A 72,089-nucleotide genomic window follows, 5' to 3' on the forward strand; every position below is an offset into this window, starting at 1 on the left:
TTATAATTATGTCATATTGCTATTAAAGAATTTTTTAACATAATTTATTTATTTTTAGATGTGTTGATTCTAGACCATTTTATATTGTTGTTGAGTATTTATCATAATTGTGAACTCACCTTCATGGGATGGATTGTGATGAAATACTATTATATGAAAAATTATTATTATTAATGTGGCATTGGGAATTATTTTAAATAATGCACATACCCTATCAGTTTGTCTTTATTAATATAGTTCCTAATGATTAACAATTATATTTTAAAGTTTTCAGTATCCTCTCGATATTAGCTTTAAGAATATGATTATTTTTCTGTATTGTGAAAGTTAACTCTAGTATTATAATCTGGGACCCTTAGGCAGGATTATAATTGCATGAGGTAACCTTATTGTTGTCATAAGCTCTATTTTGTCTATTAGGTTTGCTTGACAAAATTCTCCCATTTATGTATAAACTCCAGCTTTGCCAATGACCATGAACTCTTTACCAAAGCTGAATGGTAGTAATTATGAGGACTGGGCTGATTCTGTTAAACTGTTCCTTGCCTTTTCTAATGTCGATGTTGCCCTTACTGAGGATGAGCCAAATGCTCCCACAGCTGAATCTTCCGCTGCTGATAGAAGAGAATATGATAAGTGGACTCATTCTAATAAAGTGTGTCTGATGACTATGAAGTTTACTATGGACAAGACCATCAAAGATAACATTCCCGAGACGAAGAATGCTAAGGAGTTTCTTGAGTCTATGGGCAAGAAGTTTAAGAAGTTTGATAAGACAGAAAAGGCCTATTATCTTTCCTTGTTGACAAAGACTAGATATGATGGTGTGTCTAGTGTTCGTGAACATGCTATGAAGCTTACTAATTGGTACAACAAGTTGAAATCTATGAAAGTGGAGCTTGGAAGTGATTTTCTAGTTTGGCAAGTGTTGGACTCTCTTCCTTCCGAATTTGATGTTTTGAAGACTTCTTATAATGCGCAAAAGGAAAAGTGGTCTATTGATGAACTTGCAACCATCCTTAATCAGGAGGAGCAGACTATGAGGAAGGGAAAAACTCAAGTTGCTCAGATGATTTCCCATAAGAGTTATGACAATAAGAAGAATCACTTTAAAGGGAAGAGTAGCAAGCCTCAATTCAAGAAGAAGGGGAATAATAATTTTGGACCTTCTACAATCCATGAAAATGGTGAACCATCTGGTGTGAAACGGAGATTCAATGGCACTTGCAAGCATTGTAATATGTATGGGCATAAACGATCTGACTGCTTTAAGTTCAAGAAGTGGCTAGAGTGGAAAAAGAAAGGTATTCATCTAGCTCTAGTGTGTTTTGAATCTAATCTTGTTGATGTACCTTCTCATACTTTGTGGTTAGATTCTGGGACGACTATTCATATTACAAAATCTGTGCAGGAGCTCAAAACGAGGAGAAGGCCAAATGATGGAGAGGTGTCTGTTGCAGTTGGAAATGGAATGAATGTTAAAGTAGAACATATAGGAGTAGTGGCTTTGAAATTAAGTACTGGACATGAATTGATTTTGCAAGACACTATTTGTGTATCTTCTATGAGAAGGAATTTGATTTCAATTTCTATTTTGGATGATTGTGGTTACTCTTTTCAATTTGGATCAAATAAAGTTATTTTTTATTATAAGTCTATTGCTGTTGGTTATGGTGTTAAGTTGAATGGCATGTATATGTTGAATCTTGATCCTCTTTCTATTGAACAACAATATTCCAATGTTAATAATGTTGTTGGGCAAAAACGTGGAAAAGTTGTTGAGAATTCTTCTATGTTATGGCATACGAGATTAGGACACATATCACGAGAAAGGATGGAGAGATTGATCAAGGAGAACATTCTTCATGATGTGGACTTCTCTGATTTTAATACTTGCGTTGATTGTGTGAAAGGGAAGCTCACTGCTGGAATAAGGAAGAAAAGGATTGCTAGGAGTGAAGGAATACTACAGTTGATCCATACAGACATATGTGGACCAATTACTCCCATTGCTCTAGGAGGATTTAGATATTTTATCACGTTCATTGATGACTTCTCTAGATTTGGTTGGGTTTATTTGCTACGTGAGAAATCAGATTCTTTGGATGCTTTTAAAAATTTTAAAGCTGCTACTGAGTTAAAGTTCAACTCACAAGTTAAGTGTGTTAGGTCAGACAGAGGTGGCAAATTTTATGGAAGGTATGATGAAACTGGTAGAAATCCTGGTCTTTTTGCAAAATTTTTACAAGATTTTGGTATTGAAGCACAATATACTATGCTAGGCACTCTGCAACAAAATGGTGTCGCTGAAAGGCAAAACCGTACTCTCATGGAGATGGTTAGGTGTATGCTTAGCCATTCAACTCTTCCTGAATTTTTATGGGGATAAGCATTGAAGACAACTGCCTATATTTTAAATCATGTGCCTAGTACATCAGTTCCAAGGACTCCATATGAACTTATGACAGGGAGAAGGCCTACTCTGAAGCATTTTTGTGTTTGGGGTTGTAAAGCAGAAGTTAGGCTCTACAATCCAGAAATAAAGAAGCTTGATTCAAAGACAATTAGCGGTTTCTTTGTAGGATATTGTGTAGGCTCTAGGGGTTCTAGATTTTACTGTCCCACTCATACCACTAGAGTTGTTGAGTCTGACCGTGCTGACTATTTTGAAAATAATTCAGAACATGTTATAAATGAGGAGCCACGTATTGTCAACTTTAGAGAAGAACATCTCACTATTCATATGCCTATTACTTCTTTGTCTGAGCCTATGCCGATTGTTGTAGCCCATAATGAAACCACTAATCCCATTGTTCATGCTAATGTTGATCCAGATGTTGATCATAATGTTCAGAATCTTGATATTGTTGTGCCTCAATTGAGGCAATCTGAACGTGTTCCTAGATCCACTAGACCTACTAAGTTCAGGGATTATTTTGTTTATTTGCAGGAACATGAGTTTGCTTGTATTGAAGATTCTGATCCCATTACTTTCCATGAGGCCATTTCTAATTGTCATGGTTCACAATGGTTAGATGCCATGGAAGATGAATTGGCTTCCATGCAAAAGAATGATGTATAGGATTTGGTGGAATTGCCCAAAGATTGCAAACTTGTTGGTTGTAAGTGGGTCTTTAAAACCAAACGTGATGCTAAAGGAAGAATAGAGAGGTACAAAGCCAGACTTGTTGCTAAAGGATACAACAAAAGGGAGGGTATAGACTATAAAGAGACGTTCTCTCCTATCTCTACTAAAGACTCTTTTCGTATTGTGATGGCGTTGGTTGCTCATTTCGACCTAAAACTTCATCAGATGGATGTAAAGACAGCATTCTTGAATGGTGATTTATTGGAGAATGTCTATATGAACCAACCTGAGGGTTTTTGTTGAAAATGGTAAGGAACATATGGTCTGCAAATTAAAAAGGTCAATTTATGGTTTGAAGCAATCTTCTAGACAGTGGTATTTGAAGTTTGATCATATTGTAAGCTCTCTTGGCTTTAAGGAAAATGCAGTTGACTAATGCATTTACCTAAAGAATAGTGGGAGAAAAATTGTTGTTCTTGTTCTTTATGTCGATGACATCCTTTTGGTTAGTAATGATGTGAGTTTTCTAAATAATACTAAACAGATGCTTATAACTCATTTTGATATGAAGGATCTTGGTGATGCATCTTTTGTTTTGGGCATCGAGATTCATCGTAATAGATCTTGTGGTATCCTTGGGTTGTCTCAACAAGGATACATTGATAAAATCTTGAATCGGTTCAATATGCAATTTTGTAAGCCCTGTGTTGCACCTATTCTAAAAGGTGAAAAATTTTCTAATGCCCAGTGTCCTCAAACTGAAAATGAAATGGTAGAAATGGAGAAAATCCCTTATACTTCTGTTGTTGGCAGCCTTATGTATGCTCAAGTTTGTACACGTCCTGATATTGTTTTTGTTGTTAGTGTATTGGGAGATACTTGAGTAAACCTGGTATGGCACATTGGCAGGTTGCAAAGCGTGTTTTGAGGTATCTAAAAGGTACCAAAGATTATATGCTTACATATAGGAGGTCAGATCATCTTGAGGTGACAGGTTATTGTGATTCTGATTATGGTGGTTGTCCAGATGATCATAAATCCACATCAAGTTATGTATTCATGTTAGCTGGAGGAGCTATCTCTTGGAAGAGTGTCAAACAGACTCTTACAGCCACGTCAACTATGGAAGCAGAGTATATAGCTTGTTATAAGGCTACACGTCAAGCAATATGGTTGAAAAACTTTATTGCTGAATTCGATTTCGTGGAAAGCATATCTAGGCCTATAACTATATATTGTGATAATTCTGTAATAGTTAGTTTCTCTCTCAATAATAAAAGCTCAAAGCGAACAAAACACTTTGAGACAAAGTTTATGTTTGTGAGAGAGAAAATACAAGAGTTTAAAACCCGTGTCGAGCATATCCGTACTAAGCTTATGATTGCTGATCCCTTAACAAAAGGGATAATTGTTAAAGTTTTTGTTGATCATATAACCCATATGGGTGTAATAAAGTCTCTTTAATATTTTAGATTAGTGGGAGTTTATTCTTATATTTTGTTATGACCTCGTATTTATGATGTTTTTTGTGATATTGATAATATTTGAGACATTATTCAAACAATAGTCATTGTTGTTTCTTTTTGCCATATATAATTGTTTTGTCCAATTTAAATTATTATGACTATTATTGTATATGCATATACTGTGATGGCAAATTATGGAGACATTTTGGACCCAGTCTCAATATTGTTGTTGTAATAAGATTTATTGAATCTTATGAAGCATCTTTGGCGGATGCTTGGGTCATTTTGCTGGGAAAATTGCATTTTATTTACAGCTTGGCATGCCGTTTTGTTGTGCTTTCCCATTTGTCCATATTCCACTTTGTTGTTGAGTCACTGGATATAAGTATCTTATGATGTATGATCTCACTACTCCTTCGAGTATGATTTTCTGCATTATTGAGATGCTTATAGTTCGTGTTGGCTTATTTTGGCATCTTGTTGTGACCATATATTGTTGATTAATCTGGAATAATATGATGTTTTGATTTATGTTGTCTAAGTGGGAGATTGTTGGATATTTTATGAGTGGACTAACATAAATTAATTCATGCTGTAAAATTTTATTTAAATCCAGATTAATTAGATGTCAAAATTATTGAATTATATTGTTTAGCCCATATTATAAATAATTATTGTTATTGGGCTTATCAGCGGATATGGTTGTATGGTTATTATTATTGGGTTAAGCCATAGTGGGTAGGTTTGACCCATTTGATTATTAACCAGAGAGGCCCCTGCTCCTAACCACTTCAAAGTAACTGTTGCCCCATTGAGACAGCTTACGTGAAAGATCTCAAAGGGTGATAGGAGGAGTTTTCTCTCTCTGTTTTGTGTCTCTTTCATCAATCATAGAAAGAACTCAGTCATGGACTCATCAACTTCAACTATTTCGGGTAATTCTAACACTGATCTCATTATAGTATTTCTTTATCACTTGTCATATTAAGAATTAGATTATAATTTTTCCTTCAAATATTACAAATGAAGCAATGATATTACTATTTTCATATAATATCAAAACAAATGATAAAATAACATGCATTAAAATATAACTTATTATATTATTAAAATGTATACATAGCCAAAACTATGAAGCAAAATAAGTTTAGTAGAACCAAATTATAATTATAAAAATTAAATGCATAAGTAGAAATAATATAGATATTATAAAACCTTTACTAAACAAAAAATAAAGAATCAAGAAATAAAGAATCAAGATATTGTTAAACCTACGTCTAAACAATAAAAAAAAAGAAATAAAAAATAACAAATTAGAATATTTCAGTGATAAATCAATAACAGAATAGTTTTAAAAAATAACAATTAGAAAACTAACATTTGTAGTTTGTCTTGATAATATTATTATAATATCCTAAATTTTCAATTGCATATTTCTTTATTTCAAAATGAAGAGTTTCCTAAAAACAAAAAAATAAAATAAAAGAGAATATTCCTTTTAGCTCAAGTGAAAATTTTTGCTCAAGTGAGAATGGATCAAATTTTCACTCAAGTGAGAAATCTCTTGCTCAAGCGTAAATTCGCGACAAAAAATAGTTGTAATGTCCCGAATTTTGTAATATTAATTATTGTTATTTATATGAATTTAAATGTATATATATATGTGTATGAGTGTAAATGGATGCTGAAAATTTGCATTGAATGCATAATGATGGTGTTTTGTATGTAATGAATATGAATATGTGTATATATATATATATATATGTTGTAGATGTGTGTGTGTGTGTGTGTGTATATGTATGTATGCATGACTGGATAAGGCTGAAAATGGGCTAAGTTCCTAAGTGCACGATGTAATTCTGGGTTGTTCTCGCTGCAGCGAGAGGGCCTTGGGAAGAAGGACCAAAACTGTCGCCTTCTCGCTGTAGCGAGGGACGTCTTGCTGTAGCGACAGAGCGATAGTTTAGGGTGCCTTTTGGGTGCAATATCGCTATAGCAAGATTCTGCAGAAACTAGAGTGCAAAATTCTCTGAGTTTTTCGCTGTAGCGAGAGGGCATGTCGTTGCAGCAAGGTCCCCTCGATGCAGCCAGAATATCTCGCTACAGCGAGAGTGTCGCAGTCAGAAAAGGATTTAAAGGGGGTCAGGGTTTTGGGAGGGTTATTTCTCCCTCTCCCTTCAAAATCCCTTGGATCCTCTCATTCCCAAACCCTTTTCTACCGATTGAAGGTTGAATTTGTGTGAGGAATGCTTGGAGGTGAGTTTTAATGGTTAGGGTTTCTGTTTTCATTCCCTTTCTCTGTTTTTGCGGTTTCCCCTGGGGTCTCATGGAGTTTCTCCATGTGTTTAGGACAAAATCTGTGAGGGGAGCACTTCTTGGTGGATTTAGCGTGTGGGTCTTCGATCCAAGGTAACGGGGGACTCTACCCTACTCTTTTTATGTGTAATTGATAGAATATGGAGTTGTGGCTGAGTTAGAAGGTAGAAAACGTGCAAAGAATTAGAGTTGATTGAGAAATAAAATGTGAGCCATATGCATTGATATATGAACATTGTGTGTGTTTACCCAAAATGGATAAATTTGAATTGTATGCTAGGTATTGCATGATAAAATGAATATTGTGAACAAATGTGGGCCCGAGGACTGTGTAATATAGATGAATATTGGCCATGTGCCGTGTAATGTGAAATGAATGTGGCCTAGTGCCGTGTATTTGAATGAATGTGGGCTGTGGGCTGTGTGCTGTGTGTGTAAACATGAATATTGCGTGTGTAAATGAAATGTATGTGAATGAGGCGTGTAGCGCCGTTATAATGTGCTGTGAATGGTTTAGCGATACACTGGAGGTGTGGAAGATGAGGACCGTAGAAATACCTTGGGGAGGAAAGAGTGGTAGTGACACCGACTGTGGAACAGGTGCACCACAGGCCACACACTTTCTTCCTGACTAGACCTCTAACCATTACCTTTGTTGAGCGACCCGTGACTACCCACGTGGTATCCGTGAGGTGGGAGATAACCAATGACCATTCATGGTGGAAATTTGTGATCACAGTGCCACAGTGAGTGTGGTTGGTGTACATATGCATAGGTTTATGAATTGTACTTATGGATGTGAAATGTTGCCGGAGCCGTGAGTGCATCAGTGTTAAATTGACCTAAGTTGTGTGATAATGCTGCTTGTGATTGTAAATGTTTAATGTATTGGAAATGTGCTGGAGGTGAGACTCTATGTTGACTGTGTGTTTTTGGGTAGCGTAGAGTACTCACCCTTACATTCATTTTTCAGGTAATCAAGACCATCAGCACAGGACTCAGTGAAGGGGTGGATGGAACTGCTATAAGACTTAGGATATTTTAGAAAACTGTTGTATTTGAATAAGTCCTATAGCAACTGTTTGATGTAATTTGTAACCTCTTTCTTTATTTGAAATGTTCGATGAAACTTGGATTGAAATTAAACTTAGGTGTTACAATAGTAGCTCCTAGGCCTATTTTCGCTCAAGCGAAAAAACTCTAGCTCAAATGAAAACATCAACAGAAAAGTAGTGATTTTTGTCTGGTTTTCTTGCTCAAGCGAGAATTCGCGAGAAAATTGAGTATTTAAGGGATTTTGGACTTCTAAAATCCCATTTCTGTAAGTAGGAACCTCCTCTCATCTCTTTCTTCGTTCTCTCACTTCTCTTCCTTAGAGAAAACTCCCATAAACCCTGAATTTGAGCTCTAATATCCTTTCCTCTTTATCCCAAGTAAGTTTCTTGGAGCTTAATCTTTCAATCTCACTTCTATTTCTCTATTTTCTCCATTTTTAAAAGTACTTTTCTTTGTAATATATAGGAAGAACTTAGTCTTTGGATGATACATCCATGGAAATGTTGACATTTTCCTCTAGATCTCATGAAGAACATGGTCTAAGAGACTCATTTTTAGGTAAAGGGAGTTGATCCCAAAACACTAACTCCTATGTATACGTTTTTAGCTTAAAATTCATAATCTCTTGCTTAGGATGGTAGATCCCTAATATTTTCTTAACAAATATAGTGTAAAAATTAGATTTTTGAGTACAGAAAACCCATAATATGTTTTAAGAATGAGTCTTTAAGAAGATTTTCATAAAGATGTTATTCTATATATACGTATATGTGCTAGAAAAAGGGATAAACTTTAGGATAGATGATTTTTATAAAGACCGAGAGAGTGTGATCTCTGACAATGTATTTATTAGCTGTACGATTGGGTTGAGTCCGAAGGTGTCTAACTTTCGGCACTTTGTATTGATTTTTATGATGTGAAATTGATTGATGAAGAGTGTTTGACTGTTTTTGAATGATAAAATCCATTATTAGTAAAGGGTAGTACAAAGAATTAGTGTGAAATTGATTTCATCCGAAAAGAAACTATGAAAGAGAATTTATGTAAATGATTGATTGATGATTTAATTGTACATGAATGGAAGCGATCATTGTGCAGCCCGAATGAGTTGTGATCGATAATGGCCCTGCATTTGGGTTGTGCTGATGAGGGATTTCCTAACTTAAGCATAACGAAACTTCTTAAAGTAATGAAAAAAAATGGATATGAATATTTGAGAAGTACTAAGGAAATGTGTCATGAAAAACTAACTAGACTATGTATAGATAGTTACAGAGATACACTAGGAGTATAGAATATAGAGACGATTTATGGGAAATCTGGGAGAAACGTAAGGTGATGGGTAACATTCGCTTCAGTATACACATTTTATAAAATGCAAATGCATCAATTGGTCACACACTTGTTTCCTGACTAACACTCCTGATTATACTTTTGCTAAACACCTCTTTTATTGTATACATTGTATCCGTGTGCAAGGGCTAACCAGTAACTATCTATATTTATTAAAGACCTCAAAGTATCCTGGAGACAATGATTGTAAATTGTCAAATGTATGTTGATAAGTCTATAATTAGGCCCTATTTTACAGCGCATATATTCATATTTGACCTTTATTTTATTTGGGTTTTACACTAATTTATATATTAATTGTGCAGTTTGGTATAAAGAGGCTGCAAATGGATGTTAGATGCATTTTGGGCCCAATTTGAAGGAAGATTAGAGCTTCACATCAGTCAACACGCCCAGACCCTTTGAGCCCATGCACAGTCGTGCTTAAGGCCTTGCACGACCGTGCTCATCTGCGAGAAGCCCGATTATCAAGAGTCTTTAGGGTTTACAAACCCCATTAAAAGAAGATCTCAGGCATCGTAAAGGGGGATCATTTTTACATCTAGTCTTTGGCTTTCAGATACACTTCTAATCTCGTCTCTCAAGCACGGGATCCTTAGCACATGCTTGGCGAGACTTGGAGCTTCAAACGATCGTACTTGAAGATCTGAAACACATCTCATACTCTAGTTTGCTATTTCTTTTGATTATGGCTTTGTTTATGATTGTTTTAGTTCTTTTTTTTAGCATGAGTAACTAAGTCCATAGCTAGGGTTATGGGAACTATTGTTCATGAATTTATGAAATTTTGATATTTGAATCTAAATTTAATTTTTCGTTTTGTGATTAGATTTTATCTTATTGCGCTTCTTTCTTAATCATAATTAATTATATCATCAGGCGATCGTACCTCTGTTAATTAATAGATCTATAGGGTAAAACGAGACAAAGGATCAGGTGGACCAAACCAATCTTTCTATTCTAATTGTTATTAAATTAACAAGTTCATAAGTTCCTTAAGCTTTCTTAAATTGATGTCTTGCATGATCATTGGAGATGTTAATTTAGAGAAAAGAATATTAATATTGCATGACCATTGAGTATTAATAGTATTCATATGAATGATTGGTAATCACAAGGAAATCGAATTTAGAATTAAACAGAGAAATAACATAAAGGATTGAATGAGAAAACTCATATACCCTAGGTTCCTCTCCGATAAGTTTAACTAAGACGTGCATTGTATTCCTTGCTCTGAGTTTTTTAATTTTATAAATTCTTGTTTTAATTAATCTCATATCTTTGAAGCTTAAACAATTGAATTAGGAAATTCTTAGTAATTGGAAAACAATCCTTGTGGGACAATATTTCGGGAACTTAATTTAAGAATCTTTTATTACTTCTTGATGGGTACACTTGCCTTTCATACAACTTTTTGGCGCCATTGCCAGGGATTGCTTTTTCAATATTAAAAAAATCTCAAATTTAATTGATTTGAGCAATTTGTGTTTTATTATATTTTAATTATGTTTTGTTTATTGTTAAATTTTTCTTTTATATTTTATACTTTTTGTTTTTATTTTATTTTAATTTTTTTATTACTTCACAATTTCTTTTAATAATATGCTTACTCGTTCTAAGTGCTCTACAGCTTATTTATTTGATCCAAAGATTGAAAGAACAGTTCGTAGACAAAGAAAAGAAGTGAGAAAGTAAAGAATGCCAAAGGTAAGGAGATCAATTTAAGATTACATGACACCCACTGCTAGAGGCACTTCTGAAAGCATCGCGGCCCCTAATGTGGAGGCAAACAATTTTGAATTGAAACTAGCACTCATAACCATAGTCTAAACTCCATACAGTTTGGAGGCATGCCTAATGAAGACCCCAATCTCCATTAACAAAGTTCCTCCGATTGATAGATACCATCAAATACTATAGAGTCTCCAAAGATGCTATTCGACTCCATCTTTTCCCATTCTCGGTATCTGAAAAGGTGAATGCTTGGTTTGCCTCACTCCTAGCCAACTCCATCACAACTTAGGAAGACCTCACTCAACAATTCTTGGGAAAATACTTCCCTCCATCAAGGTCCTCTAAGCTTATGATGGAGATATGTTGCTTCCAACAATATCAAGCAGAATCCTCATTCGAGGCATGGGAGCGATTTCGAGAGCTTTTAAGGAGATGTCCTCATCATGATTTCCCAACATAGAGACAGGTGCAAATCTTTTACAATGGCTTATCAATTTCCACCAAGGCTACAATTGATGTCGCAGTAGGAGGGTCCCTCATAAGAAAAGATCCAGATGATGCATACAAGCTAATAGATGAGATGGCATCTTCTAACTTTTAGTGACACACTGCTGACTCTTACGACATCAAGAGGAAAGAGACCACCCCAGTCTACCAAGCAGAGAGCAACAGCCTATTAATGAACCAAATGGAAGCTCTTGCAAAGCAACTAGAATCTTTGATGAAGGCTCAAGACCAACCTGTAAGTACTTCTGCAAGCCCAGAATCTAAGTAAGAGGAGGCAAATTTCATGGGCAATCACAGTTCAGGGTGAAGGTGTAATCCTTCTAATTCTTGGGGGAATGGCTTTGGATGTCAAAAATCAAGTGTTTATCATCCTCCTCATATGCAAAGTCAGGGAGCAAGACCAGAAGGAAAAGAAGCTCCTAGATCTCAATCCAACTTTCAAGAATAGATGATGTAATATATGCATTACTCTGATAAGAGGATGACAGAGCTTGAATCCAAATTGGACCAATATATTGAGAGAACCGATAAGAAGTTCGTAGAGGTCAAATCTGAAATACGGGCCAACTCTTCTAAGATGAGTGCACAATTGGAGCAAATTACGAACCTTCTGAGTCAAAAAGTGATGGGAATATTGCCATCTCAACCTGAACCTAATCCAAGGGAGCAATGCAACGCCATCACCCTTAGAAGTGGGAAGAAATTACAAGAATCGCAGAACAGAGGCACATGCACGTCTATGCTTGTTGAAAAGCATGCCCATGCTGATTCTACATGCACACCCGTGCTTACGAATGAGCACGCCTCTGCTAAAATTGAAGCACGACCGTGGTTATACAAGCACACCCATGACAGTGATCAAAGCACGGCCGTGCATCACTATAAGCAAGACCGTGTTTCAAGCGAAGAGCCTGAAAAAGAAAAGAAGGAAGAGCCTCTTGTTCAACCAAGGCCCTATGAGCCTAAGATACCTTTCCCACAGCAGCTGCAAGGTCACCCTCCTTATGATGAAGAGTTCCACAAGTTCTTAGACTTATTAGGCAAAGTGCACATCAATATGCCTTTCATTGATGCTATTTCCAAAATGCCCAAATATGCTAAATTTTTAAAGGAGATTTTAACCAATAAAAGAAAGTTGAGAGCACATGAAACTATGAAGCTCACCAAGAGTGCTCAGGTATAGTCCTTAAAAAGCTTCCACCTAAGCTTAAGGACCCAAGGAGTTTTACTATTCCTTGCACAATTGGAAAAACTCATATTGATAAGGCTTTATGTGATTTAGGAGCAAGTATTAATCTTATGCCTTATTCTGTTTTTAGGTTTCATGTCACTTCAGCTGGCAGATAGGTCGATCACATACCCCAAAGGCATAATGGAGAACGTACTAGTAAAAGTTGGGAAGTTTATATTTCCTGCTGACTTTGTAGTACTTGACATGGAGGAAGATGATGATGTCCCTATCATACTAGGGAGACCGTTCTTGGCCACTGCTAGGGCCATCATAAACGTACAAGAAGGGAAGCTTACACTGAGGCTAGATGAAGAAGAAGTTGTATTTGAAGTTTTTAATTCTTTCAAGTATCTGATGAATCCACATTTTACTACATTTTTATACACCATTTATTACTTTTTATAGAAAAGAATAGACTTAGATAATGTAAATAAGATGAATATTCCAATTAGGCTAAATAATATAGGTTTCTTAGTTTTTTGTTAATTTACATGAATTTAGATAGTTTATTTTACATATTTTGATCATTTGAATAATATGGCAGGAATTCCCAAGCTTATTTTGAAGAATTATTGGATTTTGAGGAATTTGAGGTGAAAGTAACTACTTTCAAGATTGATAGTGATGACTACAGCAAGCCACTTCCAGCAAAGGGACCAAAGTGATCACTTTCAAAGCTTAAAGTGACAACTACAGCAGCCCATAATCCACTAAACCTGCGCGTTGTTACTATGAAAGTTCATAGTAATCACTCCAGAGCATGCAGAATTGAAGGTGCTGCGCGTAGTTACTATCAAAATTCACAGTGACAACTTTAGAGAGTCCAAAATGTCCCAGTGTTGCGCGTAGTTACTATGAATATTCATAGTAATCACTCCAGAGAGGAAAAACCCAACTGATGCTACACGTGTTTACTATGAAAGAATGAAAGTAATTACTTTGGGTGACGCCAGCTTTAGTATAAATAGATTTTTACCAAATTAGGGTAGGAAGTTCTTACACTTTTTGTACCTTTTCTCTTCTTTACTAAACTTAGGACACTTGGAGAGCCTAGGGTGGCCTTGGGTGACAGCCAAGGGTCCAACCTAGGATTTGATTTCCATTTTCTCCTTACTTCTCTTTGATTTTTGCATTGATGTTATTGATTTCTCTTTACTTTCATTTTGCAATTGTGAGACTCATCCTCATGGAGGGTTAATTTTCTTGTAATCTCTAGTGAGTTCATATGAATTCTTGAATTCTTGTTTTTTTGAATGTTAATGCAAATCTTTTTCTTCCATGAATTTCTTCCTCCCAAACTCTTGAATTGAATTAATGGTTGAATGAGGGGAGCATTGCGTAATGAACCCTAATTCGTTTTAAGGAAATTCTAAATTTGAATTGCTTAATTCTTGTTTAATTCCAAGATTGCGTAATCAAGGAATGAGAGATTGGAGTTCATTGGATTGCTTAATCCATATGAAAACATAAGGTTGATTTTCGCTTGTTAAATCAACCTAATTCTGGGAGGAGAGGAAGAGTATTAAATCTTGAGAGGAATAGGGATAGAGTTTATATGAATGAACTAGGGGTTACTGCATTTTATCAATTGAACTTTGCAATTTAATTTTCTGCTTAAGTTAATTGAACTTGAAATCACAAAACCCTCCTTTTTTTACTTGCTTTCTAAATACATTGCACACTACATGTTTGATATTTGGTCACTTGTCCAATGATTCATGGGAGACGACCTAGGCTTGCATCCTAGACTACATAAATTTTTCTGCATATTTTGATGAAGGTTCACGACAAATCTTTTTGCAAATGAGAAAATATTTCATTCATCAGTATCCTTCTAGCCAAGAGTCTTGTCACTTTGTGAGCACTGTATATGTTGCTTCTCCTCCTCCAATTTATGTGAGGCATGGAACCATGAGAAGAAGGCCAAGGAGGAAGTAATATAAGAAGAAGAAAAGACAAAAACTTAAACCATCAATTAATAAGCCTCCTGATTTAGAGCATAAATTTTCTTCTCTTTATTCCAATCCACATCTTATAAATAAATTTTTTGATGTAATAGGTGTTGGAGAGGCAAAGCTGTTGGGGAGACAATTTCATATCAAGGGAGTCACCTCTGAGACTCATACCTTCTTTCCACCATGATTTAACAGGAACGTCAGGTTCGTGACGCTAAACAAGCGCTCCCAGGAGGCAACCTGTGTCTTTTCTTTTATTTAACTTTCATTCCCTTTTGTTTATTTTAATTTTGCTATTGTTATTTTATTTTTAGAATAAAGAATAAGCATATTGAAAGATTGCAAGAATGGAGTTGATTGTTCTCGCACACACTTTTGAGCTCTAATCTGAAAGCACACCCGTGCTCATCCCATACATGGTCGTGCATTCAGTCGCAGTTGTGAAAGAAGCTTTACATCATAAGCATGGTCGTGCTCCCTCACTCAAAGTCGTCGCGGCAAAAATTATCAGGGAACTTCTTTCCTTTTATTCAATTGCCCTCTTTGCATGTTTTTAATTTGATTGCTTTCAAACATTGAGGATGTGTTTTCCTTTAAGTATAGGGGGAATAGTTCCTGATTATATAATTGTTATTGCATCTTCTTGAGTAAAATGTCTATGCTATTTTTTTATGATAATTTAAAACTTTTTCCCTCATGGAACCCAATTTTTCCAGATAGAAGAGCATGTTAAGTGATTATTATTGGCATTATACTTTAATTTGAAAACTAATAATTATCTAAGTTCCTTACTTCTATGCTCTACATTAAACTTTAACCCAAAGATGTGAGTTTTGAGCCTTAAAGGGATTTCTATCTTAATTTAATTAATTGTACCCCTTTCCTCATTGTTTTGTGTGATTATCTCCTTAAGATTTGTGCTTTAGAACTTGACTTGGAACCAACTTAAGACTTCTCTTTTTAATTGCTTGTTTTTAATATGATTGAGGCATAATAGGATTTTTATTCTTGGCCTTCAGCATGTTTGAGATACAACTAGTTGTCCACTTTGAGCTTTATTGATTTTCTTGGTCCCTTGCATTAAATTTATAAAATATTTTGATAACCTTGAGTTGATGAATGAAGCAATTGAGTTGTTGAATTGTTTGATTAATTCTCCTTTATATCTCTCATGTGCAAAAAGAAAGAAAGTATGAAAAAGAAAATGAAAAATAGAAAAAAAAGAAAAAGGGTTATACATGATTGAAAGGAGAGAGGAGTAAAATATTTTTTATATACAAAAATATAAAAATTACTCCAAGAGCTTCATTTGTAAACTTAGGAGATGTTTATAATTTTTATAATTTATTACCCCTTTGTATATCCCCTTTCTTTCATTTATCTCACCTCAATTATTATAACTCCTTGGCCACATTATAACCTGAAAAAGACCTCATGATTTTGACTTGCATTTAATTTAATTAGTGGAGAGTCGATTTATAGTCAAGCCTATGGTTGTACACTTTTCTTTAGGAGAATTGAGTGATATCTCATTTTGTCCCTTAGTGAGAGATGAAAGTAGAGTACCTTCGTTTGACATTTGAGTGAAAAGTATGGAATTATAAGATTCTAATTGGTAATCCTTTTGATTGCTTATGCTCATTGATATTACTCTTGTTGCTCTCTTTATCTTCGTTGTTTTGAGTTCTGTGTGTGGTATTATGTTTTAAGTTATTATGTTATTCACTTAACCATCATTTTGCTTGAGGACAAACAAACAAATAAGTATGGGAGAGTTGATAAGTCTATAATTAAGCCCTATTTTATAGCCCATATATTAATATTTGATCTTTATTTTATTTGGGTTTTACACTAATTTATATATTAATTGTGCAGTTTGGTATAAAGAGGCCGCAAGTGGATGTTGGATGCATTTTGGGCCCAAATTGATGGAAGATTAGAGCTTCACAGCAGTCAGCACGCCCAGATCCTTTCAACAAGCATAGGGGTACTTCGAGCCCATGCACGGTTGTGCTTAAGGCCTTGCACGGCCATGCTCATCTGCGAGAAGCCCAATTATCAAGAGTCTTTAGGGTTTTCAAACCCTATTAAAAGAAGATCTCAGGCATCGTAAAAGGGGACTATTTTTACATCTAGTCTTTAGCTTTCGGATACACTTTTCATCTCGTCTCTCAAGCACGGGATCCTTGGCACATGCTTAGCAAGACTTGGAGCTTCAAGATATCGTACTTGAAGACTGAGAACACATCTTATACTTTAGTTTACTATTTCTTTTGATTATGGTTTTGTTTATGATTATTTTAGTTCTTTTCTTTAGCATGAGTAACTAAGTCCATAGCTAGGGATATGGGAACTATTGTTCATGAATTTATGAAAATTTGATATTTGAATCTAAATTTGATTTCTGTTTTGTGATTAAATTTTATCCTATTGCACTTCTTTCTTAATCCTAATTAATTATATTGTCAGGCGACCGTTCCTCGGTTAATTAATAGATCTATAGGGTAAAACAAGACAAAGGATTAGGTGGACCAAACCAATCTTTCTCTTCTAATCATTATTAAATTAATAAGTTCATAGGTTCCTTAAGCTTTCTTAAATTAATGTCTTGCATGATCATTGGGGATGTTAATTTAGAGAAAAGAATATTAATATTGTATGACCATTAGGTATTAATAGTATCTGTATGAATGATTGGTAATCACAAGAAAATCGAATTTAGAATTAAACAGAGAAATAACATAAAGGATTGAATGAGAAAACCCATATGCCCTAGGTTCCTCTCCGATAAGTTTAACTAAGACGTGCATTGTATTCCTTGGTCTTAGTTTATAATTAATTTTATAAATTCTTGTTTTAATTAATCTCATATCTTTGAAGCTTAAACAATTGAATTAGGAAATTCTTAGTAATTGGGAAACAATCCTTGTAGAACGATATTTTGGATTTTTAATTTAAGAACCCTTTATTACTTCTCGATGGGTACATTTGTCCTCCGTACATATGTTTGTAATAGGTGGGTCATGACAAGTTGATTAGTGTGATTATAATACAAGTATTGTAATATATCGACGGGTGTAATTATAATGCATGTATCGTAATTCATTAATTAATATGGTTATAACACACTTATTATGACATGCTAATATGTGAAATGAATAAAGTAGTACGGATGTAAATTTTTAGTTTTTACTCTATTTATAAATTGAAGAAACTATTTCTTGTAGTAGCTTATACCTTTGAGTTTTTTTCATAAACTGGATTAAAAAAAATGTAAGTTCTACTTTTTTTTCAAATCTTTAAGCTATAAATATAAATAAACTCACTTCATTTCCCTCCTTTATTATAAATTATTATCTCTATGGAATAAGAAATTAAGGATATTATAATTATAGTCCTTCCATTTCTTCTACAATGATTCACCTTCAAATGTTCATTCATGAACTTAATAAAAAAAGTTTAATTATTTAATAAAAATAAAAATAATACTAATAAAAGTTAGCATATTCAATTATTCACAAAGTAATGAAGATATTCCAACAAAATAAAATGTATATTAAAAAAATGAGAGAAAAACCCTAACCTTTAAAACTCTCTCAATCCTCACCTCACCCTTTCAAAGCTCTTCCATCATCCATCAAATAAAACATATAAAGATAATAATACTTATATTGATTTTCAATGTTTAAAAAAAGGAAAAAATGAATCAACAAAGGTAGACATAGTGGCATATAGCAAAGGTTATACAAAGTTCGCCTAACTCATAGTGGAAGTTGTAGATCCAAAATGAGAAAATAACAAAAATAGTAAGCTAAGCACAAAATCAAAAGAGATAAGGATCATTCAAAGTTTGAGAAAAAAAGAAATTTCTATCACAAGTGAATATAGAGAGAAACAAAAAGAGAAAAAGAAAGGGATGATTCAAAAGTGTAGTTAAAAGCTAACCTTGAAGAGGAAGATGAAAAAAGTTAAAAACCCTATCAGAGCACTTCAGCAGCACAGAAGCAGCGATACAACAATGAGGAAAAAGAAAAAGAATAACACTTTTAGGTTTTTCAATATGAGGTTTGAACTCAATAATTTAGGGCCGGCTAGATAACTAATATATTTTAGTGTGATACGTTTAGCTATCTGTGATGCTGTATTGCTTTTATTAAGCCCAACTTAAACTTATTATTATATAAATACAAAGCCCAATTCATTTTGGTTAGTTTTGAATACTGACAGATTTTATATTCTTGACTTGAAACCAACCTCTTTTATCCATTTGTAACCATCACTTTCACCCAAAAAAATCCAACACCGAATCCGACTCGATGTCCAACCAACTTTATTGCATCAGTGATGCTGGTTTCGGACGGGTGTAAAATCATGGAGCACTCCTAAGGGTTGTTACCTTAGCTGAGTCTTTTTTTTTTTTTTCAAGTAGAAGAATAAGGAACGAGAAATACAAAGGGAATAGGTAATTTGGGTCCTACAAGTGTATTTCCTTTATATATTGAAACACTAATTTTTTTTCTCATAGAAATACTAGGCATATGATAAACCTATCTGCTTGGGTTTTGGGATTGCCAGAATGGCAAAATGAGTGTAAATGACTCCAGAAGCAAAAATTCTGCCTAGAATTTTGGCTAGGGTTCTTCGTCTCAAGGCAAAAAAAAATAAATATGATATTCTATAATCGAATAAATAATCATCCAAGCAAGTAACAAAATAATTATACAACTCAAAAGCTCAAAAATTGTGTTGCATATAGAAATGGTGGTACAATTCAATCCCTAAGGTGCATAAAGCACACAATTCTTGTGGCAGTCATTTATGCTTTTGCATCACTTTTTGTTGCTTTAATAGCAGCTCCTATGCATCCTTGATATGGGGTTGACTTCAGCTTTAACATACTGGGGCAGAAGAAAAGTGCATAATACTCACAAAGAGTAGATGGCATCTCTACATTCTCTATGATTGATTCAATAGATTAACAAAGAAGTTGAAATAGCTATGACTGTACTTAATAAAGAGAAAACTAGTTTTGAACTTGCATTTGGAAGCCAAGGATAGGCATCTGGAGGAGGCATAACACAGTTATCTCCATTGAAATAAATCCTTCTGGGGAAGGCCCATCCCTTATCAAATGTGAAGGTTGATTTGTCTTTTCTAAATAAGAGTTCTGACTGAACATTACCAAGGGGACCAGCTGAAGAAAGAAAATCATTGTAGAACTTGACCCCCCACAGCATACCTGTATCATCTGCAAAACCATATCCCAAAACAATAACATGAGAATTGGAATATTTTCTTCACAAGAATATGAGTTTGAAAGATGGAACTTACTCAAGCCTTCATAAGGTGTTAGTGGTTTGTACTGAAAGCTGAAGAGCTGGGTAAGATTATCAAAATTGGGATGCTGCACAACAAGGTTCCATTGCGAGTAGTTCATTCTATAATTGAAATTTGTGATTGTGATCTTGATCCTCCAGTACTCTTTGTAATTGACCTTCACGTGCCAATGCACGCGAATAGGACACATATGACTGGTACATTGAACTAGAGGCGTGTTTATCGCTTTGCCGGATGATGATACAACTGAAGCTAAATGTGGGGAGTCTGGACTGTAAGATAACAATAAGTTATAGGAATAGGGAAATTGATGAACATACTTTGAAGAACTACAAGAGAAGAAAAACAGTTTAAGATCTATAGAAGGATAAATTGGAGTTGGAAACTTACTTTACACAGCTGCCAGGTTCTGTTCTGTTTTGGCAGCCACAGGTGCAGGTGGGGCAGTTTACTATAGTTTCATTGTAAAAGGATGAGAGGGAAACACAACAACTTGGTGTCTTTTGAGCCAGGAACTGAGAATAAGTGCAGGTTATATTCCAGGTCACTGCCACATAACATGCAAGATAATTCAAAGAGAAGCTACAATTTGTTTTTTGTATCCAGAAGTCTACTGGACAAAGTACAAAGCATGAATAATTATTGATGGTTCATCAGGTCTAATTATTAGCTTGATAAAATGTAAATCCATTTCATCAACCAAGGCAATGCTTGCTGCTATCAAGAAATATAGGAAATGAAACATGATAGTGAAAGTTTTATATGGAAATTGCCACTACTAAAAATGTAATCAAAGTTCAAAGGGAGATTCAATTTTGTAAACCATCTCAATTTATATAAGAGAGACTAATATACACATATCTTATCTACATGGTAGCTTTATCCAAAAAGTTTAGAAAACACAAATGAATATGCAAAAAAATTTAAATCAATGCAATTTTGAAACAACTTACTCATGGCTTGGGTGATTCTCCTCTTGTCATTGGTAATAAATGTTGTTGGTTTCACAATTTTTGCTGGACCACAAGTATAACCAGGTCCTGGTGCTTTGAGGGTAAAATTTTTAGGCAGTTTTACTGTTCTGTTGGTTGTTCCAGCAGAACCAACACTAATCTGAAAAGAACTTACAGCTGTGCTGGGGTCCTGAGCCCAAGAATTCAAGACTCCCGCTTTGCAACAGTTTGCAATCTGCTGGTTGTAAGGAGTTCCTGGCAGTAAATCCACCACTGTTGGGTCCTTCTTACAACAATGTGGAATTCCAGCTTTGAACTTTGAACAGTCCCCCTGCTCTGTGGTTTGGCCTCCCATCATGTTCCAAATTACTTCTTTTTTAGCCCATGTCCACCCTAATGACCACCCAGGGGCCTGAATATGGCGATATTGTTGAAAGTTGTACATTGTAACAACAGCCTGCTCAAGCAAAGCAAAAAGGTTTAATATGTTCTAATAAACAGCAACAGATAGAAGCTAATATTTATTTGACATTCAAATATTAAAAAAATGGAAACCATTGGATTGCTCATCCTTTGACATGTGAAGTTGTTTATATCTAAAAGAACAATAACCAATTAACCATACTAAAATTTAACCAATCAGACAACCTTCTGAAAGTTCTGATTACTTACAACGTAGCCATCCGGAGTCCAGCTAATGACATCCCATTTGATTGTTATGTTGCCAGTTGGATCAAGCGCATCATAGGCTTCTGTAAATGAACAAGCAGGAAAATTTGAGAACTTTTAGATTCTCAGTAATTTCATAACAAAAGCTCTAACATACCAGATCTCTCTATACATCTAACTCAATTGTCTCTCATGTGAATAGTATAGAATCAAACCAATTGAGAAAAAGGTGAGTGTAAGTAGTATCCATCACAATAAGGGAACTGTTAGGAGCATATTCTTCCATTTTCTCCCTCTTCAATTTTAAGAAATCGAAGAGATATTTATCATCACATCCATATAATTACTAAAATTATAACTTCTCTAAATTAGTTGTCATATCCACAGAATGTGTAACTGTATCTATAGTTATACAAAGACTATTGGTAGACACCAATCTGCAACAAGTACACAGATAAAAGGAAATAAATTATTTTTATTTCCTTTACAGTGCAACCATATTAAGAAATATCTCGATGGCCAAGAATCCATTTGAATTAAGTGATGTTCTTGCACTTTCTTATTTGATCAGCTAAAATGTCAAACAAAGATTATGAACCGACACAAAGAAGTGAGGATCCAAAATGATAGCAAGGTTATTACAGGGAATAATAACAATCCATGCATCCAACCATCCAATCAAATGTAGAAAATGAAAATGCCATTCATCCGCCTTCACCACAGTTTTATCGAAAGAGCCAGAATTTTGGAGAAAAAGGAAAATGAGAAAAGAACTTGGGTGTGGCCCAATCCAAGAATGATGGAGAGTATGAGTTTAAGCTCAAGTGACTTGTTTGTTCATAAAACTGGACAATTTAGACTCATGACCCTCTTGCTTACATAGCCCGAGAGCAGAACCAGAGAGCAAGTGTGAAAGTACTTCCAGAAACTAAGTTTGAGCTCCATTGAAAAGAGACAATAAGAACCAACAAATACCTGTAGAATTGAATGTGTAGCAAGAGAGCAGTATCATGAGCAAGACAGTACAAGCAGCACCACGAGAGGCAATAGATCCAATGGAGGGTAACATGGTGGATTCCATTTCGTGGTGCAGATTTTCTATGACAATGTAGTTCAATTTCAAGATCTGCACCAAAAAAGGAGAGAGCAAATAGAGGGATAGGCCTCTCAGCTCTCTAGTTCCATGACAAAAGAGAAGATTTGGTTTTAAAATGAACTGAGAGTGTCATGAAACTCCTTTAAGCCACAGTCTTAATTGCATAACTATAAACAATCCATTGAGAAGATCTTATTTGTATATTCAACAAGTGAAATTATGATAGGATGCATTAGGAAATGTGTAGGAAAAAAAATATCCAAAAAAGAATAAGATGAGAAAGAAATATATCATAAATGAAATAAAAGAAAAAAAATGTGTTGTTTAAATAGATAAAAATAAGAGAAAGAAAATTTTACTTTATTTATTTGGATAAAATAAGTAGTCTATATATAAAAATATTTCTATAAAAGTAATAGAAATTTTATTTTGAAAAAAATTAATATAACGTTTTTTAATTAATTAGTTTTTTTATTTTTTTATTTCAAAGATATTTTCAATAAAATACAATAAAAAAATTCACTACCCTTTTCTCCACAAAATCTCCCATTTCATGTGAGAAAGTTTTTGCGTGTCTCATAAAAAATAATTTTTTTTCACTCATGTAAAACAAAACATTCAAACACCTAAAAATTTTCTTTTTTTACATTTTTCCATTTTTACATTATTTTTTATATCAAACAAATAAAGCATAAGTTTATATTTCTTCAAAGCCGAATAGTAATTTTGAGTTAATGTGTTTGAATTGGATTATTTTTCACGTCTGGATTGGATTAGTTTTGGAGATTAATTGAAATAAGTTACATATTTAGGTGCCTATCAAAAAAAAAAAGTTACATATTTAGGTATACATTTCACATAATTTATTTTATTTAGATTGTTTAAAATAAATACCTTTTTGTAGTAAATGGTTTTTATATTAAAATTAAATAATTATTGGAAATAAAATAACTGTATGAAATTGTTAGTTTTAAATTATAATATCTAAAATATGCATATTTGAAAAATAATTATAATAGAAATAATTTAGTTTGATTAACAAACAAGAAAATAAGATTATATATATTATTTTATAAAAATATATTATGATCTTCAAAAATAATTTAATCCAAATGCACAGTAAAATCAGTCTAATAGGTCTATCTTTTTAATTTGTAACATATATTCATTAGATAAAATGAAAAATTATAATTGTTAATTAAAAATAGCCAAATAAATTCAATATTTTAAACTTTTTATAACAAATGAGTGATGAACATAAAATTTTAATTAGGTAATTGTTTCTATTTCATCTAATTTTACTCTTTTATCATTGTTTATTTTAGTGGTGTCAACAACATTTTCACTTTGTAGAATTCATACTAAATAACATTATTATGTTTTTATGTAATGATTTTTTTTATTTTTTACAAAATTATTTATGTTCTATAAAATTTATAATATGTTATAACTCTTTACCAAAAATAAGAGTACGGTATAACTAATCTTTTCAACAGAATTTTTTTTAAACATAAAATCCAAACTAAAAAATCTCAATTATAAAGGTAAACTGGTAAAATATGTACTTTAACATAAACTAATAATCTCTTAATAACTAAAATTTATCCTAATACATTCTTACAAACCAAAACCTAAAATCTATATTACAAAAATGAGAAGTTATTTATTACTCACACCAACATGCCTTCTTAAATCAGAACATTGATTAGGAAGCGATTTGCTCTTTTCACATGCCAGCTAATAATATATAATTGATGAAGATCAATGTGACTGATGAAGACATCAAGCCATTAAATTTGGATTTTTTTTTTGTTTTGTCTGAATTGGCTACTCAAGCCATTCTCCGATGCTGCTGAGGATTTTATTTTATTTTTCAGATTTTTAAGGTACATACTCCGTTTACTAAAGCAATAACACTTGATTTTGTATGGTTATTTTTCCTACTTATATTTTTATCAAAAAATAATAAAAATAACTATAAAATAATAAATGTTAGAAAAATGCTAAATATTTATGTGCTGTTTAGAAATATTACAGGAAAGTAACAGAAAGACACCGACAAAGTGGTGGAAACATGTGAGTATTGAGGAGAAGACAGTAACTGTCTGCGTGGGCCCAAACGAAAGTGGAAAAGTTTAAAACTCGCTATCAATCTGTCGGTGCTCTGTGAGACGCTTGCGACAACATATTAAATATTTTTTTAACTGATTTTCATCCTGATCTATCCGACACAAAAGCAGAAAAATAAATGTGAGATGCTATTTTTTTATTTTTTTATATTATAAATATTATTTTTTTAATCTGAATAATATATGTTTTTCATAAAATACAATTTTATTTAAATTAAATATAATTTCTGTAATTGACAAATTCCTTCTTTAGAAAATATTGTGACTGAATATATACTCAAATTTCAGTGATTAAATCAGAACAATTCTGCACCATGACCTTTTTTTTAATACTATTGCTTAAATTGTAACAAATGCACGCTTTTTCTCTAGAATACAAAAAGCTAATTTACATTTATTATCACAAAGGTAATTAAATATAATTCTCGTCTCATTTTTTTAATAAAATAATTGATATCACGTGAAAAGATAATTACTTCTTAAAACAACTAGTTTTTTTTTTATAAAAACAACTAGTTTTTTTTATGAATGTGAAATATTAACACGTCTTTTAATTGCAGTGTACAAAAATGTGCAATTACTGTAGATCATTTTTATGCAACTTTTGGTTTACGTAAGAATTACCAATAAATTAACTAAGACTATTATTGTTTCTATTCGAAGGTGGACTAAATTTATTATTTTCATGAGTTAATATTGTGTTTGCTTTATAATGATGCAAAGATATTATAATCTGCTAGATAATAAAACATTATTATTGCAATTGATAGTAACATTTTTTTAACAAACTTTGAAGTAAGCAATAAGATTCATAATAATTTATAGAAAACCAATCTAATAAGAAAGCTTAAATAAGTAAATATCTTTTTACTATAAATAAAAATACCCTTCCCTTGTCCATAGGAATTTTCAAGTAAAAGATGTTGGATATGGTCATATTTTAGATACGGTAATATTTTAAATACAAAATTTTGATTAATTTTCATTATATAAGGGAGTATTTATGAGATAAAAAAAAAACCTTTAAAATTAAACAAGTAATTGCTCCTCTCTTCTTATATCATTATCTATAACAACATTATATTCTCTTATTATTAAATAAAACTTTCTTTTATTATGGAGCCTTATGAACTATAAAGTACTTAGAGCATTTTATTTTTCTTTTATGAATAATGTTTTTTTAAAAAAGAAACAAGTATACTTTTAGAATAATTTTTTTTCCTCTCGTGTGAAGCTCATACGTGACTCTTTTATGAGATAAAGAAGAAGAAATATTTTCTTTTGTATAATTTTAAAATAAAATTATTATATTTTAAAATATTCCAAGCCTAAAAAAATACACACATATATATATACTGTCATGACCCTTTTTTATAAGGAACCAAGAACATTGTTTCTACATTACATACTTATTTAAGATAAATAAATAATAGAGAATATAAGTATAAAATTCACTTCTCATTCAAAATAAAACAAAGTTTCTTACAACAAATATCCAATAAAACAACATATATTACATTTAGTTCATAATATTCAAAATACCCAAAATTATATTACGTAGCTTCCTGTACATGAGGTCTCAAAATATAAGGAAAAAAGACTTTGATGCAATATTACTTGACTCCAGCTTCTAACATTTCTTCACTGACCCCTCAGCCTGTGAAGTAGATGCAACACCTGCTATATCTGCTCACATACCACCGTACGATCATCGCAGTACACACGCACACAACGACATATAAAGAAATGCAAGGGTGAGCTTACAAAAAATAAAATAAAATCATATATGCAGAGCAAAATATTTCTCACAGCAATAGCCCCATGCATTTCCAGCCCATCTAATGCACAGCATGAAAACGGTTTCCAACTGGTTTCACAGCCTAAGTAAACCAGAAGGAACCGAGCTAGTCCGGGAGCGACCCATTCCGGTATCTGGATCCAGACAGCACAGCACAGCAGCTCAGCATGAACTTACCATTACACGTCTACCCACCTAAACATGTAACTCGGCTCTATAATGATGCAAAACATATATCTCAACATGATGCACACTGCTAAAATTATTTTAACAGCTCAGCTAAGGAAAGTTTAAAATAGATCACCCAAAATCTCAGCATTTTAAATCAATTAACAGTAGTTACAGCTTAGAAAATAGCTTTTATTCAATAGATCTAACAAAGTCATATCAAAATATCTTGAAATAGCATATTAAACCATTCAAAACGTAGTTCATAGGTTAAAGTAAGCTCCCCTTACCTCAGAACGATGATTCACACTAGATCTACCGAATATTACTTGTCTTATAGCAAGATTCACCGAAGATTTGGCTTTAGAACGGAGTTTCTCCTAAGAACACCATGAACTTCTATGAGAAAGAGAAGAAGAATAGAAATGAACAGTAAATCTAGCTTCAAACTTAAAGAAACTTACTTTAAATCCCTCAGAATAGACATAGAATCTCAGATCTGGCGAGAAATCTAAGTTTAGGAGGGTTTAATATGAGAGAAAATGGTGGTATATGGCCTTAGAACCTTTGAGAACCTTGGATATGAGTAAAGAAATGAAAATTTCGTGTGAAGCCCCCTTTTAATAGAAATTTTTTGAAATTTACTGTTCACTGCCAGAATTACTGTTTATCGCCGGAAACGTTGTTCACTGCATTACTGTTCATGCCAGAAACACTGTTCAGGACACTATTCACGCTGGAAACACTGTGCACGCGTACTGTACATGCACTGTACGCGTATGTGACGTCAGCCATGAAGTCAAGATGATGTCACTGATGACGTTAGCGGTCACTGCACATACGCGGTTTTTACTGTTCATATACAGTTTGCACTGTTCATAGGCGGTTTTACTATTCATTCGACACTGTTCATACGGTACTGTTCACTTTTTAAAAAAAAAAAAATTCAAACTCCATCTAATTATATTCCAATACTAAATAATCCTTCAATTAACATTTAACAAGTATAAAATATTATAGATTACTTAATAATAAATCACAAGCCTGACAATTCTCCCCCTGAAAATAAATTTTTGTCCTCGAAAATTTCATCACTCAGAGAAAAGATAAGGGTACAACTCTCTCATTCTTTCCTCTAACTCCCATGTGGCATCACCAGTTACTGGGTCTCAAACAACCTTTACTAACCGAATAGACTTGCCTCTAAGTTCCTTAACTCTAGTATCCTCGATATGAGCAGCTGGGACCTCCACAGACAAATCATCTCGTAACTCCACAACATCAGGCTCGATTACATGAGACGAATCAGGAACATACTTTCTTAGCTGCGACACATGGAAAACATTATGTAGTCCTGACAATTGAGGTGGTAACGCTAATTCATAGGCTACTGGTCCTCTACGATGTAATATCTGATACGGTCCTATGAACTTAGGTGTTAACTTCTGGGCTATTAATGCTCGCCCCACACCTGTAGTGCGTGATACTCTCAAAAATACGTGATCACCAACCTCAAATTCTAAAGATCTTCTGCATCGGTCAGCATAAGATTTCTGCCGACTCTGGGTAGCTCTCAGCCTTTCTCTAATAAGTTCAACTTTCTCCTTAGTTTCTTGCAGCATTTTAGGCCTAACCATCAAATGTACTCCATCTTGGAACCAATAGATAGGGGTTCTACACCTTCTACCATACAGAGCTTCAAATGGTGCCATATCTATACTCGAATGGTAGCTATTATTATAAGTAAATTCTACCAAAGGAAGCATATCCTCCCAATACTCTTTTGCTCTACAATACAAGTCCGTGTAACCTGACAATCTCTCTAATGTACAATTCTGCTAATTTCTCCAAGCTAAAGGTCATGTTAATTGGCAAGAAATGCGCACTCTTGGTTAGCCTATCAACTATGACCCACATGGCATCATGATTTTTAACTGTCCTAGGTAGATGGGACACAAAATCCATAGTCACATGGTCCCACTTCCACTCTGAAATTTCCATCGTCTGCAACTCTCCTGGAGGGCTCTGGTGCTCTGCTTTTGCCTTCTGGCAAGTCAAACATGCTTTAACAAAATCAGCTATCTCTCGCTTCATGCCTGGCCACCAAAACATCTGCTTTAAATCTTGATACATCTTGGTAACACTAGGATGAATGTTGAGACTACCCTTATGTCCTTCTTCTAGAATTGCTCTCTTTAATTCAGTATCTCTAGGGACACAAACTCGACCTTGGCATCTGAGAATATCATTAGCACCTTTACTAAAACCCTTTGTCTTATCTGTCCCTAAGAGAAATATAATCCGACATAACATCGGATCCCACAGTTGTTTGTCTTTAATTTCCTGTAAGAAATTATTAGTCACCACAATTCGGCTGCAACTAATCTTTTCAGGTGATAAGTCCACATGTATGTTCAGGTCTCAGAATTGTCTACCAAAAGAGTTTCACTAACTCTTAAGGAGAATGCTTGAACCACATTCCTACTTAATGCATCGGCCACCACGTTAGCTTTTCCTAGATGGTATTGGAGCTGAAAATCATAATCCTTAAGAAATTTCACCCAATGTCTCTGCCTCATATTTAACTATCGCTGATCAAATAAATACTTCAGACTCTTATGATCACTATACACATCAAACTGAGCTCTATAAAGATAATGCCGCCACACCTGCAGAGCAAAGACTATAGCAGCTAACTCAAGGTCATGAATCGGGTAATTTCGCTCATGAGTTCGCAATTGGCGAGATGCATAAGCTACCACTCTCTTATCTTGCATTAACACACATCCTAATCCCTGATGGGAAGCATCACAGTACACCTCAAACGGTCTACTAGTATCAGGGAGAATCAACACCGGCGAGAAAGTTAGTCTCTGCTTTAACTCATTAAAGCTTTGTTCACATTCCTCAGTCTATATAAAGGGTTGATCACAGCGAGTTAACCGTGTTAATGGTGCAGTGATGAAGCGTGTTTTTGTGTTTAAAAGATTTGTCGCAAATCCTCATCAAAATTTAAACAATTTAATATAGTACTAGGGTTACCCTAGATTGTCTCCCGTGAACATTGACTATTAATCTTCATTAAACATGTTGAAGGCATTAATTGAACAAGCAATTAAAATGGGGGGTTTTGTGGTTTCAAATCAAAATAAAGAGTAACAAACAAACAAGTTTAATTAATTCAAACAATAGAAAGCAACAATCTTTAGTTCATCCACAAAGATTTTATCCTCATTCCACTCAAGATTTAACATTCATCCTCTCTCTCATGAATTAGGTTAATTTAACAAGCAAAAATCAACCTTATTATCCCAACAAAATTACGCAATTTGTTAGGCTCTAATCTCTCATCCCAAAGTTACGCAACCTTAGAATTAAATCTAGGATTAAGCAATCCCTAATTTAGAATCTCCTTAAATGAATTAGGGTTAATTAAGCAATACCCCCCTCATTCACCATTAATTCAATTCAAGAGACAAGGAAGAAGTAATTCATGAGAAGAAAGGAATTATATTATCATTAAATTCAAGGAACTCAAGAATCTATGTGAACTTACTAAGGATTACACAAAGTTTAGCCCTCTATGGAAATGAGGGTCAAAAATGCAGTTGGGAAATGCAGAAAATTCATTAACATTAATGTAAAAGCAAGAGAAATGAGAAACCAAACCCTAGGTTGGACCCTTGGTTGTCACCCAAGGTTGCCCTAAGCTCTGGAATCCTAAATTTAGTAAAGAAGAGAAAAGGTTAAAAAAAAAAACATAAGAACTTTCTACCCTAATTTGGTAAAAATCTATTTATACTAAAGTTGGCGCCCTCCAAAGTAGTTACTCTCATTCTTTCATAGTAAACATGTGCAACATCAGTGGGGTTTTGCCTCTCTAGAGTGATTACTATGAATATTCATAGTAATCACGCGCAGCACTGGGACATTTTGGACTCTCTGGAGTTGTCACTATGAATTTTGATAGTAACTACGCGTAATACCTTCAATTCTGCATGCTCTAGAGTGACTACTATGAATATTCATAGTAACCACACGCAGGTTTAGTGGATTCTGGGTTGCTGTTGTTGTCACTTTAAACTTTGAAAGTGATCACTTTGGTCCCTTTGCTAGAAATGGCTTGCTGTAGTTGTCACTATCAATTTTGAAAGTAGTTACTTTCACTTCAAATTCCTCAAAATCTAACAATTCTTCAAAATAAGCTTGGGGATTCCTGCCATTTTATTCAAATGATCAAAATATGTAAAATAAACTATCTAAATCAATGTAAATTAACCAAAAACTAAGAAACCTATATTATTTAGCCTAATTGGAATATTTATCTTATTTTCACTATCTAAGTCTATTCTTTTCTATAAAAAGTAATAAATGATGTATAAAATTTAGTAAAATGTGGATTCATCATGCAGCTATCTTCGCAAATCCCTCTATAAATCTCCGGTAGTAACCTGCTAGGCCCACAAAACTACGAATCTCTGTGGCTGTCTTCAGCCTTTCCCACTACAATACCGCTTCAACTTTGGAATGATCAACTGCAATTCCCTTAGCTGAAATAACATGACCAAGGAACTTCACTTCCTCTAGCCAAAACTCACACTTAGACAATTTAGCATACAACTGTTTCTCCCTTAAAACACTAAGTACAGTCTTCAAATGTTCTGCATGTTCCTCTGACGAACTAGAATAAATCAAAATATCGTCAATAAAGACTACCACAAATCGATCTAGGAAAGGTCTAAAGATCCGATTCATGTAGTCCATAAACACAGCTGGAGCATTTGTGACTCCAAAGGGCATCACTATATACTCATAGTGGCCATATCTAGTGCGGAAAGCAGTCTTAGGAATATCTTCATCCTTCACTCGGATCTGATGGTACCCAGACTTCAAATCAACCTTAGAGAATACCTTAGCACCTCTCAGTTGATCCATCAAATCATCGATTCGCGGCAACGGGTACTTATTCTTAATTGTCAACTTATTCAACTTACGATAATCAACACATAATCTAGAACTTCCGTTCTTCTTTTTCACCAAGAGAACTGGTGCTCCCCAAGGTGATATGCTCGGCCTAATCATCTGTTTCCGCATTAGATCCTCGATCTGCTCCTTAAGCTCCGTCAACTCTTTCGGCGCCATTCTATAAGGTGCTACAGACATTGGCTCAGCTCCAGGAATCAAATATATAGAAAACTCCACCTCTCTACGTGGAGGTATTCCAGGAATATCCTCTGGAAAAATCTCAGGGAATTTTCGTACTACTGGTATTGACTGAAGGCTTTGCTCCACTTCTGCATTCATAACTCCCAACAAAACAAAACAAGATACTCCCTCACCTAAGGATGTTTCTACTTGGTGAGTAGAAATCAATTCTACACAGCCTTGCTACTCAGGAAAGATTAAACACCTCCGGCCACAATCAATTAGCACATGATTGACAGTTAGCCAATCCATACCCAGGATTACATCTAAGCCTGACATCGGGATACAAATAAGATTTACTTTGTACTTTCGTCCCTCAATTACTATGGGACACCTAACACAAACCATCGAAGTCTTAATCGAACTTAAATTAGGTGTCGATACTACCAATTCACATCCTAGATCGCTCAACGGCAACCCTAAGTTTCTCACACAAATATCTCTAATCCATTGCTCGGCCGCATCCGGCCCGTCAACTCTAATAAACTAAGAAGGATTGTTCTTACTAAACTAAAACAATGTCTTATATTTAGAAGAAGGTACAATTGAGGCAATGGCTGCTGCTGCCTCTGTTGCAGCAGCGGCTTGATTTGCAGCCTGTTGCTGCTATATCATTTCTAGACTTTGCCTCACTGTGGCTGCCATAGCCTCCATGGCGTGAGCCATTTGGTTCACATCAGCAGGAGGAGGGTTTGCAGCAGGTCTTCTTGGTCTAGCCATCCTAATATATAGACTAGCTTAGATTACTAACGTTTAACACATTCAGCAATACCACCACATAGCTATATTCACAGATTCAACTTACAGTGATATATTCATATTTAGTATATCATAACAATTTAATCAGTTTAGCACTGAGGATAACATCATATCAGCATTCACACAGCATAACAAACGCACTTTTCTTAGTAATCATTTACAACTTAGCTTAACAACCTATTATTCACGCAGCATGAATTGTCTATAGCTCACCCCAGTATCATATACCAAAATTTCCTACATCTGTCGTGTCTGAGAACTGAGGTGATCAAGCTCGTTCCCTCACAACCTGATGATTAGAAATTATGATATATGATTCACAGCTAAAATTCACATGTCTAATATGCACAATTGACGCCTAACAACCTCACCCCGTAGGTTTACCTAGACCATGCTCTGATACCACTTAAATGTCCCGACCCCTTTTTATAAGGAACCTAGAACATTGTTTCTACATTACATACTTATTTAAGATAAATAAATAATAGAGAATATAAGTATAAAATTCACTTCTCATTCAAAATAAAACAAAGTTTCTTACAATAAATATCCAATAAAACAACATAATATTACATTTAGTTCATAATATTCAAAATATCCAAAATTATACTACGTAGCTCCCTCTACATGAGGTCTCAAAATATAAGGAAAAAAAGACTTTGATGCAATATTACTTGACTCCAGCTTCTAACATTTCTTCACTGACCCCTTAGCTTGTGAAGTAGATGCAACACCTGCTACATCTGCTCACGTACCACCGTACGATCATCGCAGTACACACGCACACAACGACATAGAAAGAAATGCAAGGGTGAGCTTACAAAAAATAAAATAAAATTATATATGTAGAGCAAAATATTTCTCACAGCAATAGCATGCATTTCCAGCCCATCTAATGCACAGCATGAAAACGGTTTCCAACTGGTTTCACAGCCTAAGTAAACTAGAAGGAACTGAGCCGGTCCAGGAGCGACCCATTCCGGTATCTAGATCCAGACAGCACAACAGCTCAACAAGAACTTACCATTACACGTCTACCCACCTAAACATGTAACTCGACTCTATAATAATGCAAAACATATATCTCAGCATGATGCACACTGCTAAAATTATTTTAACAGCTCAGCTAAGGCAAGTTTAAAATAAATCAGCCAACATCTCAGCATTTTAAATCAATTAACAGCAGTTACAGCATAGAAAATAGCTTTTATTCAATAGATCTAACAAAATCATATCAAAATATCTTGAAATAGCATATTAAACCGTTCAAAACGTAGTTCATAGGTTAAAGTAAGCTCCCCTTACCTCAGAACGATGATTCACACTAGATCTACCGAATATTACTTGTCTTATAGCAAGATTCACCGAAGATTTGACTTTAGAACGAAATTTCTCCTAAGAACACCATGAACTTCTATGAGAAAGAGAAGAAGAAGAGAAACGAACGGTAAATCTAACTTCAAACTTAAAGAAACTTACTTTAAATCCCTCAGAATAGACGTAGAATATCAGATCTGGCGAGAAATCTAAGTTTAGGAGGGTTTAATATGAGAGAAAATGGTGGTATATGGCCTTAGAACCTTTGAGAACCTTGGATATGAGTAAAGAAATGAAAATTTTGTGTGAAGCCTTCTTTTTATAGAAATTTTTTTAAATTTACTGTTCACTGCCAGAATTACTGTTTATCGCTGGAAACATTGTTCAATGCATTACTGTTCACGCCATAAACACTGTTCAGGACACTATTTACGCCAGAAATACTGTGCATGCATACTGTACATGCACTGTACGTGTATGTGACGTCAGGATGATGTCACTAATGACGTCAGCAGTTACTGTACATACGCTATTTTTACTGTTCATACGCGGTTTGTACGTGGTTTGCATTGTTCATAGGCAGTTTTACTGTTCATTCGATATTGTTTATACGGTACTGTTCACTTTTTTTTTTTTTTTTTTAAATTTCAAACTCCATCTAATTATATTCCAATACCAAATAATCCTTCAATTAACATTTAACAAATATAAAATATTATAGATTACTCCATAATAAATCACAAGCCTGACATATACACCAATGTAGTTCAAGAAATCAAACTCCAGGTTAGGGAGATAAAATATCTTTCTTTCTCTATCCCTCAAGCCTTTAAATTATTGAAACAGATGCATTTGATATAGGTTATGGTGGTATTTGTAAACAAAAAGTCAAATTCTCATGAGCATATTATTGCATATACATCAAAATACTGAAATTCTACACAACAGAATTATTCAACTGTTAAAAAAAAAGTTTTGACAATTATTTTATCTATTTCAAAATTTCAATAAAATTTATTAAATAAAAAATTTCTTATTAGAGTTGATTACAAATTTGCTAAAAAATTTTTGCAAAAAGATGTTAAAAACTTTGCCTTAAAACAAATTTGCAAGGTGGTAAGCGATTTTAAGTGTTTTTGATTTCAAAATTGAATATCTCAAAGGTACTGCAAACTCTCTTCCTGATTATCTCACTACTGAACACTTATACGACAAGTAGAATGCCTAGAAAGGCCACAACCCCTATGAGAATACCCATGCCAAAGCAAAGATAGTAAAATATTTAAGGTCTGCTTGAATCCTTCATCTTGAGGCATACGTTTTCTTGAAATGTTCATATCCTTCTTTTGCTTGAGAGGGAAGTATTGCTTCAATAAGACTGAAAAAATCCCACCATTGAAGAAACCAATTTAGGAATTCATAATGTTTTCCATAATTTTGAGTTTTCTTGAAATAAATCAACCAAGAGTGTCAGTTAAGTTTTGAATCCTGAAAACTCTCGTCCAGGCATCAATATAGTCCCATTAATTGTATCCTACTAGGTCAAAAGGTTGGAAATTTTTTTTGTAAGGATTCAAGTTTTTCTCGAAGTCTTTTGGGGTTAAAACCTTAAGGATTTGAATTGTTAAGTGAGTAATTATTAAGGATATTTTTTTATCTTTGTAGTGTTTAATGGAAACACAATCTGAATATATTAAAATAAATTCATAAAATTGTTTGGTTCTATTTGGAGAGAAAGGTCTAAATTGGAATCTAGGTAGGAAGACTTTTGATACAGCTTTGTATGGATTTTTATCCCAAAATATTGGTTCCATCTGAATCACTGAAGAAAAATTTCCTTTGCCTATATAATGGGATGGATTTTGTGAGGATTTGATTATTTGGTTATCTTTGGGAGGCTAATAACTTTACTAGTATCTCTGGGAAAACTAATGATTTTTTGTGTTTGGTTTAAAGATTGAATGATAGTGTTTAAGCTTGTTAGGTCTAAACCTATTTCATCTTCGGAGGCAATATTTGTCCAATATGGCTAGGAAGGTACTTATGGGTAAAGTATAGTCTGATTTAGTTTGTTTTGCTATTTTGGTTTGGGATGAAAAAGAATCAGCCTTGTTGGATGACTCAAGTTTTGGAATCACAGATTGTTGAGTTGATGACTCAACTATTTGGATTACTTTCTGGGTGAAAGACCCAGTCGAAGTGGATGACCCTGAAGATGTTGGTAAAGAATCTGCCGAAGTAAATTTTGATTTTGATTTGCTTAGAGCCAGAGCAAGTCTAAATTTTCCTCTGTTTGTGGATTCCACCCTAGAAGGGATTGTGGCCTTGCTAGGCATTTTACTTGTCCTATAAGAATTCACGAGTGAGATAATCAGGAAGAGAGTTTGTAGTGCCTTTGAGATATTCAATTTTGAAATTAAGAACACTTAAAATTGCTTATCACCTTGCAAATATTTGTTTTGAGGCAAGGTTTTTAACATCTTTTTGCAAAATTTCTTTAGTAAATTTGCAATCAACTCTTAAAAGAAAATTTAATTGAATAAATCTAATTAAAATTTTGAAATACATTAAACAATTGCCAAAACTTCTTTTTATAATAGTTGAATAATTCTTTTATGCATAATTCCAATATTTTGATGTATATGCAATGATATGCTCATGGGAATCGACTTTCTATTTGAGAATAGCACCATAGCTATATCAAATGCTTCGGTTTCACCTACCTAATTGAGACACCCTAAAACACTTTATAATTGAATTTTATCAAGGATTCTATCTGGAAATTTGTTAGTAAATTCAATTGATCTGCTAATAAAAATAATAATTCTTTGATGAATGTTATGACCGAGGAATCTAATGTTGGTTTGGAAGAGACTAATTTTTGATCTAGACACAGCAAGACAATTCTGTTTGATAGCATTAACAAAAACATTAATATGTTTGAAATATTGATAAATGGATTAAGAAAAGATTAAGACATCATCGATATAAACAATGACAAATTTGGAGTAAAGATTGAAAGTATCGTTCATGATCTTTTGAAATTTAGAAGGAGCATTCTTAAGACCAAAAGGCATTACATTACATTCGTATTGCCCAAAAGGAATAGTAAAGGCAATTTTGTACCTATCTTTTTCAATGATTTGAATTTGCCAGAATCCTGACTTCATATCAAATTTAGAAAAGATTTTGGCAGAATTAAGGGGATTAAGAAAATCTCTTTTGTTCAAAATAGGATACCTAATTCATTGAAAGGCTTGATTAAGAGGTTTGTAGTTGATAACTAACCTGGGAGTACCTCTTTCTAACTCTACTTGCTTATTGACATAAAAAGTAGAACACGACCAAGGGCTCTTACTTTTTCTAATCAAGTTTTTGTCTAAGAGATCATTAATCTCTTTTTGACAATACTTAAAGAGTTCCTCATTCATCTGAATGGGTCTATCCTTACTAGGGATTTGACTTTCTTTAAAGTCTTTTTCATAAGGAAGATTGACAATATGTTTTTTCCTATTCCAAAATGCATGTGGAAGATCATAACATATTGAGGATTGAATAGATTCTAAAACTGAATAATCTTTTTCTGTAATGATGGACTCTTCAATTGAGAATCAATGTTACCAAAAGAAACTTCTTCTTTCAGAAAATTGATTTGGTTAATTTTATTTTGAATAAAATTAATATTTCTGGTAATTAGTTTGGTAGAAAATTTGAAAGTGATCTGCTTGCCTAAATGACAAGTCAAAATTCTTTGTTTTGAGATTTGAAGTGGGAAAAGTGCTTTTATGAAGGGTGTCCCCAAAATAACTTTATTTTTAGCTTTTTTACAAGGAGAAAATTTATTTCTACTTTAAAACCTTGATTTTCAATAATAATAGCTTTAATAATTTATAATTAATCTTAAGTTTACAACCACTAGCAGTGCTGAGTTTTTTAGAGGTTTTTTCAAAATATACAGTAGGAATTAATCCTTCTAAAATACAATTTGAATCAGTACCAGTATCAAAAAGTGCTAAAGTATCAAGAACAAAATCATCAATAATGATTATGATATTAAAGTAAATTTTTTGGATTTTGACCTTATTGATCAATGCCATTAAAAATTCTTCTTCTAGATTTCCAGAATCATTATTTTTAGAAAGTTGTTCTTTCATAACTTCAAATTCATTATCATCTTCAAGCTGTGAAAGAATATCTTGATGAATTTGTTGTTGCTTTTTGATTTCACAAATTTCTTTTTTGCGTATTAATTTCAGTTTGAAGATCTTAGATAGTAGTGGGTTTCATAGAATTATTTTCTAACCTTTTGAAGAAGCTATCTACATCAAACTTATTTTTCGTGATAAGCTCTTTTGATTTTTGTTTCGTTTCTAAAACTTCTTTGAGTTTATTGAGAAAATTTTTCTTTTCCTAAGGGTCAAGAATAGAATTGATTGCTTTAAAAAGAAGATCTTGTTCTTTTGTTAAAATATTAATTTCTGGAGTATCTTCACTATTAGAAGAAGAAACTAATAGTGAATTTGGTTAATGTCCTCAGTAGATTCTTTAACAGAATCATCATCAAAAATTTCTATGAGAAGGTTGTTAATCTGGTCTTCTATTGAAGGATTAAGATTAAGATTGCTAATATTTTTCTTAAGCCTACAGTACTTGCTGATATGGCCAAGTTTACCACAATTGTAGCAAGTAACTCTTGTTCTAGGCTTCTTAGGAATATTTTTGGGGATGTTATCCTCTCCAGGTTTCCTAGAAGGTCCGCGATTGTATTTTTTTCTTATAAGGCTTCTTTTTGGTTTCTATTTCCTTCTTAGGATATTGTTTCTTTTTCTTGGTTGGACAGGCAGGTAACCCAAATTGTTTACAGAAAGACCCTAAATCTCTTTTGTTCTGAGCTTTCTCCTTGGCTAATTGCCTCTGTATCTTGTCATCTTGACAAATTTTCAAGGCAACTTTCTAGACATAAGAAATTAGCTTACCATAATTGAGACTATCATAAGGAATTTCCTCATTAACAGACTGGCTGCTGATTTTATCTCTAACCTTATTTTCTAAAGATCTAGGAATACTGACTAAGAATTTTTCTTTTCAGAAAGATTTTTTTACTATCTTCTCTAGTGTAAACTCTAGACAAGAAGGTGTCTCTATACCACCTAAAATCAGCTAAAGTTCTACACTTAAGGTTTGACAGTAATTATGCAAATCTATCTTTCCATAAAGATGGATCTCCTATGAAATGTTGGGCGATTATAAAAATAAGAGTATTACTACCATCAAGGATCTGTTTGAAAAATGGATCTCCTATGAAATGTTGGGCAATTGTAAAAATAAGAATATTAATAGCATTTGGGATCTGGGATCTGATCATCATCGTTAGTAATGACTTTCGCATTGATATTTGCTTTAATGACAGAGAAGATTCTGGTCTTCTCCTTTTGAGTGAGATAATTATTCCACCAACCTTTTAGTTGGCTAGAAAATCTTGCAACAAGTAATTACGATTTCTTCGGGATAGTCATGGGAAGTCTGACCATCTATGTTCCATTTATAGATATTATTGGCACTAAAATACTTAAATCTATGCTCATTGTGTTCTTCTATAAAAAGATATAGAGCAGTAGTCTTATTATAATAAAGCTTGGAAGGAGACCTACAATTTTTACCCGTTGTAATTACTGGATTTACTTCTAGATTGGAGACATAACCTTCTTCAGATACTTGATTTGAATCTTAGTTACTTACAGCATTAATAATTTTATAAGACCTAGTTCTAGATTTATGATAAGTCTATAATTAGGCCCTCTTTTACAGCCCATATCTTCATATTTGACCTTTATTTTATTTGATTTTTATATTAATTTATATATTAATTGTGTAGTTGGTATAAAGAAGCCGCAAGAGAATTTTGGGCCCAAATTGATAAAAGATTAGAGCTTCACAGCATCTAGCACACCCAGACCCTTCCAACAAGCACAGGGGTGCTTCGAGCCCACGCAGGGTCGTGCTCAAGGCCTTGCATGGCCGTGCTTATCTGCGAGAAGCCCAAATATGAAGAATCTTTAGGGTTTTCAAACTTTATTAAAAAAGGGATCTCAGGCATCATAGAGGACAGTTTTTACATCTAGTCTTTGGCTTTCGGATACACTTCTCGTCTCTTTTCTCTTGCACGGGATCCTTGGCACATGCGTGGCAAGACTTGGAGCTTCGAGCGACTATACTTGGAGACCGGGAACTCATCTCATTCTAGTTTACTTTTCTTTATGGCTTTATTTATGATTATTTTAGTTCTTTTCTTTAGCATAGGTAACTAAGTCTATAGCTAGGGCTATGTGAACTATTGTTCATGAATTTATGGGGTTTTACTGTTTGAATCTAAATTTGATTTCCGTTTCGTGATTAGATTTTATCCTATTGTGCTTCTCTCTTAATCCTAATTAATTATATCGTCAGGCGATCGTACCTCGGTTAATTAATAGATCTATAGGATAAAATGAGACAAAGAATTAGGTGGACCAAACCAATCTTTCTCTTCTAATCATTATTAAATTAACAAGTTCATAGGTTCCTTAAGCTTTCACAAATTGATGTCTTGTATGACCATTGGAGATGTTAATTTAGAAAAAAGAATATTAATATTGCATGACCATTGGGTATTGATTAGTATTCATATGAATGATTGGTAATCACAAGAAAATCGGATTTAGAGTTAAATAGAAAAATAACATAAAGGATTGAATGAGAAAATCCATATGCCCTAGGTTCCTCTCTAATAAGTTTAACCAAGACGTGCATTGTATTTCTTACTCTTAGTTTTATAATTGATTTTATAAATTCTTATTTTTAATTAATCTTGTATCTTTGAAGCTTAAACAATTGAATTAGGAAATTCTTAGTAATAAGAAATCAATCCATGTGGGACGATATTTTGGGAACTTAATTTAAGAACCCTTTATTACTTCTCGATGGGTACACTTGCCCTTTGAACAAGTTTTTGGCGCTGTTGCCAGGGATTACTTTTCAATATTAAAAAAATCTCAAATTTAATTGATTTAAGCAATTGTGTTTTATTTTATTTTAATTATGTTTTTTTTATTGTTAAATTTTTCTTTTATATTTTATAATTTTTGTTTTTATTTTATTTTAAGTTTTGTTATTTCACAATTTCTTTTAATGTATGCTCACTCGTTCTAGGTGCTCTACAACTTGTTTATTTGATCCAAAGATTGAAAGAACAGTTCGTAGACAAAGAAAAGAAGTAAGAGCGCAAAGAATGATAGAAGGAAGGAGATCAATTCAAGACTACATGACACCCTCTGCTAGAGGCACTTCTGGAAGCATCGCGGCACCTAATGTGGAGGCCAACAATTTTGAATTGAAACCAGCACTCATAACCATGGTCCAGAACTCGATACAGTTTGGAGGCATGCTTAATGAAGACCCTAATCTCCATCTAACAAAGTTCCTCCGATTGACGGATACTATCAAATACAATGGAGTCTCCAACGATGCTATTCGACTCCGTCTTTTCCCATTCTCGGTATCTGAAAAGGTGAATGCTTGGTTCACCTCACTCTTAGCCAACTCCATCACAACTTAGGAAAACCTCACTCAACAATTCTTGGGAAAATACTTTCCTCCATCAAGGTCCTCAAAACTCATGACGAATATATGTTGCTTTCAACAATATGAAGCAAAATCCTTGTTCGAGGCATGGAAGCGGTTTGGAGAGCTTTTGAGGAGATATCCTCATCACGATTTTCAGACGTGGAGACAGGTGCAAATCTTTTACAGTGGCCTATCAATCACCACTAGGGCTACGATTGATGCCTTAGTAAGAGGGTCCCTCATAAGGAAAGATCCAGATGATGCATACAAGCTAATAGATGAGATGATATCTTCTAGCTTTCAGTGGCACATCGCCGACTCTTACGACATCAAGAGGAAAGAGACTGCCCCAGTTCACCATTTAGAGAGCAGCAGTCCACTAATGAACCAAATGGCAGCCCTTGCAAAGCAACTAGAATCTTTAATGAAGGCTCAACACCAACTTCTAAGAGCTCCTGCAAGCCCAGAATTTAAGCAAGAAGAGGCAAACTTCATGGGCAATCATAATTCGGGGTGGAAGAGTAATCCTTCTAATTCTTAGGGGAATGGATTTGGAAGTCAAAATTCAAGTGTTTATCGCCCTCCTCATATGCAAAGTCAGGGAGCAAGACCAGAAGGAAAAGAAGCTCCTAGATCTCAATCCAACTTTCAAAAACAGATGATGCAATATGTGCATTACTCTGATAAGAGGATGATAGAGCTTGAATCTAAATTAAACCAACATATTGAGAGAACTGATAAGAGGTTCGCAGAGGTCAAATCTTAAATACAAGCTAACTCTTCTAAGATGAGTGCACAATTGGAGTAAATTATGAACCTTTTGAGTCAAAGAGTGATGGAAACACTGTCATCTCAGCCTGAACCTAATCCAAGGGAGCAATGCAATGCCATCACCCTTAAAAGTGGAAAGAAATTACAAGAATCATAGAACAGAGGCACATGCACGCCCATGCTTGTTGAGAAGCACGCCCATACTGATTCTACAGGCACCCCCGTGCTTACTGATGAGCACGCCCCTGCTGAAATTGAATCACGACCATGCTTATACAAGCACGCCCATGACAGTGATCAAAGCACGGCCATGCATCACTATGAGCAAGACCGTGCTTCAAGCGAGGAGCTTGGAAAAGAAAAGAAGGAAGAGCCTCTTGTTCAACCAAGGCCCTATAAGCCTAAGATACCTTTCCCATAGCGGCTGCAAGGTCACCCTCCTTATGATGAAGAGTTCCAGAAGTTCTTAGACTTATTGGGCAAAGTGCACATCAATATGCCTTTCATTGATGCTATCTCCAAAATGCCGAAATATGCTAAATTTTTAAAGGAGATTTTGACTAATAAAAGAAAGTTGAGAGCACATGAAACTATGAAGCTCACCCAAGAGTGCTCAGGTATAGTCCTTAAAAAGCTTCCACCTAAGCTTAAGGACCCAGGGAGTTTTACTATTCCTTACACAATTGGAAAAAATCATATTGATAAGGCTTTATGTGATTTAGGAGCAAGTATTAATCTTATGCTTTATTCTATTTTCAGGAAGCTTGGAATGCATAAACCTAAGCTAACCTCTATGTCACTTCAGCTGGCAGATAGGTCGATCACATATCCCAAAGGCATAATAGAGAATGTACTTGTAAAAGTTAGGGAGTTTATATTTCCTGCTGACTTTGTGGTACTTGATATGGAGGAAGATGATGATGTCCCCATCATACTAGGGAGAAAATTCGTGGCCACTGCTAGGGCTATCATAGATGTACAAGAAGGGAAGCTCACACTAAGGCTAGATGATGAGGAAGTTGTATTTCAAGTTTTCAATTCTTTTAAGTACCCTTCTAGCCAAGAGTCCTGTCACTTTATGAGCACTATGGATGTTGCTTCTCCTCCTCCAATTCATGTGAAGCATGAAACCATGAGAAGAAGGCCAAGGAGGAAGCAATATAAGAAGAAGAAAAGACAAAAGCTTAATACATCCATTAATAAGCCTCTTGATTTAGAGCATAAATTTTCTTCTCTTTATTCTAATCCCCATCTTGTGAATAATTTTTCTGATGTAATAGGTGTTAGGGAGGCAAAGTTGCTGGGGAGACAATTGCATAATTTTTTGTTTATTTTAATTTTGCTATTGTTATTTTATTTTTAGAATAAAGAATAAGCATATTGAAAGATTGCAAGAATGGAGTTGATAGTTCCCGCACACACTTTTGAGCTCTAATTTGAAAAAACGCCTGTGCTCATCCCATACACGGTCGTGCATTCAGTCGCAGTTGTGAGAGAAGCTTTACATCATAAGCATTGGCATGCTTAAGATTTCAGCATGGCCGTGCTCCCTCACCCGAAGCTATCGCACCAAGAATTATCAGGGAACTTCTTTCCTTTTATTCAATTGCCCTCTTTGCATGCTTTTAATTTGATTGCTTTCAAACCTTAAGGACAATGTTTTGCTTTAAGTATGGGGGAGTAGTTCCAAATTATATAATTGTTAATTGCATGTTCTTGAGTAAAGTGTCTATGCTATTTTTTTATAATAATTTAAAATTTTTTCCTTCATGAAACCTAATTTTTCCAAATAGAAGAGCATGTTGAGTGATTATTATTGGCATTATATTTTCATTTGGAAACTAATAATTAGCTAAGTTCCTTACTTTTATGCTCTACATTAAACTTTAACCCACATATGTGTGTTTTGAGCCTTAAAGGAGATTTCTATCTTAATTTAATTAATTGTACCCATTTCCTCATTGTTTTGTGTGATTATCTCCTTAGGTTTCATGCTCTAGAACTTGACTTGGAACCGACTTAAGACTTCTCTTTTTAATTACATGTTTTTAATATGATTGAGGCATAATAGGATTTTTATTCTTGGCCTTCAGCATGTTTGAGATACAACTAATTGTCCACTTTGAGCTTTATTGATTTTCTTGGTCCCTTACATTAAATTTATAAAATATTTTGATGACCTTGAGTTTCTGAATAGAGCAATTGAGTTGTTGAATTGTTTGATTAATTATCCTTTATATCTCATGTATGAAAAAGAAAATGAAGAATAGAAAAAAAAAAAGGTTATACATGATTGAAAGGAGAGAAGAGTAAATATATTGTTTATATACAAAAATATAAAAATTACTCCAAGAGCTTTATTTGTAAACTTAGGGAATGTTTATGATTTTTATAATTTATTACCCCTTTGTATATCCCATTTCTTTCATTTATCTCACCTCAATTAATGTAACTCATTGGCCACATTATAACCTGAAAAAAAACCTCATGATTTTGACTTGCATTTAATTTATTTATTGGAGAGTCGGTTTATAGTCAAGCCTATGGTAGTACACTTTTCTTTAGGAGAACTGAGTGATATCTCATTTTGTCCCTTAGTGAGAGACAAAAGTAGAGTACCTTAGTTTGACGTTTGAGTGAAAAGTATGGAATTATAAGAATCTAATTGGGAATCATTTTGATAGCTTATGCTCATTGATATTACTCTTGTTGCTCTCTTTATCTCTGTTGTTTCGAGGTTTGTGTGTGGTATTATGTTTTAAGTTATTATGTTATTCTCTTAACCAGTACTTTGCTTGATGACAAGCAAATAGATAAGCATGAGGCAGTTGATAAGTCTGTAACTAGGCCCTCTTTTACAACCCATATATTAATATTTGACCTTTATTTTATTTGAGTTTTACATTAATTTATATATTAATTGTGTAGTTGGTATAAAGAGGCCGCAAGAAGATTTTGGGCCCAAATTGATAGAAGATTAGAGCTTCGCAGCAGCCAGCACACCCAGACCCTTCCAACAAGCACGGGGATGCTTCAAGCCCATGCAGGGTTGTGCTCAAGGCCTTACACAACCATGCTCATCTGCCAGAAGCCCAAATATGAAGAATCTTTAGGGTTTTCAAACTCTATTAAAAGGGGGATCTCAGGCATCGTAGAGGACAATTTTTACATCTAGTCTTTGGCTTTCGGATACACTTCTCGTCTCTTTTCTCTTGCACAGGATCCTTGCACATGCTTGGCGAGACTTAGAGCTTCGAGCGACTGTACTTTGAGACCGGGAACTCATCTCATTCTAGTTTACTTTTCTTTGTGGCTTTGTTTATGATTGTTTTAGTTCTTTTCTTTAGCATAGGTAACTATGTCCATAGCTAGGGCTATGGGAACTATTGTTCATGAATTTATGGGATTTTACTGTTTAAATCTAAATTTGATTTCTGTTTTATAATTAGATTTTATCCTATTGTGCTTCTCTCTTAATCCTAATTAATTATATTGTCAAGTGACTGTACCTCGGTTAATTAATAAATCTATAGGATAAAATGAGACAAAGAATTAGGTGGACTAAACCAATCTTTCTTTTCTAATCGTTATTAAATTAACGAGTTCATAGGTTCCTTAAGCTTTCACAAATTGATGTCTTGTATGACCATTGGAGATGTTAATTTAGAAAAAAGAATATTAATATTGCATGACCATTGGGTATTGATTAGTATTCATATGAATGATTGGTAATCACAAGAAAATTGGATTTAGAGTTAAACTGAAAAATAACATAAAGGATTGAATGAGAAAATCCATATGCCCTAGGTTCCTCTCTAATAAGTTTAACCAAGACGTGCATTGTATTCCTTGCTCTTAGTTTTATCATTGATTTTATAAATTCTTGTTTTTAATTAATCTCGTATCTTTGAAGCTTAAACAATTGAATTAGGAAATTCTTAGTAATAAGAAATCAATCCTTGTGGGACAATACTTCGGGAACTTAATTTAAGAACCCTTTATTACTTCTCGATGGGTACACTTGCCCCCCGAACAATTTACTCGACTCTTGAAAATTTTGTGGAGTGTTAAGGACTGTTTTGAGTAAGCTATTAATTTTACTTAATAACTCTCTTATTTCTCCTAAGTATTCAGGAAGATTTAGTTTGGATTGTTGCCTAATTTATAGGATTTTTTTGTTAAACTTTGGCACTCATTTTAAAAAGTGTGAAAAGAGGTTTTTCTAATTAGGTGTCAGAGGAAGAGGTTTCTTATTCCTTAGGCTTGAACTGGATAACAAAAGTCTTGTCTCTATCTTTGCTAATCCTATCTCCTAGGACTTGAAGATACTTGTTTGTATAATTAGCCTGTTTCATAAGGCCTTTGATATTACCAAGAGTGATAGATTTATCAGGATGTTTGGTTTTGAATGGTGTTGCCATAACTGGATTGCCACTATCATCTTTTAATTTAGGTAATTGGTACTGGATTGTTGGAGACAGTTCGCTTTGAACTATTTGTCCATTTTTAATTTGCCAAGAAATGACATTAGCAGTAGGATTACTAATGAGGTCTACCTGCCATGGATAATCTAAATTGTTCTTGATAGTATAAGCATGAAACCAATCAAAGAAAATAATATTTTGTTGGACTTTTTTGAGAAATTTGTAAAATTTCTCTTGGATTTCTTTTCTATTGTTACCCTAGTAATTCTGGAAAAGTCACTCTCTCTGAGGCTTCCAATTCTCAAAATAGAAATATTTCCTAAGCGTTTCCCTATCTATGACACACTTATGAGATAATATAATAAGACTCATAAAGGGAGGAAAAGGTTAGAGATTTGATACTCTGGTTTTCTTCTTCCTTATTGGTTTGATAGGTCGTTCTAGGAATGCTAGAAGAAGTGTTTAAACCTTGTACGTTTATGTGAGAAGAAACATGAGATACTGATCTTGGTATCTCAGCTCTGAAGGTTTGGGATCTGGAAGAGAAAAATCTCTTTGCAGAAGCATATTCAGATTGTTTAAATGCTTCAATTCTAGAAAAGAATGGATTTCTCTTATTGAAAGTTATTTTGACTTTTCCAAAATTATCATGGGTTATAATATCTTGGATTTGTAGAGTAAGTCAAGGAATAGAAGGTGTAGCCTTGTACATAACCCACTTCTCAGAGAGGGTTACCTCATCCCACTTGACTGTACTTGGAAAAGATACATTAGCCCAAGTCATATCAGTGATAAATAGGGTTGTTTCTCATTTTTGGAGTTTTAGAAGGACTTTAGACGCACAAGAATTCATGACCTTATACTGAATCCTATAGATTAAAGTTGCGAGAATAAATCTCTCTTTCATGTCTAATCCATGAAAGTGAATATTGAGAAATAGAGAGTCTATAGTATTTCTATCCATTAGATTCACTATTTTGTTTGGGTAACAATTGAAGTAGACAAGTCCTTGCCCGAGATTGGTTTCCATTATTCCTATAAGGGAATTCTTAAACTATTATGCCTAATATCTCTAATACATATTAAGACAACGACATCTATGTCCATATCTATTAGTGGTTTGATGGCAACTAGAACACAACCTATATGAAGGTATTTGTATTTTCTCATATGTTTATTAACAGATTGTCTCGATAAGAGATGAAATTCTTCCCCTATGTCATGACCTAGAGAGATATTATTTTCAACAGTATTGATAATGTAATCATAACTATTTTTCTTGACTTGGTCTTCAGGAACATATAATGTATCTTAAGAGATTTCTGGAATAGTTCAGTCATCAATATTTTGGTTTATTTTTTTCAAAACGAACTTCTTCATCAAAGAGATTGTATTTGGGTGTGATCTCAAGAGTATGTTTCTCCTGATCATTAAGAAATAGATTAGTTTTAGAGGGAGAGGGGGATGAACTTGAGTTAAATCTAAGAGAGATACAGAAAAAGAAGCGAAGAAAACGCGACATCATAAAAATAACTCTGGTTCATCACCTTCATTTGGTTCCATAAAAATATATCTGTGAGATTATCTATAACTTTTTCTTTTAGATTTGGTTATTTGTGGACTTTTTTATTTAACAAATTTACAAGCATAGAAATATCTTTACTATAGCCATCAGCTTCTTATGTTCTTTCATTTCTTTTAAATAAAGCATCGTCAAATTAACCTTACTGTACTTATCCAAGGGAACTTACTGTTGCAGCTCAATTCCAAAGAAATAAAGAACTGTTGTACTTCTAGTAAAGATCTTTCATCAAAATTTAAACTTACTGAATTAAAATACTGTACATGAAATATCCAGAGAAACAGTCATAAATAATCTATAGATCTAGTCTTACTTTTCCGTCAGGCTCTGATACTAGATACCCCGGTGTAGGATTAAGGAAAATTAAAGACAAAAAGTAGGTAGTAGTAGGACTACTTAATGATAAATGCAGGAATGTAAAATACAAGAAATAAAAAGAAAAAACTTAAAACATAAGAAATTGGAATGGTGGTAGAATTAGCACAGAATTAGTGGAGGGAGAAAAGAAGAAAGTTGGACGACGGTAGTCCGAATAGAACCAACTAAGAGGGAGAAGGGAGAAAAATATATAAAATATTAAACTTTATTAAAACATAGAAAGAAAAACTTACAAGAATATCTCTCAGAACTTCTCTATCTTAACTCTCTCTAAGATGGGTAAATGAAAAGGTGCCTCAACATGGTAAAGGGCTCCTTATATAGAAATTTACAATACTTTTTTCTATAGTTCCGATTAATTAACAGGAACTATTACTATAGTACAAGTTATAATTCTTGAAGATCTATTCCAAAACAATCATCTTTATTCTGGTAGAGATCGTCAGATTCTTTCTTTGATGATGAAGGTTCAGATTCATCTTCTTTTTGTAAGAGTAGAAGAACATCTTTTAGATTATTCTTCAAAATTTCTTTTGAGCTGCAACCTGCTAGAAATGCTACAATTTAGGATTTCTGATTGAAGAATCTCCATAATTATCATAATAGTATATCTAAAGGATAAAAATTTTCTAAAGTTATATGTTGGTTATAATGGTAAAATATATAATTTTTTCTTTAGAAGCCATGATGATAAAAATGAAATATTTATAATAATATTTATAAAATTGTAAAAGTTTTACAATTAATTTTAAATATACTTTATTACTACCAAAATTTTACTTAACAAATATTTGTTAATAAAATAATGCATTATTGGATAGTAGTTTAAAGAGAATTTTTATGTAGAATATTAGTTGATTTGTAACTAAATATAATAAAAAATTAGCTCTTTGAAAGACATACATTGTACGAGCTTGTAAGAATTAATTGTGCTGCATGTCTCTAAAGTGTTTTGATTATGTAGGGTTTCTTCTGATTTTGGAATTTCTTCTTTTCTTATTGTAACATTGTTGCGCTCCTATGACTATAGATCTGAGAGAGTTTCATTCCTTGAAACTTGCTTGTTGGTGAAATGTTGTTAAGGATGACTTATCACAAAACAGAAAAGGATCGACCTGATGGATAGAAACATGAAGAATGTCAAATTGGCTTTGTAATTTTCCATGGAGGCTCTGGAAGTGGACATGCAGAGTTATAAATAAAAAAAATCCTCCTAAAGGTATTTTCTGACCTTAATCTAGAATATTTGTTTCATATAAAGATAAAGTCTTGACTTTAAAAGACTTAGATATGATATTAGGAGAAGAGGATATTGTTAAATCAGTGTTAAAGGAGTTAAATATTAATCCTGAAGTTAAAGAACAAAACTTACATGATAATATTAACTAAAATCTTTGTTTAGAACTGAAAATACCTTTAGAAGATATGAATAATGGTGCTTGATGAATTGGATTTTATGTATATATTTCCTTTCATATTTTGTATATTAACCTTCTTTTTGTACTTAAGAGAATTAATTTGGACCAGTATTGCTTTGAGTCTTGGTTAAGCCCTAATTCAATTATTCAGCATAGTGCATATTCTGACATTGTTTAGTGTTTTGGTTATAAAATAATTTGGGCTCTAAACCTTATTTTAATGTGGTTCTTATTTTGTAGGAGAGTTGAGATATGAGCCTTAACTCTTATGAAGAAATAAAAAGTTGAATCCTAATGTCTAGAGCCACAATTGCGCCTAAATTGGAAGAGAAAAGAGGCAAATGTGGATCTTGAACAGCGAGTTGTAACATTCTCAATATCTTATAAGAAAAATAAATAAATTCTTTTATAGCAAAAGGGAAAAATAAAAGAATTTTGTTCTATTTTATAGATTTAAGAATTGATAAATAAAACTTCCAAAGGAATCATTTTGAGACTTTAAAGTGATAAATAAAACTTAAATTTATGTCTAGCAAATTATTTGGTTCAAAATGCATGCGAATAATTCTAAGACATAATCAATGGCGCTTCAAAAATTATTAATTACAACAAAATTGATCAAGTATTTTAAAATTCTAAAATTGACATTTAAAGTATTTACAGAACTTTGTCAACTTAAAATGTAAATCTAATAAAACACTACAATTTTTCAAATTATTCTAAACCTTAGAGAGCAATCTTCTTTCACAAGGTCACTACAATTTTTCAAATTATTCTAAACCTTAGAGAGCAATCTTCTTTCACAAGGTCACTAGATTATAGACCTAGGACGAACCAACCAGCTTTGTCTCTTCACTTTCATTACCTGAAAAAGAATTAGTAAGAGTGAGTATCTTTCGCCCACTAAATCTCTTATATGATAGAAGAAAGGTATTTATATATATAAACGTAATACTGAAAATATTATCTAATATATGTATTGAATTAATAATAACATTCAAAGCATATAAATCATTGTCACAGTGGAGCGCACCCACCCAACAAATCAATCATCTTTGCAATTATTTATGATGTACATTTTCATAATAATTTGTATATCATAATATATGTATTATACCACACAAATCAATATGTCACAATACATGTGTCCTAATCGCACCCATCGATATATTACAACACATATATCATAGCAACATCAATCAATATGTTACAATGCATATATTATAATTGTAAAATTTCTATACTACTTCATATTCATCACACTTTCACATTCAATACATCCCTTAAGGACTTCATAGCATAGATAGCTGCTAGTTAGCTGCAGTAACATGGATACACACTTGCCTACCCTACCCCTTTTAGCAAAGGTATGGTCAGGGGTTTAGGTCAGAAAATGAGTGCAAGGCCTATGGTGTCTTTTCTTCTATTTTTATTAATTTTGCACAATCATAGAACCATCTACAATTCGCATTTCCCCCAGATCTTTACAATCGCCCCGTCTCTTATACCCTCAATGTATCTATGTATCTATCTATACTTATTCTCAACATTTTTCACATCATTCTCATTCTTTCCTATATCCTTCTCATAGATCAATGTGTCATAATACGTGAGTCATAATCATATAACTTAATGTATTACAATACAGTATTATGAGTACAGCTTTCGATGTATCAGAATACATGTATCATAATAACATCCATCAATCTATCTGATTCATATATTATAATCACATCTCTCATAATTCCTTTATCATGTCATATCATTTACTTTTATACATAAAACTCCTTCATTTGAGAATAGTATAACACTTTTCATCAACAATATAATTTCATCCATTTCAACATACATCAAGCATCAACAAACATTCATATTTATAGTGTGCAAGAATAGAGAGTTTGACATGAAAACCCCATGCTTATTTTTAGAAGCAACTAACCTCAATTTGTAACATATCTATCTAACACAGAAGGTTCTCAAACAATTTCACACTGCACAGATCAATACAATGTGCCAAAGTCAAACACCTCCGAACTCAGTCTAATTGTATAATTTCAATCATCTATCCTAAAGTTTAATAACATCTAATATTCACTACTATATCTATTATTCCAAAAATATCAAATGTGTAAATCTTAAATTATCTCTTAACAAGGTTTACCAGTAAAATTAGAATATTTCTTGAAATAGTTTTGTTTAGAGCTTTTGTTACAAATTGAGGTTGGTTCTGAAAATAAGCATGGGGTTTTCATGTCAAACTCTCTATTCCTGCACATTAGATTTTTAAGAAAACCTTAGTATTGTAGGATCCCAATAGAAAACTTAGTATTTCGAAACTAGAATATTAAGAAGGAGTTAGAGTTTAGGATCAACTCCTCTTATCTGAAAATGGGTCTCTCACAACCAAAGGGATGACAACTAGTGTTTCTAAGATCAAGATCTCCTCAAGATTCAAAGGTAAGTGCAATGTTTTGAAGGAGATACTGTCCAAAGACCAAGTTTCTCTTATATATTACAAGGTAGAGCACGTTCAGAGAGAAGAAAATAGAGAAATATAGAATGAGATTGAAGGATTGAGCTCTAAGGAACTTGCTCAGGATTGAGAGGAAAGGAAATTCGAGCTCGGATCCAGAAGTAGTTTGGAGTTTGGGAGGGGTTTCTTAGAGGAAAGGAAGTGGGAGAATAGAGGAAGAAGTGAGTGAAAAGTTCTTTGGGCTCACAATACAAGTTTTAGAATAAAAATTCCTTAAATACCTTTCAAAACTCACGAATTCTTGCTTAAGCGAGGCCATTCTCGCTTAAGCGAGAAAACTAGACAAAAATTGCTACTTTTTTACTGATATTTTTGCTCGAGCGATAATATTTTCGCTTGAGTGAAAATACGGCAGAGAACTACCCATTTCTGTTGTGAATTTTTGCTTATACAGTTGAGAAAATCTTATCTATTTTTGCTTGAGCTTAAAAGAATATTCTCTTCTTCTTCTTCTTTTTTAAGAAAACTCTTCCATTTGAAAATAAGAAAAAAGCAAATGAAAATTAGGGTGTTAAACGTGTAGTGTTTGGGACATATGTCGGTCCACAAATATCCAAGTGGACATTATTCTAGTGACATTTGAAAGCTAACATCCAGGCCTTTAATTCATATTCAAATCATGAAGCGAAAAGAACGTAAATTTTGGGGCAATATAAAAGAGCAAGTTATGAATTTGTTCTACGATTTTGGATAGATTTAAATTCAATTTGAAGTTTCCTCCTTTTTCTTTTTGCATTTTCTTCCCTATTCTCAAAACTTTACATTTTTGTGCTCCTCCACTTATGGAAGAGTATTTTTTCTAATCTAATTCAAGGATTAAGGAAGCACAACACTTTTGAGAATTGATTTACAGTGTTTGTTCTCAATTTGGGTTCTCTCCTTTTCTCTCTAATCTATTTAATTTCATGAACTAAAGGTATTCATTCCAATTCTAATTTGAGAAGTGAATAATTCATCGTTATTCATTTGAGGTGTGAGTCAATTTTAGGAAATTAGGGTTAATTATGTAGTACAAAAAATTAATATGTTTTGGTTAAATTTTAGAGGTTTTGAATTTTAATTGATTTTGTGTTAATCAAATGCATGAAAGTTTTCATGTGATCACTTATTTTGGATTGTGATTTCATTCAAATTCAAGTTTTAACCCCTCGAATTAGAATATTAATAATTTTTTGATTCAATGATTGAGTATTGTTACTTTCCTTTTGATTCTTGAATTAGGTGTTTAATTAGTTGATTATCTTCTCTCATTTTAGATTTTTCTCCATTGATTTTGTTAAATTCTTTCGTTCTAAATTTTGATTTGATAAATTACTTTGATGATCCTCGATAGATGACTTTGGTTGCTTGCCTTGTGTTATAGTAATTAGCTTTTTATTATTTTTTTACTTGCGTATGACCGTGGATTAGTGCTCTCCCTAAAAAATTACTCTAATAGTTAAACTATTAGGAAAATCTGCTAGTTTAATTAGCCAAATAAAAAAGTAGGTAATATCTGGGGTTGAAATATTCCTCTAAAAATTTTAAATTTAAATAATGAATTCTTTCTAGTAAAATTTGATATTATTAAGGATTATAAAAATGCATTATTTAAGGGTCCTTAACTTGTATTAGACTATTATCTTCTTGTTTAACGTTGAAGGCCTCATTTCAAGCCAAAAGATCATACCTTTAAGAAATTAGCTGCCTGGGAGCCCATTCCTGACCTTCCACTTGAGTTATACAAAAAGAAATTCCTTTGGCAAGTAGGAGCTTGCCTAGGATCAATGTTTAAAATTGATCCCAACACTTTCCCATTTTCTAGAGGTAAGTTTGTTAGAATCTATGTCAAGTTAGACCTTAGGAAAAAAAATTTCTCGTTTCATTTAAGGTTCTAGGTCAAGAGTTCAGAGTGAATATAAGAGCTTGTACCTCATATACTTTCATTGTGGGAAATATGGTCACATGCAAGAATTCTGTCCTGATCCCTACAAATCCAAAATAGATAATATTGAACCTATGTCTAGCCCTAATATTTATTAGGAGGGTAAAGTGAGTAAATGTATTCCTCAAAAAGAGTTAAACAAGGAAGGAAATAAGGAAAACCATGAGGACAGTGTAGTAGATAAGAACGGTATTTTGGCCCATGGATGTTTGTTAAGAGGCCTACAAGAAAAAAAAAAAAAGGTTTACTTTGTTCAATAGAAAATTTAGGACATAATGATATATAGGTAAAGAAATTTAGCAGGGTGTAAATTTGATATATAAGGTAACTCGTCCAAAGATATAGGGCTAGTTTCAACCACTAAACATAAAAATTAATTAGGCAGCCAAGATAGGATTGGTGAGGTAAGAATAGAACAAAATAACTTAAGGAAGCTAAAACCTATAAGACCAAATAGTGCTAAGAATAATTTGGGAAATTTCTCAAAGAAATTATGTAGAGTTAAACCTAAGTCTAAGAATGGTCAATCTAATGGGGAGAAATAGGGTATTAAGCATACTAGTTAAATAAGAACAACAGTGAAAATGAAACTCAAAATTTTAAAATCCAAGATCATAAGGAAATTATTTTTTTTTAATGAATAAGATGCAAAAGGAACTTAGTAACTGCCACGACCCCCTTTTTGTAAGGAACCGAGAACATTGTTTGTACATCACATACTTATTTAAGATAAATAAATAATAGAGAATATAAGTATGAAATTTTCTTCTCAATTAAAATAAAACAAAGTTTCTTACAATAAATATCCAATAAAACAACATAATATTACATTTAGTTCATAATATTCAAAATATCCAAAATTATACTACGTAGCTCCCTCTACATGAGGTCTCAAAATATAAGGAAAAAAAGACTTTGATGCAATATTACTTGACTCCAGCTTCTAACATTTCTTCACTGACCCCTTAGCTTGTGAAGTAGATGCAACACCTGCTACATCTGCTCACGTACCACCGTACGATCATCGCAGTACACACGCACACAACGACATAGAAAGAAATGCAAGGGTGAGCTTACAAAAATAAAACAAAATCATATATATAGAGCAAAATATTTCTCACAGCAATAGCCCCATGCATTTTCAGCCATCTAATGCACAGCATGAAAACGGTTTCCAACTGGTTTCACAGCCTAAGTAATCCAGAAGGAACCGAGCCAATCCGAGAGCGACCCATTCTGGTATCTGGATCCAGACAGCACAGCACAGCAGCTCAGCATGAACTTACCGTTACATGTCTACCCACCTAAACATGTAACTCGGCTCTATAATGATGCAAAACATATATCTCAGCATGATGCACAACGCCAAAATTATTTTAACAGTTCAGCTAAGGCAAGTTTATAATAGATATCAGCCAAAATCTCAGCATTTTAAATCAATTAACAGCAGTTACAGCTTAGAAAATAGCTTTTATTCAAAAGATCTAACAAAATCATATCAAAACATCTTGAAATAGCATATTAAGCCATTCAAAACGTAGTTCATAAGTCAAAGTAAACTCCCCTTACCTCAGAAAGATGATTCACACTAGATCTATCGAATATTACTTGTTTTAATGCAAGATTCACCGAAGATTCGGCTTTAGAACGGAGTTTCTCCTAAGAACACCATGAACTTCCATGAGAAAGAGGAGGAGAAGAGAAACGAACGGTAAATCTAGCTTCAAACTTAAAGAAACTTACTTCAAATCCTTCAGAATAGACGTAAAATCTCATATCTGACAAGAAATCTAAGTTTAGGAAGGTTTAGTATGAGAGAAAATGGTAGTATACGGCCTTAGAACCTTTGAGAACCTTGGATAGGGGTGAAGAAATGAAATTTCGTATGAAGTCCCCTTTTTATAGAAATTTTTTGAAATTTACTGTTCACCGTCGGAATTTACTATTCATTGCCGGAAACACTGTTCATCGCCTTACTGTTCACGCCGGAAACACTGTTCAGGGCACTATTCATGCCGAAAAATACTGTGCACGCGTACTGTACATGCACTGTATGTGTATGTAACGTCAGCCATGACGTCACTGATGACGTCAGCAGTCACTGTACATATGCAGTTTTCACTGTTCATACGCGGTTTGTACTGTTCATTGACACTTCATACGGTACTGTTTTTTTTTTTTTAAACTCCATCTAAATCTATTCCAATACCAATTAATCATTCAATTAACATTTAACAAGTATAAAATATTATAGATTACTCAATAATAAATCACAGGCCTGACAGTAACAATCCCACTGGTTGCAGATTAATTCACAATTTGCTAGTGATAAACTTTGGCAACCTTGTATTTGAAGTCAATAACCTTAATGATAAATCCCCATATCTTAGTTATTTTATGGATATTAATGTATTTACTCCATATATCATTTGTGTCGACCAAGGCAAGGTTGTTGATCTGATTAGTTCTCAACATCTTAAAAGATGCTACATAACTTTCCTTTCTGTTTTAATAAACTATTTTTTTTTTACAATTATAGGGGAGAAGGAGGTAGGTCCTTCTTATTTAGAATAGATAAAATTTTATAATGGGAAAGGAAAAATTAAAGTAAATTTTCTTTTATGATTATGGTTTAAGAATTGAAGTAAAAAATCAAACTTACATTTCTATAATCAAATTTATGAAAAGACAAGGGTATTCCAAAAATTTTAAGAGAAATAATTTTGAAATTTTAAATTTACAAATAGAACCAACTAAAATTTTCATCTTAACAATTTATTTAATTCATGATACATACATATAAATTTGTAACATAAATAACTCTACCATTCAACAAGGTAAGTTTCTATCTAAAACAGAATGTAATAATTAAATAAGCTAACTATCAATATTACAAACATTTTAAATTACTTGTTACAACAAAATTTCAACTAAGTATCATAAATTCAAACAAAATTGATATTAAAATATCTACATATGCTTGTCTACTTAAATAGAAACTTAATTAGAATTATTACAATCCTCGAATTAATCTAAACACCATCAGAGCAATTCTTCCTCACATTCTCATTAAGATATGATTTTAGATCGAATCAACCTTCCTTTATTCTTTCATCCACACTTTAACCCATACACTAAGATTATATCACTTCATTTATTCTTTCATCATTTAGCATGGCATAATAAGCATTTTATAACCATATTAATCAATGCATTATAATACATGCATTATAATTATACATGTCAATGTATTACAATATCTATATTATAATCATGCCAATCAATCCGTTATGACTTACTTATTATAATCACATATCTCACAATTTACAATCATTGTCCTTAGGAGCTCTTGAGGTTTTCTATAAGTATAGATAGTTGCTAGTTAGTTGTTGTAACATGAATATGTGCGCCAACCTAACCCCTTTTAGCAAAAGCATGGTCAGGAGTTTAGGTCAGAAAATGAGTATGAGGCCTATGGTGCTTTTAATCTCATTAATTATGTGCAAACAAAGAAAAGCATTCACCATCCTCATTTCTCCTAAATTTTCAAAAATTGCCTTCATCTTCCATATCCCTAGTGTATCTTTGTGACTATCTATACATAATCTTATCACTTTTTATGACACATTTTTATCAGCACTTCTCTTTCCATTTTGATAACATAAACGACTTTAAATTCTCATTCACAACCATTTAGATCAGTCATCTATTCATCAATTTTCACTAATAAAATATTTTATCATTTGAGGACAGTCAAACATTGTATCATATCAGTCTAATACCAATATACAAAATTATATATTTAAAATTAGAAATTATTTATAAAATATAAAATTAAAATGTAATGAACAAGTGAAGAAGTAAATATCCAAATCAATAATGTCAAAAATAAAATAAAAGTGTATATCACAAATAATCAGTGTGATCATCATCCGAAGGAGCATCGCTATTAGTAGAGGAGGAGTCGGAGGAGAAACGATGCATGGAGCTGAAAACTGGGGGTGTTGGAGTTGGTGGTGGAGGAGGAAGAGGTGTGGAGTTGCTTGCTCTTATGAGCTTAAAGTATGCATGCATTTGTTGCATCTGCATATGTTGTTGTTGTATCTCCCTTTGTATCCTCGATGCCACATTCTTCTCTATCTTCTTCTTAATTGTTTTCTTACATACACTTTCCTTGGTCTTTCACATCTCCTCATTCTGCTTTTGCAACTCTTCATTGAGGACATGGACCTAAGTGTGGACTATGTCCTCCACTTCCTCAGGTGCAAGAGAAGGGGCATCTCCAATGTAAGAGACATGGAGTCTGCAAAACGGCTACCCATGCCATAAATGCGGCCTTTATAAAGGCCAACTATCGTCTCTGACCATATAGCATCCTTATCAACTGATTTGAATCCTGAGAAGATGCCTTCTCAATCCTTTGAACATAATCATCCTACAATTCAGTTCAGATAATTATATATTAGTCTCAAAAACTATTTAATAAATCATTAATAATAACATATAGTGCCAATAAGCAAGACTTACATAGGTGGCCTAAAATCGTGTATCAACCCACACGGTTTTGTCTCCCTTATGAGTATATGTCTCCTTGAACACCTCTCCAAGCATAGGTGGTCTCTTCAATGACTTCTCCTATAATTTCAATTAAATCACCATCTCAAATATCAATTATAGATTGAATAAAATAAATTTTAAAATAAAATTGAAAATTACATATCAATTTTGCCTTAGTACAAGTTAAAGTCGTAGAGCCACCAGTATCCAGTGATCCCTTTTATTGGATGCCCTCTTTGTCTTGTTTTTTACGGAGAGATTTTTAAACTCATCCATACCCCAATACTCCTGCAAGGCACAAAGAAAGGTAGGTGTTATCCAATCAACAGATGATGAGTCCTGACGAGCCTCAATGTACATATGTCTTAGTTGCTTTACAATGCGACTCTTTCAGGCCTTGAAAATCATCTTTTCGTCATGGGAGGAATGGAGAAGTTGCTCCACAAAAATACAATTTCATTAAAAGAGGTACAAAAAAAAAATCTAATCACACTTAAACTGAAATTAATTAAACACTATTACCTTCTAATCTTTGAACCATTCCATCTTTGTATCCTTAGGCACCTATGCAAAACTTGTGTAAGGCGCATCAAACATCTTCATAATGGTATCTATCACCTGTGTTGCATATGTAGTTGGCAGTGCAGACTGTGAAACTCATTGTACTGGAGGGGGAGGAGCAACATACCCAGGGTTGGGCACCATGATAAATTGCTCTTATCCCTAGGAGGTTTGCACTGTAGCTGGTGTAGAGGCAGAAGTGAGAGCGGTGGGTGAAGAAGTGTTGTCACGATCAGGATGCTGAGCAACACCTTTCTTACTTTACTTGCCATATCTAAATCAAATATAATATATGTTCAAAGACCAAATACACAAATACACTGTAATACCTTATGTTTCTTTCCTCAATATATGATAAATTTTCATAAATATTTAAATGGTAAAGTAAATTTTCTTTCAAAAACTCTCTAATGAGAAAGAGACAATGAAATTATATAAGGTTCATAGAGTAAAATTTCATTAATTCATGAGTACTTTTAGAAAAACAAAGATCCTAAAATTTTCATCAGCAACAAAAAGAAATAGAAGTTTTACAACTGTTTCAAAAGAATGCTATAGAACTGAAAATATCCATTACATAACTCAAAATAACTAAGTCCTATAGCAGTTTTCATCCATCCATGCACTGTGAGCCTGGTACTATTCATCCTGGTTTCCTGAAAAATGTTGTGTAAGGGTGAGTCTCTACCCTACCACTCATACATAAGACATATTCATCATGAACCACATCTTATCACGATTAAAGAAAACATCATGGCATTACATATCACAGTGTCATATAAATCATGTTCTCATCTCAAAATGTATTATATTCCACAGATTCACAATTTCTTTTTCTTTCTTTTATCCGTGCTTACCGCGCCCTGTGGCCACAGTTATCGATATCTCTATCTCGAGGTCTTACATATAAATAGTCACCGGATGGCCCAATACAATACGGATAGAACACATACAATAGACAGCCCCTTAGCAAAGGTAATGGTCAGGAGTCAAGTCGGGAAACGAGTGTGCGGCCATGTGGTGCATTCGTACACAATATTCTGTGCACAATCCCGAATGTTACTCACCACCCTACATTTCCCCAAGATATCCCATAACGTCTCCATCTTCCACTCCCCTAGTGTATCTCTGTAACTATTTATGTCATATCCTTTTTCCATCTCATACTCTTTCAAGTATATTCACATGTTCACATATGCCATTTCTCATGTTCACACATATTTTTCATAATATTTCCACATACTTTTCATCAAATCATAGCATATTCACAATACATATCATTTTTACATGAAACATAATATATTCAAACATGAAACATCCATCTCTTTGTATATTTCGTATCACAAAATCATAAAATCATATCATCCATCCTCAATATACCTTATCATGCACTATTTGAACATAATATCACATTTTCACCATGTATTCATCATAAAATCACATAAACAACTAATTATTCTCACTTTTCACTGGTTATTTTTCATAAAATAAGGATTATTTCACATATAATCACATACATGACAAGATCTATGAGAATACAAGTAATAAACATAACAAAATGATAAAGTAGAGCCCCTTACCTCAAAACAGAGCTTTTACAAAGATTTAACCGAAGATTTTAACTCTAGAACGGAGTTTTTTCCTAAGAACATCATGAACATCTATAAGAAGAAGAAGAAAAAGAAGAGAAACGAACGGTAAATCTAACTTCAAACTTAGAGAAACTTACTTGAAATCCTTTAGAACAGACGTCGAATCACAAATCTGAAGAGAAATCTATGTTTATGAGGGTTTAGTATGAGAGAAAACGGTGAGATATAGCCTCAGAACCTTTGAGAACCTTGGATAAGAGTGAAGAAATAAAAATTTTGTGTGAAACCCCCTTTTTATAGAAAATTTTTGAAATTTACTGTTCACTGCCGGAATTATTGTTCATCGCCGGAAACACTATTCACCGCCTTACTGTTCACGTCGAAAACACTGTTCGCGGCACTATTCACGCTAGAAACACTATATACACGTTCTGTACATGAACTGTATGCGGATGTGACATCAGCCATGACGTTATGTTGATGTCACTGATGACGTCATTGTCACCGTACATAGGCGGTTTCACTGTTCATACGCGGTTTTACTGTTCATAGGCAGTTTTACTGTTCATCTACACTATTCATAGGCGGTTTTACTGTTCACATTTTTTTTAAAATATAAATTCTATTCAAATCTATTCAATTATACTTTAACAAACCTTATTTTATTTAAATCAAACTACAAGATGTTACATACACAATGTTGTATCAACCTTTTATTTTACATTACACAAATTTTTAATATAAATTTTGGCATAATCTTCCTGTAATATATGAATATTTTCTTACATTTGTTTACACATAATACAAAACTCTAAATTTCCTTCACACAAAATCTATATATTATATAGCAATCTATTAATCAATCCATAAAACGTACACATCACAATCCTAAATCGTTCTAGAGCACATCCCCTTGTAACTCGACAACATGCATATTCTCCAATCTCTGCAAGCACAAACAATCCCACAACACACAATAATAAGGTTTGAGGAAGGACCTCTACTCCCATCCCCCCAATCATACAGTCTTCAGTCCTACAACTCTATCTTACAAATTTCAAGTCTCTATTAACATCAAAAATTTAAAAACTAACCTAATTAAAAGTTAAAGTATCGTACCAAGAACACAGTGATACAAAATATTTTCCAAATGAATGCTCCAACCACTCGTAAAAGCCAAAAATTGATAATGCTAGAGAGAGACAGAGATAGGGAGATGAGAGAGAGAAGAAATAATGGAAAGTGAGGAAAAATAAGGAGGAGGTGCGATTTTGATGGGTTTCGCACATTACAGACGGAAATATCTATTTGTAAATGATTTAATGAAACAGTCCATCTTATAAGTTCAATTACAAAAATATTTATCCATCTGTAAATCCGCTAAAGACAATTGCAAATAGAAAAATTTATCTGTAAATAGGCAGATGAAAAGTTAGTAAAAATGAGCAAATTTATAGACAGATTTTTTCTATCTATAACTCTTACTCCAAAATTTTGGCTATTTTTAAAATTACAGATAGATTTTTTTGTCTATAATTTTGTCCATGATTTTTCGTGCCAAATGGTAGGCTGTAATATAGACAGATATTACAGATGGATCTCTCCAAAAAATAAAATAAAAATAAAAAATTTGTCTGTAAAGACATTTGTATTACAAACAGATCAAATCCATTTGTAATATCTATATATATAAAGTGTGTTTTTAGTAGTGATCAAAGTTATATATGTGAACATACAATTTTGTCCATTTGATTAATTTAACTGTTTAAATATAATTTTTGGATGCGTATATTAGTCCAAAATAAGAATGATATTTTTAAATAGGATTTGTAAAGTAAATAATTTTAAAATGACATAAAATAAAGAAAATAAAATATTAAATAAAATACATATAAAATAAAATGCATATTAAAATTCTCTTCTAAAATAATTTAGTAACATTAATAATGGTGTAACATATTTTTTCATTTTTATAAAAATTAAAAAACAAACAAATAGAAAACTAACAGAAAAATAATTTTTTAAAAAAATAATACTAATAATTAAAATAATTTTATAAAAGGATTCTTTTGGTTTAAAAGCGGGACTTTTTGGAGGAAGAGACGAACGATTTTCTTTGGATGGATTGACCTTTTTTTTCCTTGGAAAGGTTTTTTGCCTAGGGGTTCTAGCATTTTCTCTCTCTGGCTCTTACAATTGAAGTTTAGGGTACTTTGGTTATAGGGCTCTAAAAAACTCAACATCTTGAATTTTTGTAGTTGTTCTGTCTCCTGGCTTTGGATTTTAGGGAGCTGAATTTCTTCTCCTTGGAGAACACACGAACTTGTCAAAGCATAGGCAACAAGGACATTATAAAATAGGAAACAAAATCTTTAAGAGCTTCTTTTTTCTTTTTAAAAGGATAAAAAGATTTGAGAGGGTTTCTTTTTTGGAGGCTTTTTGAGAGGGAGGTCTCTTTTGTTTTTGGAGATCCTCTCTCAGGAGGACGACATTTTTCTAGAGCTCATACACCAATCGAGCACTAGGACCAAAGGGAAAGATTTTTTTCGTTGTGACAGTAAGAGCCTCCTTTCATTTTTGTTCTTTGAGTTTTCAACACAAACATCAAGAGAGGTTATCTTGAAGGGCCGATAAATTTCTGAGACTTAATCTTTTCTTCCCAACACTTTTATTGACTTACTTTTTTCTTTTCTTTTCTGATTTATGCACTTAATTTTATGATGTTGATTATTTTCTTATATGCACGGTATCTTTGCTTTTATGATTCTAGCGCATGCATTGTTATTCTCACGATTCTTTTAGGCTCGAAATATACTGCATATATTTATTAAGTCTGGAATTGACGTGAAGAAGATTATAATCTAAGATTTGGTCTTTTGCCCATAGGAAATACGTAAATATACAATACTTTTTATTAGATATTTTTTTTTCTGTATGTCTTCTAACCCTTTCGCATATGCTAGCTTTTGATTTCATGTTTCATACTTACCATATATTTTCGCATTGTACCTAAGAACCTTTTTATTAAAATTTGAAATAGATATTATACGTATTAGTTTCTATAAATTTTCATAATACGGTATCCACCAAGATTCACTTAAGATATGTCAACGACATACAAAATCCATTTCTGGATTAATTAAATGGCTATTAGAATTAAAATAAATATTGTCAAATTGCGTCGCCATTTTGAAACTGATTTTGTTGCAGCTACATACGTCTTGTTTTTTTTTTAGTTTTGGTTTCTCACGCAATATGTTAACAACATTGACGTTTCCTCCATCATGTCATTACTTTAGTGAATGTATGATTTTCTTGTTTGCTATTTACATATGAGATTGAATGGCCTTGGCCGCTGATCTAATCACTCTATGTCAATATGTTTCTCTTCGTAAGTTTTCAAGATTTTGGGCATTTGGGTTGCAATTCATAAACCATAAAAAAATAAAATCGTTTTGTTTTAAGACTATATATTAAGATACAAAGTTAAATTATAATTTAAGTTCAATTAAAAGATGTGGTACACATTTAGATTTAACATTTTGGTTTGAATCTGTTTAAGCATATAAAAATATGTAGATATACCTCAAAAAAGTGCTGTGGTTTAGTTATACCTCAAAAATCAATCTAACGTAAATTTGAAATATGTAGATATCTTCTTTGATAATAATAATGACCATGAGCAAGACTCTTATTTCACTTTCACAAATATTGGATGATTTGTAATGATTTTTACTAAATATTCATGATAACCATTCAAATTTAAATTGGATAAATCTTACTTCTTGAACCAAATTATGTTGCAGTTGAACTTTATAGATTTAATTCTTAGTCCAAAATTTTAGGATCTGAAAAATAGATTTAGCTATAAATTCATAATTTTTTTAAACATTGAATATATATATATATATATATATATATATATATAGTATTTTTTTTTATTAGCTCACATTTTAGGTAATAATAGTCATAACGAAAAAACAATAGAAAATATGATTTTTATTTTTATAAATTGGAACATTTATGAACCAACAATGTATAAATCTTAAACATGCAAATCTATTTCATACTTTTACAATAGAGTAAGATAAACAAGCTATAAGAAATGAATTTTTGAATAAAAATCTTCAATCATACATATTTTTCTTGGTATAAAATGCGAACTATCCCAGATTTCAATCTATTTCAAAATACTAGATACTTTCATACCTTTTTCTTAAATAAAATATTTTATGCGCTTTAATTCACATAACGGTTTATAATTGCAATGTATAGATTATTCTATCATTCGTATATTATAAAGTCGTAAGGGTACGAGTTTAGCTACATTATCTAGTACCCCGTTGTTCATAAGGCAAGTGTACCCATCAAGAAGTAATAAAAGGTTCTTAAATTAAGTTCCCGAAATATCGTTCCACAAGGATTGATTTTCAATTACTAAGAATTTCCTAATTCAATTGTTTAAGCTTCAAAGATACGAGATTAATTAAAAACAAGAATTTATAAAATCAATTATAAAACTAAGAGTAAGGAATACAATGCATGTCTTGGTTAAACTTATCAAAGAGGAACCTAGGATATATGGGTTTTCTCATTTAATCCTTTATGTTATTTTTCTATTTAACTCTAAATTCGATTTCCTTGTGATTATCAATCATTCATACGAATACTATTAATACCCAATGGTCATGCAATATTAATATTCTTTTCTCTAAATTAATATCCCCAATGGTCATGCAAGATATCAATTTGAGAAAGCTTAAGGAACTTATGAACTTGTTAATTTAATAACGATTAGAAAAGAAAGATTAGTTTGGTCCACCTAATCCTTTGTCTAGTTTTACCCTATATATCTATTAATTAACCGAGGTACGGTTGCCTGACGATATAATTAATTAGGATTAAGAAAGAAGCGCGATAGGATAAAATCTAATCACAAAACAGAAATCAAATTTAAATTCAAATATCAAAATTCCATAAATTCATGAACAATAGTTCCCATAGCCCTAACTATAGACTTAGTTACTCATGCTAAAGAAAAGAACTAAAACAATCATAAACAAAGCCATAATCAAAAGAAATATCAAACTAGAGTATGAGATGTGTTCCCGGTCTTCAAGTATGATCGCTTGAAGCTCCAAGTCTCACCAAGCATGTGCCAAGGATCTCGTGCAAGAGAGACGAGATTAGATGTATTCTAGAGGCAAAGCCAAGATGTCAAAAACTGTCCTTTTACGATGCATGAGATCTTCCCTTTTATAGAATTTGAAAACCCTAAAAACTATTCATAATTAGGCTTCCCGCAGATGAGCACGGCCGTGCAAGGCCTTAAGCATAGCCGCGCATGGGCTCGAAGCACCCCGTGCTTGTTGGAAGGGTCTGGGCGTGCTGGCTGCTGCGAAGCTCTAATCTTCTATCAATTTGGGCCCAAAATCTACTTGCGACATCTTTATACCAAATTGCACAATTAATATATAAATTAGTGTAAAACCAAAATAAAATAAAGATCAAATATGAATATATGAGCTGTAAAAGAAGGCCTAAATATAGACTTATCAAGCTGTGTGAATAATTTTTCAAAGTTTTTCTTTTGGAATTAGAATATTTTTTTGAAACCTCTTATTTTAGAATTAAAATAGATTTTTAGAAATCTACAAAGATAGTGATGTATAGATTACTCTATCATTCACAAATTATATAATTATAAAACTAAAGATATTTATCTTGTTTTCTTTTTTTTAACAAAATCTTTCTCTAAAATCATTTTAACCTCAAAGGGCAACCTTCATTTTTCAAACACCTTTCAAAAAGGTATTTTTTTTCTTCAGAACTACGTAGCCCTGATTTCCTTAGAGCGTTAAGGAATATGTAGGAGCAGGGATCAAAACCTGTCGAGTCAAATTACTTTAAAACTTTTTTTTCATTATTTAAAAAATACAAACAAATAAAATATCAAATTTAGGAATGAAAAGAAACTTTATTTTTGCATAATTTAGGGTAACCGTTTTTACAGACATTGTGGAGTGATAATACCTTCCCCACACGTAATTAGACTTTTGAACTCGGATCTGGCTAGCTGGCCATTTTTTCTTTTCTTTTTTCATAGTTTTCCAGGATTCTTTAAAAATCCTGGTGGTGACTCCTTCAATCTCTATTTTTCCTGTTTCTCATTTTTTGTTTCGCCATTTTTTTCCCGTCGTTACCCTGGTTGCAACAATAGAAACTTCTTAAAAATTGGTTTTATTCATAACCCTTACTATGAAATTTCACTCAAGTTGTTATGAAAACAAATTATAGATTTTACATGCCCACAAATCTATTTTTACACTGTAAATTTTAAGAAAACATTAGGGACTAAATAGGAAATTTTGAATTACTAAGCCAAAACATATAAGCAGGAGTTAGGGTTTAGTATCAACTCCCCTTACCTGGAAATATATCTCTAAGACTATGTCCTTCGCGAGATTTAGAGAGAAATGCAACATAACGATAGGAGATATTTCCCAAGGATCAAGATTATTCCTAACATCACAAAGTATAGTACTTTAATGAAAAGAGAGAACAGAGAAATAAGAGTGAGATTCAAGGCTTAAGCTTTGGGACTTACTTGGATTCGAATGGAATAGACATTCAAGCTCAGATCTGGAAGAGGTTCAAAGTTTGAGAGGATTTTCTTTGGGAAAGGAAAGTGAGAGAATAGAAAAGAGAGAAAGAGAGAGAGAGAAGGTTGTTTGGTTCTAAATGAAAGTTTCTAGAACATAATTTCCTTAAATACTCTTCTAAACTCGCACATTCTTGCTTGAGCGAGTGAGGTCTCGCTTGAGTGAGATCATCCTCGTATAAGCAAGCCCTTTCTCGCTTTGGCGAGAAAATCACACAATAGTTTTTTCTTTAGTTTTTCTGATATTCTCGCTTAAGCGAGAATGGGTTTAAAGAGCTCTCCATTTTTTTTTACAACTCCTTGCCTAGGCGACAGGACAGTTGGGGTGATATTATCCTTTCTCACTTGAGCGAGAGTATCCCAAAATGCTTGGTCTAGAAAAACTATATCTTGCTTAAGCGAGATATATCTCGTTTGAGCAAGAAACTCTACACTTAAATTCCTATTTTCCAACAATGAAGGCAATAAAAAATGAGGGTGTTACAAGTTGAATTTTATTTCTCTTTTTGAGCCAAGAATCTGCTTGAAAAAAGTTGATAATGTCATAAGAAAAATAAATTTGTATAGGTGTGAAAAAATGGATGTTATTGGCTATTCTGGTGGTATACAGTATCTCTAGAAAAATAATAGAGTCTCAATCTTTATGAATATTAAGTCTAAGTTTTTCATTCAGATGAAAATTAGAGTTTCTAGGTGTGAAAAATGGGTTTTATCCTTTGTTTATACTAGCTCTCAAAAGATTCTCAAGGCTGATTATTGGTAGGAAATTGAATTTAACTCCTCCATTAGGTATCCTTGGTGTTTGGCTAGAGATTTCAATTTTATTCTTTATAGGTCAGAAAAGGTTGGGGGTAAACTTTCTAATCCTATCTATATCAATAAGTTGGTTGATTGCCTTTTCCAATGTGGACTTTATGATTTGGGGTTTAAGGGCAATCCTTTTCCGAATAGCTCAGTTATTCATATCCCTTTATTAAAGTTTAAACATTATGCTCTTTGGCTTAGAATAAGAAATAATAAGTCTTTTAATAAGAGTAATAAGGCTTCTAAATTTCTTTCCCCTTAGCTTATTCATTCTAATTTTCATAACCAAGTAATTTGAAAAATAATATTTCAATCAGGAATAAAACCACTTTTGGCAATATTTTTTTGTAGAATAAGTTTTTTTTCCTAACCAATGGGCTTGGTTTTTCAATACAAGTCTCTCAGCTTGTTTTTTTGAAAATTTGTCCAAGAATTGTTGAGTGAGATCCTCCCAAGTTGTGATGGAATTGGTTGGGAATGAGGAAAACCATGCATGCACCCTTTCAGATACTAAGAAGGGGAAAAGACAGAGTCGAATAGCATCGTTGGAGACTCCATTGTATTTAATGGTATTTGTCAATCAGAGGAACTTTGTCAGATAGAGATTGGGGTCTTCGTTAGGCATGCCTCCAAACTGTATGGAGTTTTGGACCATGGTTATGAGTGCTGGTTTCAATTCAAAATTGTTTGCCTCCACATTAGGGGCCGCGATGCTTCCAGGGGTGCCTCTAGCAGTAGGTGTCATGTAATCTTAAATTGATCTTCTCCCTTCTGCCATTCTTTGCGCTCTCACTTCTTTTCTTTATCTAGGAATTGTTCTTTCAATCTCCGGATCAAATAAACAAGTTGTAGAGCACTTAGAACGAGTAAGCATACATTAAAAGAAATTGTGAAATAAAAAAAAACAAAAATTATAAAATATAAAAGAAAAATTTAACAATAAACAAAATAGAATTAAAATAAAATAAAACACAAATTGCTCAAATCAATTAAATTTGAGATTTTCTTAATATTGAAAAAGCAATCCTCGACAACAGCGTCAAAAACTTGTTCAGAGGACAAGTGTACCCATCGAGAAGTAATAAAGAGTTCTTAATTTAAGTTTCTGAAATATCGTCCCACAAGGATTGTTTTCCAATTACTAAGAATTTCCTATTTCAATTGTTTAAGCTTCAAAGATATGAGATTAATTAAAACAAGAATTTATAAAATTAATTATAAACTAAGAGCAAGGAATACAATGCACGTCTTACTTAAACTTATCAAAGAGGAACCTAGGGCATATGGGTTTTTCATTCAATCCTTTATGTTATTTTTCTATTTAACTCTAAATTCAATTTTCTTGTGATTACCAATCATTCATACAAATACCATTAATACCCAATGGTCATGCAATATTAATATTCTTTTCTCTAAATTAATATCCCCAATGGTCATGCAAGATATCAATTTGAGAAAGCTTAAGGAACCTATGAACTTGTTAATTTAATAACGATTAGAAAAGAAAGATTGGTTTGGTCCACCAAATCCTTTGTCTCGTTTTACCCTATAGATTTATTAATTAACCGAGGTACGGTCTCCTGACGATATAATTAATTAGGATTAAGAGAGAAGCGCAACAGGATAAAATCTAATCACAAAACGGAAATCAAATTTAGATTCAAACATCAAAATTCCATAAATTCATGAATAATAGTTCTCATAGCCCTAGCTATGGACTTAGTTACTCATGCTAAAGAAAAGAACTAAAACAATCATAAACAAAGCCATAATCAAAAGAAATATCAAACTAGAGTATGAGATGTGTTCTCGATCTTCAAGTACGATCGCTTGAAGTTCCAAGTCTTGCCAAGCATGTGCCAAGGATCCCGTACAAGAGAGACGAGATGAGAGGTGTATCTGAAAGCCAAAAACTAGATGTAAAAACGTTGTCTTTTACGATGCCTGAGATCTCCTTTTAATAGGGTTTGAAAACCCTAAAGACTCTTGATAATTGGGCTTCTCGCATATGAGCACGACCATGCAAGGCCTTAAGCACGACCGTGCATGGGCTCGAAGTACCTCGTGCTTGTTGAAAGGGTCTGGGCGTGTTGACTGCTGTGAAGCTCTAATCTTCTATCAATTTGGGCCCAAAACACACCCAAAGTATACTTGCGACATCTTTATACCAAACTGCATAATTAATATATAAATTAGTGTGAGCACCAAATAAAATAAAGGTCAAATATGAATATATGGGCTATAAAATAGGGTCTAATTATAGACTTATCAGTTATGCTACAGGAACAAACTTACTTCTCTTCCGAGATAGGCTAATGATCTAGTTAGGATTAAGTGATCCCCTTTCCTACTGATTAGCTGAAATTGAATACAAATGGTGTTGTTTGTCAACTTTCTTATGTTGTAGCCTATGGAGGTGCTATTAGAGATTGCAAGGGTTAGTTTGTGACTAGTTTCAATAGTTCCTTGGGACCATGCTCTCCTCTAGTAGGTGAACTTTGAGGAATTTATCTGGGAACTCCTGCATAAAGGGATTAACAATATTTGAATGGAGACTAACTCTCAAGTTGCTTTCAACTCAATTATGTATATTCAAAGCATCTCACATCCTTTATTCTATTTGATTTGTAAATTAGGGATATTCTTAAGCTTGTTAAGACTATTAAGTTTGGCCATTATACAGGGAAGCAAATCAGTGTGTTGACAGATTATCCAAAATAGGGCTTGAGTCACTCCTTTTTCTAGTTTTGACTTAGTCCCTTGTGATTTGGGTCTTCTTTAATTTTTAGATGCTTGTGGTTCTGGAACCGTAGGACTATTTTCTAGGTTGTTTTTTGTTATGGGCTTTTATCCCTTGAATAGCAAAAAAATAAAAATAAAAAATTATATCACTAAGGTGAAGTAAGTTTAAATTTATTAAAGAATAAAATACTTATTATATCAATTAAAAACATATTTTAGATCAGATGGTCAAGTGTTTTAGATACAATTAATATAATAGGTGATAATAATTTATATTAATTAAAATTTAATCAATATAAAAAGTGTATATTTTACATTGGTTATATTCTAATTGATCTAAACAAAGTAGAGTTTTTATATTGATTATGGACTGAATTGACTTAAAAGATTGCATTCCAGATCG

At 33.0% G+C, this 72,089-nt stretch overlaps 1 protein-coding gene and 2 non-coding genes across 3 annotated transcripts; all 3 read right to left on the minus strand.

The window, feature by feature from the left end:
* Positions 1–11,356: 11,356 nt before the first annotated feature.
* On the minus strand, positions 11,357–11,463 carry LOC113853349. Its single transcript, XR_003502522.1, has one exon. It is a non-coding gene; the product is annotated as a small nucleolar RNA R71 (small nucleolar RNA).
* Positions 11,464–19,472: 8,009 nt separating this feature from the next.
* LOC113873255 (protein COBRA-like) lies at positions 19,473–22,840 on the minus strand. The gene is made up of 6 exons (XM_027511306.1): positions 22,641–22,840; positions 21,669–21,748; positions 20,997–21,453; positions 20,434–20,590; positions 20,038–20,315; positions 19,473–19,954 (listed from the first exon to the last, which is right to left on the minus strand). Exons 1-6 carry the CDS (start codon positions 22,744–22,746, stop codon positions 19,674–19,676), a joined length of 1,359 nt encoding a protein of 452 aa, XP_027367107.1. The 5' UTR covers positions 22,747–22,840; the 3' UTR covers positions 19,473–19,673.
* An 18,945-nt stretch (positions 22,841–41,785) lies between these two features.
* LOC113853364 lies at positions 41,786–41,892 on the minus strand. Its single transcript, XR_003502537.1, has one exon. It is a non-coding gene; the product is annotated as a small nucleolar RNA R71 (small nucleolar RNA).
* Between the last annotated feature and the right edge of the window lie 30,197 nt (positions 41,893–72,089).

The sequence above is a fragment of the Abrus precatorius genome, unplaced genomic scaffold (assembly GCF_003935025.1).
Source record: "Abrus precatorius isolate BTA unplaced genomic scaffold, Abrus_2018 Scaffold10, whole genome shotgun sequence".
NCBI classification, from domain to species: Eukaryota; Viridiplantae; Streptophyta; class Magnoliopsida; order Fabales; family Fabaceae; genus Abrus; species Abrus precatorius.

Bases quoted from the DNA above. Each gene is read 5' to 3' on its own strand.
- LOC113873255 (XM_027511306.1), bottom strand. From the start codon at position 22,746: ATGGAATCCACCATGTTACCCTCCATTGGATCTATTGCCTCTCGTGGT. The intron at 21,749-22,640 runs GTATTTGTTGGT...GTTCATTTACAG, and splicing joins CTACACATTCAATTCTACAG to AAGCCTATGATGCGCTTGAT. The intron at 21,454-21,668 runs GTAAGTAATCAG...TTGCTTGAGCAG, and splicing joins GGACTCCGGATGGCTACGTT to GCTGTTGTTACAATGTACAA.